This window comes from Arachis hypogaea, chromosome 1, assembly GCF_003086295.3.
Source record: "Arachis hypogaea cultivar Tifrunner chromosome 1, arahy.Tifrunner.gnm2.J5K5, whole genome shotgun sequence".
Classification (NCBI taxonomy): Eukaryota; Viridiplantae; Streptophyta; class Magnoliopsida; order Fabales; family Fabaceae; genus Arachis; species Arachis hypogaea.
This window is the reverse complement of record NC_092036.1, coordinates 94,457,601-94,514,809: the sequence shown is the minus strand read 5'-3', so window position 1 is coordinate 94,514,809 and position 57,209 is coordinate 94,457,601. Positions and strand designations below refer to the sequence as shown.

Here is a 57,209-nt window from a genome sequence, read left to right as displayed (position 1 = left end):
TTGAGAGAATCAACCCCAAACACCGAGTGACTAGAGTGCAAACACTTCCGGTGAGGGTTCGATGCTCAACTCCTTGATTCCCAGCTTTCATGAGCGTTCTTTTTGCAAGTCTATTTGAACTTCATTTCCATACTTGAATTGGTAGGATTCATGAATCGTCATATGACCTTAGCCCTACCCGTTTATACATGCACTTAGAGGATTGATTTATTTTTAACCAAGTAGGTAAAACCATTTTGCATTTAGTTGCATCCATTTAGATAATTGCATATAGTTTAGGTTGCATAAAGTTTATTTACATTGAATAAATGTTGATACCCTTTGTTTCTTTCTTGGCTTAAGCATGAGGACATGCTTGGTTTAAGTGTGGGGAGGTTGATAAACCCCATTTGTAGGGTTTATCTTGTAGTGATTTTAGGGGATTTTATAACCTTTTACCCACATTTATGCAATGAAATAGCATGGTTTTGTATATTCTCCTTTAATTGTGCTTAAGAGTGAAAACATGCTTTTTAGGACCTAAAATAGCTAAATTTAATTCACCTTGATTTTATTAGATGCCTTGATATGTTTGTTAAGTGATTTCAGATTTAGGAGGCAAAGATTGGATCAAGGGAATGAAGAAAAAGCATGTAAAGTTGGAGAACTCATGAAGAAATGATGGAACCAAAAAGCTGTCAAGCCTGACCTCTTCGCACTTAATTGACCATAACTTGAGCTACAGAGGTCCAAATGATGCGGTTCCAGTTGGGTTGGAAAGCTAACATCCGGGGCTTCGAAACGATATAAGATTTGCCATAGTTGCATCGCGCATAGGGGCGCGCACATGCACGGTACGCGGACGCGCCGATGGTGGCACATGTCCCACTTAATGCAACACGTGGCCAGCGATTTTAGAAGCCTTGTGGGCCCAATCCAACTCATTTCTGATGCTATTTAAGCCAAGGATTGAAGAGGAATCAACATACTTGTCATCATTAGTCATAGTTTAGTTTTAAAAGTAGTTAGAAGTAGTTTTTAGAGAGAGAAGCTCTCTCTTCTCTCTAGAATTAGGATTAGGAATTAGGGTTAGATTAGGATCTCATAGTTCTAGGTTTAATTCAAGTCTCCTTCTACCTCTACCTTCAATTGATGATTGCTACACTTTGGTTCTTTTTTCTATCCCTATCCTCTTGTTGTAATTTCTCTTATTTTGTTTCTAGGTTTTGTAATTGAGATATTTTTGTTCCTTTGTTTTCTTTTAATAATGCAATTTGAGATAATTCATGTGATTGTGATGTTGTTGATTGTTGTTTTGTTAATTCTTTGTAATTGTTAGTTGTTGATTCCTTTTATTCTTACAAATAAAAATGCTTTCTTTCATTACCCTCCAAGTGTTTGATGAAATGCTTGAGAGGATGTTAGAGTAGAATTCTATGTTCTTGGCTTGAGAAGGTGACTTAGGATTTCTTGAGTCACTAGTGTCCAATTGATTGATAGTTGATAGCCATTGACTCTAGCCTTCATTAACCCAATTAGTGGAAAGCTAGGATTTATGGACTAGGATTGATATAACTCACTTGACTTTCCTTTGTTAATTGATTTAAGGATGACTAAGTGGGATTAATCCTTGCAACTACCATGCTTGTGGCTAGTGATAATGATGAAGACCCTTGACAACCAAACATTGCCAAGACCATTTTGTTAATAAAGTTTTCTTACCATTTACTATTCATATTTCTCATCCAAAACCCCAAAATAAATAAATCCATAACCAATAACAAGAACACTACCCTGCAAGTCCTTTGAGAGACGACCCGAGGTTTAAATACTTCGGTTTATAGATTTTAGGGGTTTGTACTTGTGACAAACAAATTTTTGTATGAAAGGATTATTGATTGGTTTAGAGACTATACTTTACAACGAGATTTCATTAGTGAAATTCTAAACCGTCAAAAATCTAATCATCAAAATGGCGCCGTCAACGAGATGTTTCACATAAATTTGTTTGTACAACTTAATTGTTAGCTTAGTCACATGTATGTTGTGTTTAGTAGTAGATGAATAATATCAAATTGCATTTTTGTGCATTGTATGATGGTTGATTGAATAAAGAATTGTGAGCAGTATGGGGAGCATCTGAGCATACTTTTCTTGAAAAAAAAAACAAAAAAAAAACAAAAAAGGGGGTGGACGCGCGCGCACGATGTACGCGCACGCGTCCCTGAGCGGATGCATCACCACCCACATTCCAGAGAGTTGGGCCTCTCTTGGGCAAACATTATGCCCTGAGCCCAACCTGACCCACGCTGACGCGCACTACGTGCGTGCGCGCAGATTATGAGAACAAGGACATGTACGCGGACGCGCACAAGCCGCGCCCGCGTCGATCTGCTGCTGCAATTTTTTGAGCCAAGCCCCAGAGAGTTGAGCCGGCTCTGGGCCAGCTTTAAGCCCCTGGCCCAACTCGATCTGCGCGGACGCGCACTTGCCGCGTGCGCGCCCATATGCCCAGGAAGGAACAGACGCGAGCGCACGCATCGCGCTAGCGCGCCTTATCACAGATTACCAACGTACGCGGACGCGCGCTGTACGCGCGCGCGCCCTTACAAGCTGCCGCCACTCTAGGCTTCTGACCCGAGAGTTGGGCGTGTGTCAAGCCCACCCTAAGCCTCAGGCCCAACCACATGTACGCGTGCGCGCGCTGTACGCGCACGCGCCGTTGCATACTCTGCCAATCCACGCTTGAGCACACTGCACGCTCACGCGTGGGTCCCAAGTCTTCTCAATGTACGCGGACGCGCAGGGTGCGCGCTCGCGTCGATTCAAAAATAGGATAACCCTAATGCGCGAAGCGCACTGCGCAGTCGCGCACCTTCTCTCTTCTCCCTCACCATCTTCTTCTCCCTTCCACCTTCAACCTCCGCCGCAGCTCCGCCATCGCCGCCACCGCACAACCAACCGCCTTGACCATCAATCCTCTCTCTCTCTTCTCCACTCACTCCCTCCTCCTCCCTTCGGTTAAGCACCCAACCACCGAAACCACCATCTCCGCCGCCACCCCATCATCACCGCCGGTGACTCTCTCTCCCTCCATCTCACACTCGCCTATCACTCTCCCTCTATCACCACTGCCAGCTTCTTTTACTCAGTCTCTCATCCTTCCGCAACACCACCAAACGGCCAAACCACCGCAGCCGGCTGTCATCACCGCCACCATCCACGGCGGCGTAAATCCCTACTCCTGCTGCCCCTGCCCCTATCCTAGTTCCCCTTCCCATTCCTCCCAGCTCCCAGGTTCCTGCTCAATTTCTATTTTTCTGTTTTTCTTTTTAATTGTTCATTTCTGTTCGTTACTGTAATTGTCTGTTAGTTAGTTTGAATTCATATGTTACATGTTAGGATTAGATAGAAATATCTGCTGTTAGGTAGCTAGGGCTGGATAGAGGATTCTAGGCCTGATAAGTGCTCCGTTTGTGTTTATTTTCTGCTTGTTCATTTGTTTGATAAGTGCCACATTTGAGTTGCTCTGTGTGCATTCTGTGTTGCCTGTATGCTATCTTTTTGCTACTGTGATTAATTGATATTGTAATCATGATTGTTGTACCATTTTGCAACCCGGGAACGTCGAAATTTAAGCCGAAATGCTGCCCAATTTTTGAGAAATTCAATTTCATTTTGCTCTCTATCACGAATTTGGGCTACCTTCCGTTATTTTCGACTTCCGGGATTTGCATGATATGTTATGCCATGATTTGTATTCTTGAAATATTCATCTCTCATCATGCTCCTAATTTTTAACCCCATTTTTTTCTTCTCTAACTCACTGCCCCCTTTCCTTCCCAACCTGCATTTTAACTCTTTTAACCATTCTTTGAGTATTGATGATGACCATGCTTATTCTTTATGAATTGTGGTCATTAGTGCACATTGAATTCTTGGGATATAACTGTGTTCTCTGTTCTTATTTGTTGGCCATATCTCAAGTTCCATTCACACCATGTTTGCTTGTCATCCATTCTTCATCTTGAATATGCTTTCTTTGCTTTGTGATATATGCTTTATTACTTATATTTCTTATATTTCTCTTTCAGGATGTCGGATAAAGGAAAGGCTATAGCCACTGCCTCCAAGAAAAGAAAACATTCTACACCCTCTATCCCCTCCATCTACAAGCATTATGCTAAGAATCCTTTAAATGACGAAGAAAAGGAAAACCCGTTGCTACTTTCTACTGACCCAACAAAGTTCCCCAATCTCTAATGTGAGCTTCGATTTTCCAAATATCGCACAACAAAGCTAAATACTGAGAAGAAATTGCTCCTACCCAATGATGTGAGACGGTCCATTACTGGTCGGATCCTTGAGTTGGGTATAGACTTTGTTGACAGAGATTTGGGGGATATTAACATCTCTTGGGTGAAGGAATTTTATTGCAACTTCTTCCGTCCTACTTTGGATTCGGTTCAGGTGAGGGGTAGGGAGATCATGATTACTGAGACTGCCATTGGGGAGGCATTACAGTGTCGACACATTCCTCATGACATGTGTGCCCATCAGCAGGCAGAGATGGCTATCCATACCATGACCTTTGACTATGAGGCGCTTAGGCGCGTGATCGGTTTACCGGATGCTACATGGGTTATGGATGCCAACAATACCAAGCTTAAGGGAATGCTGTTTGCTCACTTGACTAGAGAGGCCAAGACTTGGCAGATGATCTTTGCCCACTATGTCTTGCCTACCACTCACTTCTCTGAGATCCCTATGGAGATGCTTCTGCTGATTGGGTGTGTTATGGAGGGGAAGGATGTCTCTTTTCCTCGACTTATCCGACAGTGCATGTGGCGGGCGCATATTCGTGGCCTACTTCCATTTCCTACCTTGGTCACGAGTATGGCGGCCCTAGCTGAGGTCCCATGGCTAGATGATGATGTGGTACCACCACCCCCTGATACAGATGACAGGGAGGTCACTATTCCTTGGGGTGGTTGGGTGCACGAGAGGCCCCCTGCTAGACGCCGTTCTAGGGCTAGAGCAGTGGTGGGGACAGCTTCACCATCAGCCCCTACAGCAGCCCCATCCTCTTCCACAGCAGCAGCTCCATCTTCATCTACAGTTCCTCCTGCAGCACCTGAGCCGACTTATCTACTGGTCCAGCGTCTATTTCGGTTCTTAGAGCGCGAGACGCGCCATGTCAGACGCCGACTGGATCGGATGGACCAGGCGCTCATTTCTCTGGGTGCTGAGTTACCTCCGCTTTCCGACTCTCTGGCCTCCGATGAGCAGGATCATCAGGAGGAGGATGTGGAGGTGCCGACTCAGCAGGATGCACCTCCAGTTGCTTCTAACACTACAGAGCCACCACAAACTCATGAGGAGCCAGTCCCACAGCGACAGACAGAGCCAGAGCCTACCGTTGTACCTTCCACTGATCCTCCAGTTTAGCATCGAGGACGATGCTTGATCTTAAGTGTGGGGAGGTCACCGGTAGCACTTTCCTAGTTATCCTATTTTGCATATCTTTTGTATATATATTTTGATGCATTTTTAGTTTACTTTGGATACTTTTACTGCTTATTTTGGATTTTAGATATTTTGATGCTTTTGGATATTTTTAGATGTTTTGGATGATAGATTCCATACTTTTAGTTGGATTTGTCTTTATACATTTGTGCTTTCTTTTTAGTTTGTGGTTGTGATTAGAAATCATACTTTGAGTTGCAAAAAAAAAAAAAACTTAGTCACCCTTTTTGCATAAGAATTTGGTTTTAAGCGGAAAAGGAAAGGGTAAACTAAGGGAATTTTTGAATTTTTCAATCACAACAATGCTTAGTCAAATATTGAGATTTTTCAAGAAATTTAAATATAGGGCATTAACCCAATTGATTGAAAGAAAATTTTTGGTGAAACTTGCTTGAATTCATACTTTATGAAGCATGTATTGAATTAAGAACACAAGCTTGTGAGACTTGAGCCTATTGATGTGGTTACATTTTATAACCACTTATTTTCCATTCTTGTGTGAAATTGTTCTCTATCTATGATTGTGATCTTTGATTTGCGTGATTCTATATGTCCATTTATTTCTTGTATTCATGCATTTGTATGATTGAGGCCATTATTTCATTAGCCTACTTACCCAATTAGCCTACCTTTTACTCCCCATTGTTAGCCAATTTTGAGCCTATGATTAACCAACTTATTCTCATTTTAGCACATTACAAGCCCAAGGCGGAAAACCAATGAAAGTCCTTGTTTGGATCTTTGATTAGTCTAGGCTAGTAAGAGTGTTTATTATTCGAAGTTGGTGAGGCTTGGGAACATTGGATGGGATAAAAAGGGTAGTGCACTTTCATAATTAGGAGATGGGAACATATTCATGTATTGATTAAATGTATAGACCTTATGCATTGATGCTATTGTGTATAGTTTGAAAGAAAAAAAAAAGAGAAATGAAAAGAAAAAAAAAGAAATAAAAGAGAAAAAACAAAAGAAAAGAAAAGAAAGAAAGAAAAAGGAAGAAAAATAATAAAAAGGGAACAAAATGCCCCAAAGTGAAGTCAATAAAAAAAGGAATCAATGCATAGGTGTTATGAATCAAATAAGAATGCATGAGTATGTAAGAAAAAGTGAAGAATGGGTAGTTAGAGTAGTTTGAATTTGTATAGGTCATTATGTAGGTTAGGTGGAAAAGTCTATACTAATCCAAGATCCAAACTCTAGTCCACTTAACCATAAATGAACCTACCTTGACCCTAACCCCATTACAACCAAAATGAAAGACCTCATGATGAATGTATGCATGCATTGAATAAGTGTAGATTGTTAGAAGAAAATCAAATTTTGGAAAGCATGATTAGAAGAGAATTGAGTGAATTAACCCTTAAACACTTGAGTGAAAAGAGCGGATACACATCCGGTGAGGGTTCAAAAGTTCAATTACATGTATTCACCATATTATCTATATTCTTGCAAGTTTGAACTCCTTTTGATAATTCAATACAATTGTGGTTTGGACTTAACTCCTATTGTCCTAACTATTGTGCTTACACATGTCTCTTGGGAATTTATTTGTTTGAACTAAGCATTTGCATTTACTTTAGGTAGTTGCATTTAGATAGGACTCATATAGTTAGTTGCATTCAACAAATGTCACACCCCTTAGTTCCTTCTTATTTTAACATGAGGACATGCTAAGGTCTAAGTGTGGGGAGGTTGATAAACCCCATTTTTAGGGTTTATCTTGTATTGAATTTAGAGTATTTTGATAACCTTTTGTCACATTTAGCCTATGAATTAGCATGGTTTTGTTATCTCTCCCATATTTGTGCTTAAGTGTAAAAACATGCTTTTTAAGCCTTATTTTGATGAATTCTAATTCATTCTTGATTCCATAAGATGCCTTGATGTGTTTGCTAGTAATTCCATGATTGAAATAGGCTAGGCATGGATCAAAGGAAGCAAGGAAGGAAGCATGCAAGTGGAGAGAAGCATAAAAATTCAAAGAAGCAAAGTCAGCCATGCACGTGCACGCGCACAAGGCGCTCGCACGCACATTGCAGAATCGGCCAGGGACGCGCACGCGTACCGTGCACGCACGCGTCGATGACCGCACATGACTTCATTAATGCAACATGTGCCTGGCGATTTGAGAGGGTTTCTGAACCCATTTTTGGCGCCAATTGCTAGGAGAAAGGAATAAAAGGATGAAGGATTGAGGGGAAGGCATCAATTAATCAATTATTGAATCTAGGAATCATATAGCATAATTAGGATTAGTTTAGAGTTAGTTTCTAGAGAGAGAAGCTCTCACTTCTCTCTAGAATTAGGATTAGGTTTAGGTTAATCTCTCTTCTTAGATCTAGGTTTAATTCATGCTTTGATTCACTTTTCTTTTACCAATTCTTAATCTTCTCATCCTCCTCTTTCTAGTTATGTGCTTTAATAATTGTAATTCTTCATTTTGTTTTGGATAGATTGTTGTTCTTTTATTTCCTCTTCCAATAATACAATTTGAGGTAATTCATGATAATTGTGATTTCCTTGATTGTTGTTGTTAATTCTTTGCCATAATTGTTGTTAGATTCTATTCTTGTTCTCAATTTACTATGCTTTTCTTTTATGCCTTCCAAGTGTTTGATGAAATGCTTGGTTGGATTTTAGTGTAGGTTTTGTTCCTCTTGGCCTAGGTAGAGTAATTAGTGACTCTTGAGTTATCTAATTCCTTTGTTGATTGATAATTAGAGGTTGCCAATTGATTTGAATGCCTCTAAAGCTAGTCATTTCTTTAGGAGTTGATTAGGACTTGAGGAATCAAATTGATTCATCCACTTGACTTTCCTCCATGGTTAGAGGTTAACTAAGTGGGAGCAATGAACAATTCTCATCACAATTGAGGAGGATAACTAGGATAGGACTTCTAATTTTCATACCTTGCCAAGAGCCTTTTATAGTTGTTAGTTTATTTTCATTGCCGTTTACTTTTCATGCTTCTTATCCAAAATCCCAAAATAACTCACAACCAATAACAAGACACTTTATTGTAATTCCTAGGGAGAACGACCCGAGGTCCAATACTTCGGTTTATAAATTTTAGGGGTTTGTACTTGTGACAAACAACTTTTTGTATGAAAGGATTATTGCTTGGTTTAGAAACTATACTTTACAATGAGATTTCAATAGTGAAATTCTAAACCGTCAAACATCCATTCATCAACGACGGACGCTGAGCTCGAGGAAGCAGCTGCGATCGGTGACAGCAAACGGGGGTTGAAGACTTGGAGAACGAGGGAAGCTAGATAGACGGACGGACGGACGGACGGCGGCAGTATGCCACTCCTTGCGGCGGTGATGGTGTAGGCTTACAGTGCTAGGGTTTTTTGGCTGAGTTTATGTGAATGAAAGAAAGGGAGGGAGAAAGGGAGAAAGAAACGGAGCTGCAGAACCAAGAGCGAAAGTAAGCAAATTTGGCAAAAACGACGCCGTTTCTTTTAAACAGATCGGTTCCCTGTTCGGTTCAACCGGCTGGAAACCGACTGGTTCGACGGTTCTCCTCCGATTTTTAGAGAAACGGTTTTAGGGGGCAAATTGGACCGTGATTGCTGCCGATTCACAGTTAGACTAATCGAACAGGCCGGTCTGATTCGGTTTTCAGATCAGCTTCGATTTTTCTTTTCTTTTTTTCCCTCAGTGTCAAAACGACGCTGTTTGGTGGATTTAAAAAAACCGGTCCTTGCAAAAACCCAACTGGTTCAGTCGGTTCAACAGTTAACTATCGGTTTGACCGATTTTTCACCATTTTTTTTTCAGGACAATTTTGGAGATGGACCGGAGCAGCTAGATGATCGGTTCCCAATTAACCCGGTTGAACCGGCCGGTCCAGTCTGATTTTCAGAACATTGCGAGGCATCGAGAATAAAACTAGTTTTCCCGTCTAAAGAGGGGTTGTTCCAGCCGGGGATGCTTAATTGTTTTGAAAAAGGGGATAAACAACATTGTTTAATGCTAAAACTCCAAACCCTAATTTTACTCCTCACTCGTCCCTCTCACACTCAACATCCCTCTTAGCCTCTAAAACACTCTCGTCTTCACTCGCACCACCCACAGGCCAATACCCACGCGAAGCAGCCAGCAACTCGGCTCAATCATTCCGTCGCCGGGTCTCGTCGTGGTTCGTGTGTCGCCACCTTCTTGGCCTCGTTATTGTCGGCTCAGTCAAGCAGAAACAGAAGCAGCCAGCAACTCGCCCCTGGTTCAGATGTCATCGTCTTCTTGCTTTTTGGCCTCGCCGTCGCTGCCTTCTCGCCGGTCTCGTAGCCGAGTCGCCGTGGTTAGTCGCCTTTCCCTATTCCCTCTTTTTCAATTTTCCCTTGTCCCTGTCAACTCTAGTTCACAGCTTGTTGCCTTCTTCTTTAACTAATTAATTAATTTGCCATTTTGCCATAATTTCTACATTATTATCAAATTGTAGAAATTTCCAGAAAAAATAGAACAATACTTAAATTACAAAAAAAAATAGAAAAGAATGTCCACATAACATAGCCAACATCACCCAACAAATAAGCACAATGTTAATCAATAAAAAAGGCAAGCAGCTTGAGAGAGACACATTGATCAAAATTCTATAGTTTAGCTAAATGGTGTATATATTGTCCATAAAGAATTCATTGTCAACCCTAGTCCATTGAATAAAAAAATTTATCTCAAAAAAAAAAGAAATAACAACCAAAGAGATACAACACTTAACTACTTGGTAGAAGCTAACACAATTAAAGCTAATGCTTAATCATCCCAAACAAAAGAAAAATAACTAATCAATCTTTTGATAAAATAATAATCACACCATCAATAGTACCATTCAACATACGCTAATGTTGAAGTAAAATAGAACAATTGAATTGAAACTCTAAAAGAGGAAGGATCACACAACCATTTATTAAAAGTCCATGAAAAAAAAGTTAAGTTCCTTCTCCTTTCACTGAGGAAAACAAGTAAACAGTTTGTGTGCATATTCTATATCTGCGCCAAAATACACAAGATAATAGTTAATGCTATATCTAAAATTCACAAACACATTAATAACAATCAAGTATCAATTCTAAACATAATTAATAATGCAAAAATAAATAATAAATTAGTTACTATTACAAAATACTTTCTCAACTTAAATAAACAAGAGAGTAAAAGATAACACAATCCAAAAATCAAGTCTAATGGGTGATCACAAAGTTAGTGTCTGTTTCTTCATGAGATAACACAATCCATAAACCAAGTCCAACTTAAAAACTAATATTTTTCTCCATAGTTGTACGCTCCTAGAACACCCAAGCATGGGTAGAGAAAAAATAAAGAGCATCAAAACAAAGTCTTACCAAAGACATCAGGAAACAAATCTCAAAGTCACTACATAAAACAAACTCACTAACTCACTGGATTTCCAACAAAGCAATGCTTATTTCAAAATTATCAAATTTCAAGTCATACCAGAACTAGAGGTATCCTCATTTACCTCTCCTGGTTTAAATTCCAAATTCTATATTTTCACAGAAATTCAAGTGTTGAACTCCAAGAGGCATGTTGCCTAACTTTTTTCTACAAGACTAACTAATATATTTTCACAGAAATTTTTGACATACAAACTAACTAAGACGACAATGATTATTTATTTCATTCTACAGGACTCCATCTATTTTTCTAATTATGATATTAACAGACTAACAGTACTGTATAATTGTATTAGAAACATGATTTAAATTCAGTGATGATTTACAGCAAAATGGCAAATTAATTAATTAGTTAAAGAAGAAGGCAAGAAGCTATGAACTAGGGTTGACAGGGACAAGGGAAAATTGAAAAAGAGGGAACAGGGAAAGGCAACTAACGACGGCGACTCGGCTACGAGACCGGCGAAAAGGTGGCGACGGCGAGGCCAAAAAGCAAGAAGACGATGACGTCTGAACCAGGGGCGAGTTACTGGCTGCTTCTACTTCTGCTTGACTGAGCCGGTGATAACGAGGCCAAGAAGGTGGCGACACACGAACCATGACGAGACCCGGCGACGGAATAACTGAGCCGAGTTGCTGGCTGCTTCGTGTGAGTATTGGCCTGTGGGTGGTGCGAGTGAAGACGAGAGTGTTTCAGAGACTGAGAGAGATGTTGGGTGTGAGAGGGACGAGTGAGGAGTAAAATTAGGGTTTTGAGTTTTGGCATTAAACGACGTCGTTTATCCCCTTTTTTAAAACAAGGGTAAAGTATATTTTTTGTCCCTGAAGTTTATTAAAAGTTTCAAAAGTATCCTTAAGTTTTAATTTGTTTCAATTTTATCCTTAATGTTTTCGATTTGCATCAATTTTATCCTTATCTTCAAATTTTTTGGTCAAACTATGGTCAACATTATTTTTTTCCAATAACACCCTCCAAACCCTCTTCTCTTTCATCATTATCCCCAAACTCACTCAGGAATAGCCCCATCCCTCACTTCCTCTCCGACGGTCTCCTCCGTCGTGTAGTCTACCTCCAGAACAACTCCCTCCCTCTCTAGCCACCTTTCTACGCCGCTCCTCAACCTCACCAACCTCTAGGGACTCAACCTCGCCAACCTCCAGCTACTCAACCTCGCTCACAACCTCCTCTCCAGCGACATTTTCTGGCGACATTTCAATGAACTTCTCCAAATCTCAACACCATCTCATCAACTTGTCCTATAGTGACTTTTTCAGTGGGATTTCGATCACCATCGGAGCTCTAAAGAAGCTCGAACATCTCTGACTTGACTCCAACAATTTCCATGGGACCTTACCTTCAACACTTAAAAACTGAAAGATATAAACCCCCTATGAGAAGAAAAGGTTGTTGATTTCCAATATGATTCCAACAAAGATCGATAAAGGTAAAATCTTTTTGTTGAAATCTTTGAGAGCATGTTTGAAGATACGGTACCCACAAAGAGGAGAAAATAATTGAGAATCAGAAAGGACATGTACCTCTTGTTTGTTATGGAGTTTTGATCTGTTGTTGCATGGAGCTGTTGTTGTGTTTTGTTGTTGTTGATGTTGTTGTTGCCCATTTTTTATTTTGCTTCTTCTTCTTCTTAAATGTTGATGGATTTGATTTCAAGTGCTTCATTATTCTTGTTGGTTGGAGCCATGGTTAGGGATCGGTGGTGGAATGATGGGTCTTGTAATGGAGTCTTCTTCATGGAAGAGAGTATGAGGATTTGATATACATCACTTGCGGTGGCCGGAATTGGGGCGCAAATGGCGGCGGAAGTGTTGGGTAGCTGTTGTTCTTGATGATGATGAAAGATAATAGGGTTTGGGGGTGTTATTGGAAAAAAATTTTGTTGACCATAGTTTGACCAAAAAATTTGAAGATAAGGATAAAATTGATACAAATCGAAAACATTAAGGATAAAATTGAAACCAATTAAAACTTAGGGGTATTTTTGAAACTTTTAATAAACTCCAGGGACAAAAAATATACTTTACCCTTAAAACATTAAGCATCCCCGGCTGGAACAACCCCTCTTTAGGCGGGAAAACTAGTTTTGTTCTCGATGCCTCGCACATGAATTTAAATTATAATTTTAAATAAATATTATTTAGTATGAATATAAATTAATTTATTTTAAAATAATTGATAATATATTTTTTTATATGTAAATAATAATATTTGATTTGTAATTTATTAATAATTAATTTATTAAATTTTTTTGTAAAATGAATAGTATGTGAAAATAGTAATTTTTTTATTAGTTACAAAATTATTTATATTTTTTATTATGTAATTAATTTAGTTAATAATTTTTATTATTGTTCTTTTATAAAAAAAATATCAGTTTATTATTGGTATTATTATGTTTATTATCCTAGATAATAACTTAAGTTATTTATTTCGTATGCAAAAATAATATTAAGAAAAATGCTAGAAGATCATCAGAATTTATTATTTTGTGTCATCACTTTTAGCCATCAACCTAATTCTTTTAATTTAGTAATCTAATAATATATTTTATCCCACACTTAGGTTACACTTTTAAATATTGATGTCCAATTGATGGTTAAAAATAATAAATTCTAATGGCCCTCTAGTATTTCTCTAATATAAATAACATCTTATTTCTTAAATTTCTTAATATACCCATACAAAAAGAAAAAAATTATGCAATACATCATATGTTATAAAATTAGATAATTTGTACATAAATTAACTATATGATTATTACAAAATACTAAAAAATTATTTATCATGCATAATAGTCATATATATATATATATATATATATATATATATATATATATATATATATATATATATATATATATATATAATGTCATGTATGTATTAATATGATCTATTTTAATTATGTGAATGTAACTTATTATTATTTTTTATTACATTAATAAATAATAATTAAACCTAAAAAACAAGAAAGAGATAATTACAAAAGTTTTCTAATTTGAATTAAAAAAATTTCTCGTAACTGTATCCAACTTTTATATATACTAAATGATTATAATATTGAATAATATTGTATTTATTTAGCAATGACTTAAAATATTAATTCAAGATATAACTAGGTCCAATAATCATAATCATATTTACTTCAAGATTCGTACTTCGAAGAACTCATAGTACTAATATCTTATATTTTTACTTTCTTATATTTAGACTATCATAAACATTAATTTTTTCGATGACAATTCATTAAAAACAATGAACATATAAACATAATTAAGCCATTCTAAAAATATGTAACAATTTTTATTGTATATATATGTATATTAAAATAAAAAATAATTATTCATAAATAAATAAAAATTACTATCAAAAGTTGAATATGCAGATAAAAATAATAAATTATAACTTTTAAAAACTATTTCTAAAATTTTGCACAAATAGTAAAGTCATATATTTATATGGTGATGTCACTAACCACTAATATGAATTATACAATACAAGTAAATGCAAGAAAGTAGAAATAAAATCTCTAAACTCAATTAATATAAAAATTAGCATGAGAGTCTTGATTTTTTCCTTTCAAATGTTGTATTAAATAGAGGACAGAATGAAATTATATTTTTCACGATTACAAAGGTGCATGTTACCGACGACGGCCATTATGACAGCGTGTCATACGGTCGAATTACCAACAACCTAACGTCAGCAATTAGGGTATTTCGTCGTTACAATTAAAATTTTAACGATATTTTTCGGACATTAATTTTATCAACGGCTATATCATAGATAATTGTTGGTAAAGTTTCGCACCACTTTAACGCCAATTAGTGCTTATTATTAACGTCTTCATCATCAATAAATTATCTAATTTATTTTATATAATTAATTTTTTAATTTATTTTAAAAAAATTAGTATAACGTTATTGGTCGTTCGAAAATTTGTCAGTTGAAAATTTTTAATTTTGATGCTTGATCCTAGTCATTGATAGTGACGTTTAATGAAATTAAACACACTAAACAATGTAAATAATAAATGGTAGAGTATAACCTGAAAAGGAATCACTTAAATTCAAGAAAAACATGTGACGAAATATAATAAATTTATACTAACGGTTTAATAGACACTACTGTAATTGTTCAGTCGTTTTCTATTGAGTTTAAAAAATTATTTTTATATTTTTATTTTTAAAAATTATAAATCTAATATCAATAATTAAAAAATAAATTATGAAAAAATAAAATGTCTTAAGTTATTTAATATGTAAATGTATAAAATAAATAAATTTAAATTTAAATTAAAAAAAGTAAGATTAAAAAAGAATTACATTGTGTAATAAAATTAAGATAAAAATTTTACTATAAAAAAAAACGCTGAGTACCGTCGGATTTATCGTCATCCTTGGGTTTATGGTACAAATATTGCCGAAAACTGCTTACTGTCGGATTTATTTTGTCCGACACTAATTAGCTACGAATTTTTCATCGGTTTTTTCAATGGATTTGGCGAGATTATGTTAATGGTTACCGTCAGATTTATCCAGAGTAATGTTAATTTTATAAACCCTAAATTTTTTTGGCACAATTAAGCCATAATTAGGAGACTCTTGTTAACAAAATTGTTAGTAGAAATTTAACATTGCCAGAAATTAAGAAATTATTTTTATTAAAAAATAAATGCTCTGAATGAAATAAAATGTCACAAATGTATAATACAATGAAGTAGGCGCTGTTGTCGCCAGTTCCCCCGAAGGGGCGCCTTTCTTGTGATCGTGAAGACGGCTCGGTTCGTCATGGAGGGGACTTCGTTCGCTCCCGGGAGGAAGCTACCGAGGCTTCCCCTCTCCGCTCGGCCCCGTGGCCTGGTTCTGTGGAACCCAGTATGACGTCCATTTGGGCGAGTCCCCACAGACGGCGCCAATGTACGGTAGGTCGGGTACCGGACGGTTTGGGTTAGTATTTCGATTGATGAGAGGGGGCTCTCGCCTGGTTCCGGGTTACTGGGTTGGAGTAGACGACATCCCGAGCACTTCGTGTGGAGAAGAGGGGTGTCACCTGCAAAGACACTCCGACGCTCTAGTCAGCCAGGTGTGTAGGCGAAAGGCGTGAGAATGGTATGTGACGTACTTTGGGGGGAGAGGTAGGACCCTCCCCACATATACCGTGTCAAAAGTGGGTCCCACAAGGACAGAACCCACCTTCCTCGAAACTTCCTTATACGGCTGTAGTAGAGAGCTGTCCAAGACGCGTGTTCGGGTCGAAATTTGGACGTCTTGCACCCGACCGTTCGGGTCGGGTGGTTCGTGGGTCGGGTCGGCCCATATTCCATTTGGGCCAGGCCGTAACAAATTCTATCACTAATGTAATTATGCAGAATCATATTCATTATATACGAATTCAATTCATCTTCACATCTTTGTTTACATATGCATGTTACTCATTCTCTCATACTCACTTTAAAAGTTCAAGTTAGTTGTTGTATTCCATCATTGAGCATCGTGATTCTTGGATACACGGCATCCACCTCTCAGCTGATACTTCACTAACAACAAAGTATATAAATAAATCCAAAAATACTATTCGTACACTAAAATCAGCTATTAAAATCAGCTACCAATGTATTTATGTATAAATACATATGTAGCTTTAATTTATTTCAATGTGTATTATTCCAACATGTATTTTATATTAGTAATTGACTTTGATAACTAATTTTAGTATACACGTAACATAGTGGAAATAAATTATTAGAAATAGTACTGGTTACTATACTTATTTGGTTTTAGATTTATTAGTTACTTAACTAATTGTTTTTATATAATTTAACTCAAGCCTAATTCGGTACATTCTGTTCTTTAAAAAGACTATTTTTATTTTATTTGGTTTTCTACACACACATATATATATAATTAAATGAAGTGTTCAAGACTCACCATCTTAATCATTGCATCTTTATTATTATGGTTATAAAAACCGAACCGGACCGGTCAATTCAACCGGATTAATCGGAAACCGGTCACCTAGCCGATCCGGGTAAAGCCAGAAACTGTTTGACAAATAACCGGTAAAAAACCAGTCGAACCGACAGTTAACCGGTGAACCGGTAGAACCGTCCAGTTTTTTAGCGGGTTTTTGGTTAGAATACTCCATCAAAACGATGCCGTTTTATACTTTATTTAGAAAAAAAAAAACTAAATGGCTACCCGTCCCCCAAGACCCCCAACCCACTCCCACTCTCACCCCTCTCGGCGTCTCCTCTCTCAACAGTCAAACTGAAGAAAGCTTGAGATTGAAAGAAGCGGAAAAACTCTAGCCACCCACAGTCACCCAACCCGTAGCCATCGCAGTCTCCAGAGCCCCGCATCGTTTGTCATCGCTAAACCCTTCTCTCCCTTCTCTCTCTCGCGCTCTTTTGTCTCTCTGTCGCTGCTTCGCTGCTCCTCGCCGTGACTTGCAACTAGCCACTTTACCAGTTGAGTTTACCCTAAATCCCTAATCTCCCTAATCTTCCAAAATCTTCGAAGAACACTCCACTGCCACTGCCACTCCCAACCATAAGCTCGAGGCTGGAGCTTCTGCATATGACGGATAACCGACGCCGTGAAGAACACTCCCAATAAAAATAAGAAGTAAAACGATAAAAAGAAAAGAATTATCTACCCCCAATAAAAAATTCTACAGAAAGGAGAGAGTACCTGAAAAAGAAAGAGATAGAGAAAGAACAGGAAGAAAAATGTATCTCTGAACAACGCAATAGGAAAAATAAGAAGGGGTAATAGTGGAAAAAAAGGAAAACAAAATTTATAAAATTGTCCGTGTCCACTCTTTCAAATCCCGTGTCCATCATTGTCCTTCGTAAAAGAGTGGACACAAAAATATAAAAAACTGTCTCGAAGACAATATGTCCACTGTCTATTTCTCTGCTTCCAAACACTTTTTAAACAAGTGTTGTCCATGTCTCCATGTCCTGCCCCAAAAAACAAACGCTACCTTAAGGATTTAACTATATTAAGGATATATTTTAATTGTATAATAATAAAATTTATTTAAGTTTTTTATGTATTTAATGCATTGAAAATTCATAAAAACAATTATATTTTAATAACTTTTAGTTAAAATCTTTTATAATATTTTTAAAATATATTCTTAGGACACATTAAAAAATTTATAAGTTAATAGTGATTTTTATATTTATTTATAACTAATTAAAGTTTCAATCTCTTTACACTTTTTGTGTAATTTTATTTTTTTTACGTGATTTACAACATTAAATACTATAGACTAATTTTTTAATTTTTAACATGTCAAATATTATTTTAATTAATAACGTCACATAATTTTTAACGGATTAAGTTTGTCATATAAACTCTAAAGTCTAAACTCTTCTATCAAGTAACTTACTGTTTTCTATTAGAAACATAATTCGTTGATGTTTGATGGTTTTTGTCAAATTAAACTTAATTAATCTTTTATTTTTAGAGATTCTTTTGTCTTTGGCATCTTTCAGTGTTGTTTTTGTTCGCCTCAGTAGTGTACTCAATTGGAAAATTAACGGAATAGAAATTAAGTGTATAATTATGATTGTTTAATGAACAACAATGAGAATAGGTGTACTCTTATTACTTGTGTAATGATGCATTACATTTTACATTAAATACAATTTTCAAGTGAGGTTTACATAAGCATATAGATGTAGACATAATTATGGTATGTTACAATGGATCGGCGTTCCTCGCACTACAAAAAGTTATACGAGAGTTCAAGTTTTTATCTGCAGCTGAGATTTGAAAAATAGAACACCTTGAAGTAATTCTAACTTCTAAGGAGTCAGGAGTTAACAAAGCATAGAGATTACAGAAATTCAAGATGTTTGAATCATTATTTTCTTCAATAACAGCTTTTAAAAATACAATTAAATACCAAATTGTCAAGAATAAAAAGCAGATGTTACAAAACATTGAATGCCAACCAGGGTAGGAACCCATGGAAGATTAAAATGCATTCTCTAAGACTCTCAGACTATTCTAATCCCATATCAAAAACTTCATGAAGATTGAATTGCAATGTCTACCCTATTGCTCTTTTTGAGCTTTGGATCTTACAGGCCTCCTGGGTTTGATTACTTTACCAAGAAGAATCATTAAAATGGGAAGAATAGTTCCAATATAATACACACGTCCGAATGCGGCAAGAGTTTCGTGCAGGTTTAGCACCTATTCAAAATTCAGAGAAACAATAGAACACTATTAAAACACCAAATTTGAATGAGTTAAAACTGTGAAGTATAAGCGACTAAACTGAAGGGTTGGCGAGGGAGGGAGAAACTAACCAAGAAACCGACGCTAGAGTAATTTATAACGACAAGTGTATAAGCAAAATTCAAAAACACGAATGCGTTTGCCATTGATGGGGCTGTCGCTTGCTGCCATCTGTAAATGGATGTTTCAAAAGAAACACAGCATGACATGTTAAAAAACAAGAGAAAAGCATACTAGCTTATTCTAATGTATTACCTCTTGAACCAGCAATCATTAACGCCGACTGAACAAAGAAGATGATGTATCCAGGATACACCCCCTGCAATAATAAAGCCAGAATGTTATAAAGCGCAGATTCAACAATACAACTTACCAGCACAACAAAGCAGTTCTGTCAAGAAATTAAAAAAATTCCTTCAAATTTTAAGGGTAACACTTTTTTGTAATACAAGGACTTAACTTGCAATGCAAGTAACTGGGAAAAAAATCAATCAAGATGCAGTGTAAGTTTTACTCACATGCCAAATAGCACTGATGGTCTGTGTAGCAAGTAACTGAAAGAATCCGGGTTTCTTACCACTCTGAACAAGCCGCTCATAAACATCTAGCGCGAAATACAAACGATAGCATAATAAGATTTTCACAATTTCATATTCTGAATCTAGCTTGACTTACAGGCTAAGAGAAGAAAAAAAATTAATGATGTTCAGAATTTGCGAGTTGTAACTATGCGATCTAAGCCTAAGACCTACCTAAATCAAGTTTCATGCCAAACTTTTGAAAGATTGGCTTTGTTCTACTTCAAGAAAAAGAATGCAAAACTCAATAATAAGAAACTCACAACGACGAAGCCATGTGCTGACTTGAATATTCCACACAGTTGGAATCACAACAGAACTCTTTGCAAACTCAACACCTAAAATATCCACATTCTTCGCTCGATCCCATCTTGGCTTTGGTGGAGACGAATTCACCAACCAAGACCAGAGATGATAATAGAAGCTTCTAAAATTAACCAAATGAAATAATACTTCCAACATGCCGTGAAGCCGGACATATATTGGTAACCAAACTTTTTCCAGAATGCCCATTCTTGGTATATAGGCTCTGTAAACCTGGATAGAGGAAAATAAGGGACTAGGTACAAATACAAGGCCATGCAGAAATCAGCTTGGATAAGGGCCCGAATGGTTGCTCCATATGGTAATGGTGATGGCCTTTTCGCTTCTTTGCTCCAAATCTGCACAATAATGGAAAAAAGATTAGGACTAAAATCATCACTATCTGTTACTAATTTCTATTACTAGTAATCAAGGCCATCGGTTTTATTTCTTGTACTATTCTTCCTTCCACTACTATCCTCATAAGTAATTTGTTTAATTAACTCTATAGAGTTCAAATTCAAATTTTAACTTAAGAAAGTTAACTAATTTCCGCAATTTCATTTCTTTTCCCCAAGTTTAGGTAGTTAATTGATACTTATGTATATGTAAGTGTAAATAATTTAAAGATAATGTCCTAAATTGTAACTAAATTTGTTAGTTCTGGTTAATCAATAACTTGAATTCCAACATAATTACCCCCTTTCCTTCAGTCCAATCAAGATTGTCCTTCATTTCAAAGACAGAACCAGCAAAGTGAGTCATACAGCAGAGGCAGTAACCAATGTACTCAACCAGAAAAGGTAACTTCGTCAACCTGTATTTCCGTTGGGCTTCGCGTAAACCTTCTTCCTCTTTCAACAATCTATCATTGTAATTAAACTAACAAGAGATGATCTTCAGGGTCAACACCATTAAGGCCCCTAATTAGTAGTAACACACAATAGTCAATAAACTAATCAACCAACCAACATAAATACCATAACCATATGTATATATAGGTAAGCAAAACAACGGAGTTACCACCTTCAATATCAGAAACATGGTACACCTGCAAAGCTACCATATAGTACATCAGCTACTGTATTGGTCATTGTTGAGAACTAATTGGTAGTTGTTACTTAAGTAGTATAATATAAATTAATCCTAAGAAAATTAATTTTATTTAATTAAACTATTTGATTTCCTTGTAAATGAAACAAGCAAATAAGTTCGCAGTAAGCATTATAAAAAAAATAGAAAGTTGGTTATGATTACTCAAATGCAAGGCAAATACAAGAAAAAAATGTTAATCATCTAACATTTTTCTATTTGTAATAATGTAGTCTATCATACTTTACTGGATATATTTGTAAAATATTTTTACTGTACAAACAAATTAAATACATTCAGTTATACATGGCCTTCAATCACAGTAAGAAAATCGTAAACTAACAAAATTAAAAAAAGAAAAGAAAAGAAGAAATGAACGATGAACGAGTCCTCACCAGTGTCATCGCCACTCATGTAATACACATGGCTACACAAACAAACAAACAAACAAACAGTCAAATCTTTTTTTTTCCTTTTTGCCTCTTACTTTAAAAGCCAAAAATTGGAATGAAATGCATGAACGCAACCTTTGTCGTACACTCCTTCTGTTCTGAAATATATGTCACGTGAAAATTTTGGTACTTTAATAACTATGGAAGTACGTATAATAATAGAATGGATGCAGAAACATTTTTGGATACATATGTAGCGTACCAGCCAATGAGATAACCGAATCCGAGGAAGAAGGTGAGGATGCCACATCGGGGGCGAAGGAGGAGCAGGAAGGAGTAACCAACCATGATCAGGACCAAGAAGTGCATGTTGGAAGACAAACCGAAGAAAATGTAAGAGAGGGAGACGCCGATGCCGGTGGAGTATAGATGCTTAGGGAGGAGGCCGGGGACGATGCGCCACAGGAAGCTGAGAGGAACGGTGGCCGCGAAGCAGAGGAGAAAACGGAGCACGGGGACTGTGACACCGATGGAAGCGGCCATGGGTTCAAGCTCCACCTCCATGGCCATGGCTTCTGATCTCTAGCAATAATTACAATAGGTTGGGTTGGATTGGTGATGTGCGATGAAATGAGAAGATGATGACGATAACGATAATGAAGAAGGAGGAGGTCGACCTTAGATTTTGAAACACGATTTTTGAATGTGTGGATTGGTTCTGTGAAAGAGTTTTGCTAACAAGTAGTGAATACATGTGGAAGTGTTTTATGGAAAAAAATAATCTTTTACTCTTATGAAAGTTTAATTTTGGGTGTTTGCTTTGCTACCATTACTACTAATTTATACGTCCAGAAATTTTATAAGAGGGGGAAAATTAAATATAAAATAAATTAAAATATAACATAATAAAAAATCAACAAAATATAAATTATAGTATATAGGTCAAAATTAATAATTATATTATATAAGAATTAACATTCAACTATACATATTTTAAGATTTTGGTATTTTTAAATTTGGTCTGTGATATTTTATATAACTAAAATTATCAATTTATCATCTGAAAGTAAATTTTGAAACACTCTCTTTTTTAACCTATACAATCATGTAATATATTAAAAATTCGTCTTTCATCTTGTTTTAAAATATTATTTTAATAATTTTTATTGTTTAAAAAATTTATTCAATTATTCCTGTTGTCATAGAAAAAGTCAAAATAATTTTTTTATAATTATTACTTTTTACATTAATCCAAACTTATATTTTTCAATAACTTTTTAATTATTTATATATTTATACGCTTTTATTTTTTTATAATACACAATATAATTTATACATATTAAGTTACTAACTTGTAAATTTTTTTTAGTATGTAACATATAAAAATATATTTAATCTATATATATAATAATAATAAATTAATAGTGCTAACTTTTTAAAAAAAAAAATTGGGGGGACCATGGCCACCTTAGGCCCCCCTTGGATCCGCCACTGCGTTTCGGTACATGATATAAAAAGTGAATAAATAAAAATGTCATGTAGATTATATTTATCCATATTAGTATTTATTTCTTGTTTATTTTTTAAAAATATTATATTACTATATATAAAAAAATATCTTCATTAATAGTTATAAAAAGATAAATATATCCTTTTAATTATTTTTGTTAAATGGCTAAATAATCCTTTTATTATCCTTCATTGATATTGATTATTGATAAAAATCTTTGAAAATAAGTGATTGATTGGAAAGTGGTATAATTAAGTGTTGAATGATTAGGATATGGTGAATGAGTATTAAGCCCGAGCAGTAATGGTTTAAGATGGTTTGAAATCTGAATTTAAAAGAGGAATTGGTAGAAATGCATAATTATGAAATTTTGGTAAAAATCAATTCTTAACTAATTTTGATGGGCCATAACTTGGTCTTTAGATCTTTAAATTTTGTGAAACTTATCTTAAATGAAAATTGGATTTGTGTAGTTTATGACGTTCGAAAAACAGACGGAAAATTATTTTTAACGAAAAATTTATGCACGTTTGAAGTTTATGGTTAAAAAATAAATTCTGCAGAAGTTGCAGAAAATTGAGGGGCGTACGCATGAGGGGTGTTACAGAATTGAAAGAGTTTCGTGTGCATACCATGCGTACGCATAAAAGCCAAGTTATACGTAGCATGACCCATGTGTACACATAACTTGCATTACAGAATTGAATATTTTTCGTGTGCGTTCTACGCGTACGCGCAAAAGGGGAACTCGTGCGTACGCACGACTGTCATGTTTCTTAAGAAAATGATATTTTAGCTGTTTTTGCCTATCCAGTTCACTTTTTCACCTTTTTAACTCCTGTTTAAGGTTCGTTAACTAGTATTTAGGCTTGCAAATGAGTTTGAGCACAATTAAGGGATGGAATTGATAAGTTTGAATAAGATTGTGGGTTGGAATGTCAAGGATACTGATAAGATTGGTGGTGGTCTGATCATATTTGTGCTAGCAAAGGCCAAGGTTATTCATGCTTGCATACTTGTGCTGGCAAGGGCCCGGGTTATTCTCGCTTGCGTACTATACTGATGATTACTCTTGGCAAAGACGTGGCAAGAAGGACGGTGGTGAATCCCGCTTGCACATTGAGCTGAATTATGCCAAAACAAGTATGGTGATTAATCCTACTTATTTTGTCTTTTGCTGTGGTTGTAAAGGGGGGGGGACATGTATCCTGGATAGCGCTACCTCCAGCAAGAGGTGTAAGGGCACTACCCTCTTAGACCGGCTTTTGATAAATTCGAGATTATTATATTCCTCACAGAGATGCACGACAGAGAGACAATATCCGGGTTAGCCACTGGATGTGTCAGGTTCAGACATTTTAACCGACATGTGAGATTATTATATCTAACCTAATTTGATTTGAAAATAAAATAAAATAATAAATTATAAACCTAATTGATTTTGTTTGTAAATAAAATTAACTAAAACAAAATAAAATTCAACAAATTAAAAGCCAAATCCAACTAAAGATGCATCCTTTAAGTGAAGTTGATCCGCGTTACTGGCATTAAATGCCAGATTCGGCGTTTAGCGCCCCAGATGGCAGTAACTTCCATTTCAATTCTGTCTTTCTGGCACTAAACACCGGGTTTAGCATTTAGCGCCCCTGGTGGCAGTGAGTTCCTCTTCGTATATAACTTTCTGGCGCTAAACATTAGGCTTGGCGTTTAGCGTCCCACAAGACATAGGCTTGGCACGAATCTCGAGGCACATGGCGCTAAACGCCTAGGTCCGCGTTTAGTGCCAGCTTGGCAGAATGGTTGCACATGTCCCAAAACCCTTGGGCGCTAAACGCCAGATACGGCATTTAGCGCTAGCTTAGCAGATTCTAAATTCTTCTCTTTTCTTGTAAACGAATTCTGCTAAACCGATTTAACTTCACCTGAAATAATCAAAACAATAGAACGACTCAAAATAGTACCTAAACAGGTTTCAAACACTTGAATCTCAATAAAACTCACTAATTTCATATCTAAAATAACAAGAAAATAAGGAAAAGATGCTCACCCATCATCCCCTGCTTAGGCCAAGAAGCTTTCAATTCGAAACAAAACATATGCATCATTTTAGTAATTAAAATAGAAAACTAATGAAAACTAAGAATCAACTAAAAATCAAAGGAAACAATGGTTGGGTTGCTTCCCAACAAGTGCTCTTTTAATGTTGATGGTAATCAGTGGCTAAGAGAAAGGGGGTTGAATCTTAGCCCCTTTTTGCTGTGTGTAACTTTCTGCCTTTTAAACTAGCTTTAGGAGATATTTTTGCTTTTTATCTCATAACAAGTCAAGATATGTACCATTTTGTGGCCTTGGAAAGCATTCTATCATTCTTTGTTCTTGATATTCCCAGCCACAATCAAGATAGTAACATGAATCATTTTGTGGTGATGAAAAATATCTCATGCAATTTGATAGACCAAAGGGTGATGTAAACTCCATTCTTTCTTCAAAATGCTCTGTATCAAACACAATCACCAAGATTAAAAAAATTAGAATCCTCCTTTGTCACAATTGAGGGAACTCCTTAGCGAGGAAATATAGAAAGCACCTACGACAAGCTATCCAATGAGGAGAAAAATATATGATGTCTGCTTCTTGTTTGCTCTACAAATGAATGAGGAAGATCATAATATTATGAGTCCTTTATAGGTTAATTTTTTATTATTTTTTGACGTTTTTGAATTTATTTACAAAAAGATAATAATATAGATCACACGCAGTATGATCAAACTGCAATTGGGTGTTGAAGCTTTTTAAGATTTTATTCTTTTTCAAGTTTGATTGGTTTTGTTAACATAGGCTTAAATTATGCAGAGGTCAAGACTACCTTTAACCTACTTGAGCTCTACACTCTCTATCTACACAAACCCCAACCACTTTTGAAGGCGAAAGAAGGGCCTTAGCATTTAACTAAATACATAATTGAAATTAAACTTTCAAAAAAAAAGAGAGAAATTACAAAGCGATTTCAAATATAAGGATTAATGTGAGATGAATAATCACGAATTCCTGCTCCTTGCCATCCCATCCACTCTTCCCACAGGTCCCAATCTGGATCATTCATTCCCCTCATTGCTTCGTCGATGCCTGCATCATCATCGCATGCTTCGTACATTTCCATTTCCATTTCATTGGATTCTCCTCTCAAATTGGACATTACAACCTGCATTCCACATAAGTCACATGAAAACCCCAATTAGATCCGAAATTCTGCTACAACCTATGTGGCCCACGAAAGTTATGGCAATTAGCAATTCGAATCTCAGCATTTTTATTCAAATCAATCATACCAAAGAGGTCATATTTTGACTTAGCATCACCGTCATAAGCATTATCAATATTAAATTCATGCATTACAAAAGCAATAAGCTCAGCAAGAAAACTCACATCATAAGCCTGGTTGATTTGGTGAAACTGCACCCCACATTTACTCCCTCTGCATACATCTGGATGGTACTGAAACACAACAAAAGACCAAATATATTAATTAATTAAGAATTATCAAATGTTTCAATCGATTGTGTTACATTTATAATTGTCAAAATCGAACCGATAATTGAACTGGTCAGGTTACTGGTTCATTGGTTCATTAGTTCAACCGATGAGTTACTGATTGAACCGATCTTACGTAAATAAAAAATATAAAATAGTTAAAAATCTAAAATTAAAATTTAAAATAAATATATCTTCACTAATATCAGGTTATATTAAATAAGTATATAAAATTCTAGTATTTTTCTATAATAAAATTTTTTTAGTTTTATTTTTATATTAAAGTAAATGTTTTTTATTTTAATAATTAACTAATTAGTTTATATTTATTATATTGTTATATACTATATGTATTTATTGAGAAATAATATTAACAAATATCATATAATCATAAAAAAATAATTATATTTTAATTAATAAAAATATTTGATATTTTTTATTTATACATATTTAATTACATCTATATTAATAATTATGAATAATAAAAAATATAATTAATTTAAATATAAGTGATAAAATTGATATAATGTCTAAAAAAATTATTGTACGTTTTTACTTTTTACTATATAATTAATAATTAGCATTTGAAATAACAAGGAACAATATAATTTAGTGGCAAGGAGAGCATGTAGGCATAAAGAAGACCCAGATTCAAATCACAACTTCATCAATTTTAGAATTTTCTCTCGAACGGTTGTACCGGTTTTTACCAATTTTGGGTGGATTTCACCGGTTTTGACCGGTTTTATCGGCTTTGACCGATTCTTATCCTTAAGTGGTTCGAAGATTGGACCGGACTGGTTGAAAGTTTAATTCGCTAATTTTTCAGTCGAGCCGGCCGGTTCGGTCCGGTTCTATGGTTACACTTCCAATCGATTGAATTTTGAAAAAACACATATTGTCATATAACGGATCAAAGGATAAAAAACTCATTGATTCGCATTGTCAAAATATTTTTGGAGGTCACAATTAATGGAATATATATTTTGTTGTTATTTTTATTTCTAAGTGTTAATAAACATGATAGATGAATAATAAAATAATAATTGATAAAATAGAGGATAGATTTTATAATTAAATAATATATATATAAAGGATTAATTTGTAATTAAAATTAAATAAGGACTATTTAGTAATTATTAAAAAACTTAAAAAATATATTTTATTACTAAGACCATTTAATAGTCCAAAAGTTATGGGATCCTCGAATTCTTTACTAACCTTCATAACTAGTTTTTTGGGTTAGTTTATTAGTTAGTCACTTGATAAATAATTTTGGTTGCTTGTTATGTGGCATTATCACATTAGAACCTTTTTTCAATGTTCATTTGGGCACAAATTACCAAAAAAAAAAAACAAAATCTTGTCCCACTAGATGGGGTCAGAGAGACAGTTTATATGTAGATCTCGTTTGACCACCTCATAAATAGTTTTTCTAGGTCTTCCTCTGTCTTTCACCCCTTGTCTATCTTCCATTTTATCCACCCTCCTGACTGAGTGCTTTGTCGGTCTTCTTCTCACATGTCTAAACCACCTGAGACGCGATTCTACCATCTTTTCTATAATAGGTCTACTCCAACTCTCTCTCTCTTATATCTGCATTCCTTATTCTATCCAATCGCGTATGACCACTCATCCATCTCAACATCTTCATCTCTACCACACTTAACTTATGTTCGTGCTCTCTTTTGGCCGCCCAACACTCTGTACCATAAAGCATAGCCGGTCTGATAGCAGTGCGATAGAATTTATCTTTAAGTTTTAAATGCACTGTTTTGTCACATATAAAACTAGACGTACTCTATCATTTTGACCAACCCGCTTAGATCCTATAATTTACATCTTATTCAATCTCTCCATTATCCTGTATGATGCACCCAAGATACTTAAAACTTTTAACTTTTCGTAGGATGATTTCTCCAATCTTCAGCTTTACATTAGGGTTTTTCCTTTGCCAGCCGAACTTACATTCCATATATTCCGTATTTCTATGGCTTATGCACAGGCTATACACTTCTAGAGCTTTTCTCTATAAATCCAACTTCTTATTTAGGTCTTCTCTTGACTCTTCCATAAGGATGATATCATCGGCAAAAAGCATGCACCATATCATAGACTCTTGGATATGTTTTGTGAGTACTTCCAAAACTAATATAAAAAGGTATAAACTTAAGGATGATCCCTGGTGTAATCTTATACCAATAGGAAATTTCTCCATTATACCACCTTGAGTCTTCACACTAGTTGTAACTCCACCATACATGTCTTCAATTGCACAAACATATGCAATCTTTACTCTCTTCCTTTCCAAAACCTTCCATAAGACCTCCCTTGGCACCCTATCATACGCTTTTTTCTAAATCAATAAACACCATACGTAGATCTCTTTTATTACTACGATACCTCTCCATCATCCTTCCTAATAGGTATATAGCTTCAATAGTAGATCCGTCTAGCATAAAATCAAATTAGTTCTCTGTTACTTGTGTCTCTTGCTCAGCATCCATTCTATCACCATTTTCCAAACTTCATGGTATGGTTCATGAGCTTGATCCTTCTATAGTTTTCGAAATTCTGTATATTTTTCTTATTCTTGTAGATAGGTACAAAGGTGCTCTTTTTCCACTCATCTGACATTTTCTTTGACCTTAAAATCTCATTAAAAAACTTGATTGACCAACTGATGCCTTTCTCTCCAAGGCCCTTCCAAACTTTGATTGAAATATTATCGGGTCCTACTGCCCTGCCATTTTTCATCTGCTTTAGAGCCTTTTTTTTTTTACTTCGAAGTCTCGAATCCTTGGATAGTAGTTGAAGTTTTGATCTTATTTCCTCATGCATAACCGACCAAGACTCGAAAGAGTCTTCTGTCCTTCATTAAATAATTCGTAGAAGTAGGTCTTCCACCTTTCATTGATCTTCTCATCTTGAGCCAAAACCTCTCCATCTTTATCCTTTATGCAGTTAACCTGATCCAAGTATCTTGTTCTTCTTTCACGGCTTTTTGCAATTCTATATATATATTTTTTTCCTTCCTTCGTTCTAAAGACTGGTAGAGACCATCATATGCTCTTATTCTTGCTTCGCTTACAACCACTTTTGTCTCCTTCTTAGTCGCCTTATATTTTTTCTAATTAACTGCATTGTGGCACAAAAATCACTCTTTAAAGCACTTTCTTTTAGCCTTTATCTTTTTTTCTACACTCGTATTCCACCACCAGGACTTCTTCTCTCTTAGTCCTATCCCTCTAGATTCACCAAAACTTTTTTTGCTGTTCTTCTAATAACTTCTGCCATCTTCCTTTACATCTCCTCCGTGCTTTCATTCCCTTTCCACTTTGCCTCTTCTCCTACCCGTCTTAGGAAGCTTCTTTGTTCCTCACCTTTTATTCGCCACCACCCCATCATTGGGCTTTTTGTATGATGTATTTTCCTCAACTTTTTCTGAACACAAAAATCCATGACGAGCATCCTACGTTGTGTTGTTAAACTCTCTCCAAGAATAATTTTACAATTAATGCAAAATTTTCGGTCGACTCTCCTCAACAAGAAGAAGTCCATTTGAGAGCTTGTCATGCCACTCCTATAGGTTATAAGATGTCCGTCTCTCTTTTTAAAACATATATTTGCGATGAGAAGGTCAAAGGTTGAGGAAAAGTCTTAAATAATTTTACCCTCAATATTGACTATCCCGAAACCATGGATTCCGTGAATACTTCCATTTCTAGTCACTTCTCTTCTAACATGGCCATTTAAATCTCCTCCTAAGAAAATCTTATTTTCTGAAGGTATGTCTTGGACTAAACTCTCTAGATCCTCCCAAAACCTTATCTTGTGTTGCTCGTCCAAACCACTTGCGCTGCATAGGTGCTAATCACATGAAAAGTATCTCTTTCCACCATAAGTTTGATAGAGATGATTCGATCACCCACCCTCTTGACATCCACTACGTTCTTCTTTCACTGCTTATCCACGAAAATACCTACCCCATTCCTATTATTCACCTTTCCTGTATACCAAAATTTGAATCCGAAGGTATCCAACTGCTAGCCTTCGTGCCGACCCATTTTGTTTTTTTGTAGGCACATGATGTTAATTTTTCTCCTTCTCATGGTATCTACCACCCCCATGAATTTTTCCGTTAGGGCATATCCCAAATCTCAACATTCTGTCGTTCTGACCTTTACCTTTACCTTTTTCTTTTTAAACTAGCTTATTTACCCTCGTCCGTTCACGAAAACGTGGGAATCCGTACTCATTTAACACTACACCCGGACACTGATACAACAGCTCTTGCTCATTTGACACTGTACGCGAGCCATACAGCGCGTTGCTTCCAGGCAACAACCTAGCTTTAGTGCAATAACATTTTTAATCCATGTCATAAAGATTTGACTAATAAGTTTTTATGTTGACCGTCAAAAGTCTGACAACCCTCCTCTTTTATTCGGGTTTGGAATTAATTATGTACTGTAGATGTAGCATAAATAGAGTTTCATTTGGGCACAAATTAATTTGTTAAAATAGATTTATCTTATAATTTTTTTTAGCATATTTGAGGAAAAAGATTAATAATCAAAGTAAAATCACCATTTTTATTGTTTGAAAAGTTGCAATTTTCATTTAACACATTCTTTTTTAGCATAATTTTCTTTACTTCTTAAAATAAATAATATTGGAAAAAACTATAATCTTGTTTAAGGAAACTCATGCAACGAATTCAAACACATGTTGAGTTTTTCCATTCAATAAATAAATGTCACATGTCGTAACACGTTTATACATTTTTGTAGAGTTAATACTTAAAGTGGTTCATGAACTTATATTGGCAATCGAGTTTTAAAGTCATCCCTAAACTTATATTGGCCCCAATGTTGTCTCTGAATTTAACAAAAGTGACTCACAGTCGTCCCTTAAATATTTTTCGAAAAATATTCTTTAATGGCATGATGGCGGGCGGAGAGATGCCACGGTGGATAGGTAACAACTATATGACGTGACTGTTATCGCTATTTAACTCAATTTAGTCCCTAAAGTGGTTTATAACCTTAATGCCCAATTTGAGTTCTAATTTGAGTTCCAGATAGTTGTGTTCCACCATTAGAAGTTACCTTCTTTCTTCTTCTCTGCTCTCCGTCTTCTTCTCCACCGCATCTCCTCCAACCAAAGCAGCATAATCAAATAGGATGAACTCAAATGACATCCATGCAAATCCAATTTAGCCTCCGATGAATCACACAAGAATCCAGTAATTCCTTACCTATCATAGGCTCCCCTCCTTCCAATCTAACATTGAACTTCTCAATCGACAGTGGAAACTCATTTAGTTGCGCCATCATTCTCGTGATTTTTGGGCAAGAGTTTGATACAGAATTGTAGGTTCTGATTGAGAATGAGATGCTTGAGCTTCTCGTCTTCTTAAGCCAGAAAATCATTTTCATGTGCTCACCATGAGTGCCAAAAATTGAAAGAACCATATTGGTGCAAACAATATCAACACTACAAGAAAAAATAATATTTGTAACAAAAAAAAATTGTTACAAAAAATCAAAATTTTGTAACAAAAAAAGAGCCATTGCAGTATGTCCCATTACAAAAAATTTTTGTAACAAAAAACAGAACTGTTACAATTCAAAGTGATATTTTGTAACAAACTTTTCTGATACAAAAAACCAGAAGTCGATACAAAAGTGGTAACAAATTTTGATCTTTAAGGTATTTTTGGTGACAATCTATTTTTTTCTATCATAAAATTTTATTACAAAATGTAACTTGATTTTGTAACATTTTTTTCTTTAGTTACAAAAGTAAAATAATTATTTTGTAACAATTTTTTTTAATACAAATTGCATGCATAATTTACTAAATTATTTTTTTTAATTAACTAATATTTAACTATTTTACTAAGCAAGTCTACATTTATATAATATGTAAACATACATAATTCAAACATGCCTCATTTAGCTAAAATTGTTTTAAAACAAAATAACATTAGTGAGTACATTGAACCAAAAGTTAAAAGTTTTAACATAGATTAGTGTCTCTATGAATCAAAATATTCTTGAGCCCTCAACGTAGCATGTGGTCACCATTTCAGCACTCCTGTAAATAAGAAAAACCAAAACAAAAAGTTAGGTGCATAGTCAAAAGTTTCTTAAGTTCAAAAAATTTCTAAATTTTCAAAACAAGCAAGTTTGTATGCACTTCTCAATAATTCAAAATGCCAAAACAAGTGATACACATGTATGTACAGAGCACATAATCAAGTAAATATCAATCACAAGTAAGTGGCATAAATTAAAGCAATTTGGTGTTGACTAAGTTAGAAACATAAAGAAATATGTAAGCCAAAAAAAATTCAAACATCAAATTCCAATGAAGCATAAAAGTCACAAGGTTGAGACAAGACTTGAAAAATTCATGCCCTATGTGACTTAAGGTAAGTTAGGCATGAATAAAATAAATCAAATTAGGCACATAGGTAAAAAGAAATCTTCAACCTTGTGAGAGCATGCAAAAGAGGCTCTTCTTTTAAAAGAATTTCGAGTTCGTGATCAATTTGAAAATTCACTTGAACTATTCAATGCATAGGAGTAATTTAGTATGAAAAAAAATGGCAAAGAATGTTAAAGAAGCGAAGGACCTAAACCGAAGAGACAGCAAAGACACCTCCATCAATGACTCCATAGACAGCGCGGAGCTTAGTGGTGGTCACGGCAGCTTCCGGCGAGCCCAGCAACGACAATAGCAGCGGTGGTGGCCTCCATCATTCTTCTTCGCGTGTCTCTCTGTCTCGTTCTACTTCTCGACAGCGACAATGCGAGGCAGCGGCGAAGGTGCAAAGAACACCCCTCCTCCTCTTCTTCGCGGCTGGGACGAGGTCTCCGGTGGCAGCGGCGGCATTGGAGGCTTCAGTGGCAAACGAAATGGCCTTCTCCTCCTCTCTTCGTCGCGTCTCCTTCCTCTGTCTCTCTTTCTCTCGTGCACCGTTGCCTTCTCTATGGTGGAACTCAACAGAGACGGCGGCGACCTCAACCACGGCGGCTTGGCCGCGACGAAGGCGGCCCCCTTCCTCCCTCGTTTCCCTCGCGCTCTTTGCCCTCTCTTCCTTCCTCTTCTCCGTTCTTCTGATTTCTCCCTTTTCCCTCTTTGTCTTTGAGTGTGCGTGTGTTAATGGATTTAGGGCACAAATTAAGGATTTTGTGTATTAGGGTTAGAATTAGAAATTTTCATAATAATTTTATAAAATATTTAAAATAAAATAATAATTTAAAATTTAAATATGATATTGTAAAGATTATTTTTAAAAAGTATAAAATTTTATTTATCAATAAATCAATGTACTCAAATAATTATTTTTAATTTAAATTATAAAATAAACATACTAATCACATTTTACAAAATACAATTTAAATTAAAAAATGTCTTAAATTAAATTATACATTGCTTTCATTACTGAATTTTAATTTCAAATTATATGAAATAACTAATAATAAGATCTTTAATAATAATTATATAAAAATATTATTTAATTATAAATTCTCAAATTATTTTTAAATAAATACTCTAATTTTAAGAATTAGAGATAATTAAATTAATTATTCTTAAAATATAATTTTATTATTAATTTATAAATTATTTTTAGATAAACACTAATTAAGATAAAATTGGAGATAATTAAATTAATTTTTTTATTCATAAAACTTAAAGTATGTAATTAAAAATTTTCTAAAAATTTATTTTGAATAAATATAATAAATTATAAATGACTTATTATTTAATTTTTGAAATAATTTTAAACTCAAAGTATCGTTAATTTGACTTTAATATTTTTAGTAAAATAAATTTTTAAATATAAAATCTTAAATAAATATAATAAATTATAAATTATTCATTATGTTAATTTTTAAAAATTTGAATTCTTATATTTAATATGTTGAAATAAAATTTTTTATTAGTTACAAAAAATCTTTGAATTTTGTGACAAATAAATAACTTATTACAAAAATATTGTATTTTGTGACAAATTAATTTTTTGTTACAAAATATTTTGAATTTTTGTAACAATATAATCTTTTGTTACAAAATATTATAATATTTTACAACAAAACAACAATTCGATACAAAAGCCAACATAATTTGTAACAAAAAAATCACGTCGTTACAAAATATTGAAATGTTTTGTAACAAATTTTTTTGTTGTTACAAAATATTCTTATTTTGTAACAATAACTAAATATTGTTAAAAAAACATAATTTGTAACAATTTTAAATTTGATACAAATTTTTTGTTACAAATGCTCTATTTTCTTGTAGTGCAATCTCAAAGCCACCTCTCTTCATTTGATTCACAACTCTCTGCAAATCATGGAACAACTCCAACCTCCCATAACCATACATAATGGACTTCAACTCAAAAACTGAAGGGTCAATCCCTGGACTTCAACTCAAAAGCTGAAGGGTCAATCCCTCCACCATTGCCTCTCAAATTCTCGGCTTCACGAGGCCTATCCATTGCACACAAATCACTAACCATATATCAAAAATCCTGCATTTTATGTAAACAGAGGGAGAACTACGAAGAAGCTGGTTCAGGTAACAGTAAGCAATATCAAAATGGCAAAACCTTTCTGTGAGCCTCACTTGGAGTGTGACTCAAGCAACTTACAGTAGAAAAGAGCAAGCTCTCTATTTCAAGATTGGAGCTTGGAAGTGGCCTCAAAGACCAGAACTTCAGCTTCCTCAGAACGATCCAATTGATCAAGAAGCGCTATAAGGTCAGAAACAATGACAAGGTTCCAAGTGAACTAGAGAGCTTAGGCGATACATGAATAAAGCTATAAAATTTAGGGAAATTAAAAGATGGGAAAAGAAGAAAAGGATTTAGGGTTTACGGCACTTACAGGGAGAGCGAGAGAAGAGAGGTGAGAAAAGGAGGAGGAAGGAGATAGAAAAAGAGAGAGAGTAGATGGAGCAACCGATTTGGGAGAAACATTAACAATTCGGCGTTTCTATGCTATTTGGGCAACAAATAAAAAACAACATCGTTTTGGAAGTCCGGTGTGGCTTCCGTCAATCCAAGTTATCTTTCCGTTACCGAAAAATGCTTCAGGGACTATCGTGAGTCACTTTTGTTAAATTCAGGGACAATATTGGGCCAATATAAGTTTAGGGACAACCTTGAGGTTCGATTACAAGTTTAGGGACCACTTTAAATATTAACTCTTTTTGTTTTAATTTTCTTTTTTCATTGGATTGAAACTTAAAAGCTAAAAGATGATATTACATAATATATATGTTTTTTAATCTACCTAATGCCAAAAGATGATATCACATAACATGTTTTTTATCTATCTACCTACCTTTCAAATCATATATAATGAATATGAATTAAAATATATGAATTCTTGCATTTTTTTCAGCAGGTCATTCCAAATAGGTTGATCAAACAATCTTTCAACCCTTTTAAACAACAACACTCTTCTTATTGAACTATAATACAAGGAGAATCAAAGAAAAGAAAAGAAAAAACATTAGAAGCGAAAGGTAACTTGAAGCACAACTAACAAGAGGCAGAGGAGGCTACAAAATTCCATCCATCATTTAGTTGTAAGGGGTTGATAGAGCTTTCTCTAATAAATGGATGGTGGAAACATTAGTCTTAAAGGACAAAGCCATAACTCTGTCATCAATGGTAGCAGAGGTGTTAAATAAGTTATTGGGAACTAATATAAGGCCAGGACTAGCACTACCCAAAGAAGAAATAGAGAAAGCAGGGTTTTCGGTATCTTCATTTAGTTGAAAGTGGATAAGTCCTTTTGGGAACACAAACATGTCCCCAGTTTGAAGTCTACTAGTGTAAAATTTGTTATTTGTGTCTACAAATCCAACTAAAAGATTCCCTTGAACAACAAGGAGCAGCTCCGACGCGCGAGGGTGCACGTGCGGGGGGCTAACGTCCCCCGGACGGAATCCAAGGAGAATGGTGGACACACTCAGCCCATCCAAGGCTGGGAATTCATCCTTGCTTGCCCTCAAATACTGAAAATATGAGGGCGAACCGGTTTGTCTAACCCATTCGCGCATGCCGGTGAAGGTGAAGAAGCTCCCGTTAATAGGGACACCGGCCGGGGCTATGAAGTCACCAAGGATATCTGGATCACCACATATTGATGTTTGCACCATGGCAAATACACAAACCATCAATGAAACAATTTTGAAACTAGTGAACAACATTGTTATATATAATATAACTGGATGATGAAGTGCATGGTGTGATCAACACTTATTTATAGTGGTTTTGTAATTTTGTTTGCATCCATAGGTTTTCTGTATGATAACAACTATGAAGATTACGAAGTAAAATTCCTTTCACAATAATGCGGCTGTTTTTGTTGTGGCATGTGTAGGATGGTTGTTTTTTTATTATAAAAAAAGTCTGTTACATTGTTGAATTTGGATTATGCATGCAAAGTTTAACTCAAAATCGATACAATTAGGAAATGTTTTACAAAACTTAATGCTTGTTCTTACATGTAATTTTAGAATGTAACAAGAATCGGTCTGCAGGACCTTACCACACTATAAGAGGGAAAATCATTTGCTCTGTTCTTTGTTGTTCTCATTATATTATTCCAAACTTTAACTAAAATTATTTTTATGAAATGATTGAAATATAATTAATGGACAAAAAAATATTTTTAAATCTTATATTTTTGAAAAATCTTTTAAAAAAATATTACTCAAAAAGATTTTTTTTTCCTTACAACCTCATCCAAATAGCATCCAAGTGCTAGAAATAAATGTCCTAAATACATTTGGAGTAAACACCTAATCCGATCCTTGTCCATTTTCACGAAGGACAAAGCGATTCCTGTCAATAAAAAAGGGATACTTCGACCCTCAACCTTTTTATTTTGGGACAATACGATCTCTCTGTTAAAAAAATTATTTAAATAATAATAAAAATTGGTTTTGTGGGGTTTTATTTGTATTTTGTGGGGTTTTAAACCTCCACAAACTATTAATAAGTTTGTTTTTGAAAAATTCCTTCACCAATGGTGGTTAAATGAAGAAAAACTATCAATGAAAATGATGCCACAAAAAAATAATAATTGTAGTACAAATACTTTTTAAAAGAAAAAAATAACATCGAATAAGAAATGAAAAAAGAGAACTTTAATGTTGATAATATTGGTATTAGTGATGATGATGGTAGAGGAGATAATGATGATGATAAATCAATAAAAATAATAGAAGTAGGAGCGATAATAATGAGAATGAAGAAGGTAATGGTAGTAGTGGTAGTAATTAGCTATATTATTGAAAATAATTTTGTGAAGGTTTAAAACCCCCACAAAATACAAATAAAACCCCTACAAAATCAATTTTTATTATTATTTAAATAATTTTTTTAACAGAGGGATCGTATTGTCCCAAAATAAAAAGGTTGAGGGTCGAAGTGTCCTTTTTTTTTTACAAGGATCGCTTTATCCTTCGTGAAAATGGACAAAGACCGGATTGAGTGTTTACTCATACATTTGAGTAATTACATTTAGATTTTACCACATCTACTGTAATTCTATTTTCATGTCAAAATAAAAAAAAAGAGAAATGATGTTTGTATTATTTTTTGTATACATTTTTTTTATATTTTTATGTGGTATAAAAGATAAATTTGTTATCAATCAATGTTAATACCAAAAGTAAAAAATGTGAAAAAAAAAGTATACAAAAAAGATATGTATAAAAGATAAGGAATTATACTAAGTAACTAATAATTTTCTTGAACAACATGAATAATAAATCATAAATTTAGTTATTATTAGATATTAATTACCCATACCATTAATTAAATTTAAAATTAATTTACTTTTTTAATTTTATTGTTCACATTATTTAATATTATTGTCTACCTATATTTTTTTTTAAAAGGTCATACCATGCAATCCTCGTCACGAAACTAATTAATGCTTGTTTTCATCATTATCATTTATTGTTTTTCCTATTTTCTTTTATATTTCTCTATTTTATTATTTGTTTTAGTCGATTGTTAGTTAGAAAAAAGAGTGTGTTAATTTTCTAATAAAACTGTTGTGAATAGATAGTGAAATGAGATTGTAAATTGATTATTTACTAAAAAAACATATTATAAAGATTTAACCTAATTCAATTCCAGTATAAAATTTAAAATTAATGCTCACCATGAAAGACAAGATTTTTCTTTATTATTATATAATTCGAATGGAGGCTATTTAGATAAAGACGCTTAAAACGTCTTTTTTTAAAGATGTTTTTCTGTTGTGTTTTAATTAGTTTCTGTATAATTTATTCGGTGTTCCTCATCACATATTATTAAATTTCTCAAAGATTTTCTTTCCAAAAACAATAAAAAATATTTAATTTAGACTAAAACAAAAAGGTAATAGATTAACTATTAGATTTTTTTTAAAAGATTATTTACATAAAAAATATATCACATTCATCAATATATATGTATAAAACAAGCTTTTAAAATTTTTATAAATAAAAAAATAATTAATTTTTATTCGTATAATATATAAAATAATTACTATATTATTATTATATTATAGATTAAACTTTACTAATTTAAATTTTGTTTTTATTTTTAATATAAGCATTAGAAATAAATAAATTTTTTATAACAAGATGTAATGTAATAAAATATATATAATATTAATTAATTTTTAAAAAATTCTAAAAAGATTATTTTTTTTAATAAAGTGTTATTAAAAAATTAACATTATAAAAACTAATTTCAACCAATATGATATAATAGGTTATTAAATATATTTAATACAAAATATATTGAATATACATTTTTATTGAGTTTAAATTTTAAATAATTTTTAATTGAATTTCAAATATTTTTATTTTAAAGAGTTAGAATATTTTAACATTATTTTTTTGTATCTTTTTAATTGAGTCTTTGATTTTTTAAATTATAAACTTTATTTATAATTAAGAGTAATGTTTTAACACCACCAATTAGTCACACATATAAAAATACAAGAACAATTATATTGTCATAATTATAATCTAACTTTATAAGCAATACAATACAATGAAACTATATATAAGTAATATAACTAAATTTTATCTGCATCTATAGTCACATTTCATAAATAATATAATTAAAATATATTTATGTTTATAATTAAAATATGAATAAAAATACAAAAAATTATCAGGATGATTGTCATTCATAATTTTTTTATTATTTTTGTTGTGAAAAATTTAATTATTTTAATAATTAATTATTTTTTAAAAAAATAATTGAATAAAACAAAAAAGTCTTATTAAGAGTAATTTATTTATATGTGATTAAAAAATAATTGAATAATTATATATGGTAAAAAATTAATATTATTAAAAAATAAAATTAAAAATCATGGTTTTTTTCCAAAATTTATCTACGAGTAATTCTATAAATATTTTATGATGAATAAAAATATTAAACTCATACTAAAATTTATTCTAATAAAATTTATTTTTATTCTACTAAACGTTAAATAAACTATTGAAAAGAATTTTGTTTCCTTCATTAGAGAAGAATGATAAACTTTCATACTTTTATTATGTTATGGCAATAATTTGGCCTGTTATTTTTTAATAATAATAATAATAATAATAATAATAATAATAATAATAATAATAATAATAATAATAATAATAATAATAATAATAATAATAATAAACAAGTATATCACAATAAAAAAGGAAGCACGTCACCAAATAATTTATCATTCGAATTATATATGAATCAAATTGATAACATGAGGGCTAACACTACAAAAATCGATAACAAGGTTAGGGACTTACAAACCTTTCTTAAGATCATAGAAAAAAAACGTTTATATTTGTGTGATATATAAAACAATTATCATATTATTATTATTATTATTACATTATATATATATATATATATATATATATATATATATATATGAGCAAAAAAAGTCCAACTGTTTTAAAGTAAAATTTTCTTTTAATATTTGATTAAATGTTCTTATATTTAGTACTTTTTTTTTGCACTTCCTCTTAGTTAAAAATATAATCATTATAATTTTTTAGTTATTATTGCTAGGGGTGTTTACAGATGGAATATGTGAAATTTCGATCCAATCCGCACTAAACTCATTAGATCAAATTCAATATTCGCACTTTTTATGTTTGGATCAGATATCAAATATATCCATAAAATAAAAAATATTAAAAATTTTTATTTTTATAAAAAAAGTCAATAATTTTTTTGTTTACTTTTTTAAACATATTTACTTCTATCTGATTAGAGTGTGGATCCGATTCGATCCAATTCGATCATCTTATAGATCAGATCATATCCTCAAATTACAGATCATACGGATAAATACTGTGGATTTATATGGATATGATCTAATCTATGAACACCCCTAACTACTACTATAGGTTCATTGTTGCAAAAGAATGCTTCTTTTATTATAAACTATTATTAGATCTTAATTACCATCAAAACAACTTAATTGTCAACAAAGAGATAATACTTATTGGTCTTTGAAATTATGTTCGTATTTCAATCCATAGTTGTAAAAACCAACTAAAACCTCCGGTTCAGTTTACTCCTTAGACCGCTTAAAGAATAAAACCGGTGTGAACCGGTAAAAACCGGTCTAACTGAACTGGTCAACTTGAAAAAATTTTTAAAATGTCTCCTCAAGGTCTCGAACCAAGAACCTTGGAACAAAAACAACCTCTACTTGCCACTTAGCCATTACACTTATAAGTATTATATTTGACAAATACTAATTATATAGTATACATAAATATCTAATTTAATTTAATTTTTATTTTTTCTATTTTTAAAATTAATTATATTTTAATTATATACCATTATTAATATAAATATAAATTTCACTAAAAATTTATTAATTTACTTGATCTATTTTATTGCTAGTATTGTGATTAAGGTTATTTGTTTTGATGTTAGTGTTAAAATCTACTGATATTATAGTTAGATGATAGAATATGTGAATTAATTATTTTTTTTATTGTGTCAAAATAAGATACTATTGTAGTATTAAAATTTTATGTTTTTTTATATTAGTTATTTTTAGAAGTTGAGACTTGATTCTTCATAAAATGTTAGTGAAGATATGTATTTCAAATTTTAATTTTAAGTTTTTAACTATTTTATATTTTATATTTACGTGAGACCGATTTTATCGGTTCAACCAGTGATTTAACGGTTGAACCAATAAACCAATGAACCAGTAACTTGACCGGTTCGATCACTGGTTCGGTTCTAACAACTATGTTTCAATATACTTTCAAAAATTTTGATTTACTCAATTTAGTCTCCTAACTTAATAGTTATGACTCACATTGGTTCCTAATCTTATTTTTGTCACTGTCTCACAAAATCGTTAACGACATGCTGAGATGGAGTAACGACTGCTACATTATACATTCTAACGACTATTTGATGTGACAATTGAAAATTTTTTTACCTTTTTTTTTCAACTAAACACTTAAAACCCTAATATGAGTCACGGATACCTAAGTTAAAAAATCAAACTAAGTAAATTAAAACTTTAAAAATCATATTAAATCTCGAATATAACTTTAAAACAGAACTTTAACTTATGTAGTGATTAATTTAAATGAGAATAAAATAAATCAAAATTTAACATAATTTTTTATCAATGTTTTCAAATTCGAAATTTCTATACCAAAATTAACTAGGATTTTTCTTTAAATTAAAAATTTAATGAAATAGTGACTTTAATTATCTTAACCAATGTCCTAGTTAATTAATTTTATGCCTTAAAAAAACTGTATATGAGAAGAAAATAATTAATTTGTCTACTTTAATAAATAGTTATTTTACTAAAATGAAAGAAACTATTTTTTTAAAATTTTTTAAGAACTAATTAATATTATATATATTTTGTTACACTACATTTAGTTATAAAAATTTTATTTATTTTTAATTTTTATATTAAAAATAAAAAAATTTAAATTAGTGAATCTTAATCTATAATATAATAATAATAATAATAATATAGTAATTATTTTATATATTGTACGAATATAAATTAATTATTTTTTTATTTATAAAAATTTTAAGAGGTTTGAGATATATATATATATATATATATATATATATATATATATATATTTTGATGAATGTGATATATTTTTTTATGTAAATAATCTTTTAAAAAAATCTAATGGTTAATCTATTACCTTTTTTGTTTTAGTCCAAATTAAATGTTTTTTTATTGTTTTTGGAAAGAAATTCTTTTGAAGAATTTAATAATATATGATGAGGAACATCGAAAAAATTATACAGAAACCAATTAAAACAGTGGCCTCTAATTCGAATATCCAAAGTATAATAAACCATAACATTAGGAGAAAGAAAAGGAAAAATAATAGAAGATAACTTGAAGCACACGTAACACAAAAGCATGAAAGATTATAAAGGATGTCATAAAGTTTCTCTCAATTGTATGGCGTTGACAAAGCTTTCTTCAAGAGTTGAATAGTGGAAACGTTTGTCTTAAAGGACAAAGCCAAAACTCTGTCATCAATGGTAGCTGAGGTGTTAAACAAATTGTTAGGAACTAATATAAGGCCAGGACTGGCACTACCCAATGAAGATACAGAAATAGCATGGTTCTTAGGATCTTCATTGAGTTGGAAGTGGATAAGTCCTTTTGGGAATACAAACATATCCCCAGTTTGAAGCTTCTGAGTGAAGAGCTTATTGTTTGTGTCCACAAATCCAACTACAAGGCTTCCCTCAACTACGAAGAGTAGCTCTGAGGCACGCGGGTGGATGTGCGGTGGACTAACGTCTCTCGGACGGAATCCAAGGATAATAGTTGCCACACTCAGTCCATCGAGAGCCGCAAATTCTTCCTTGCTCGCCCTCATATACGTGAAATATGAGGGCGGAGCAGATTGTTGCACGAATGCGCGCATACCAATGTAGGTGAAATATTTCCCATCAATAGGGATTCCATCTGGAGCTATGAAATCACTCGGGATATCTGGATCACCTGCCGTTGTAGTTTGTACAATAACAGATGCAGATATCACGAGTGAGAGAATTTTAACAGTAGTAGAAGAAGACATTGTTATATGATTATAGCTTCAATAATGAAACTTAATTGTTGCTAGAGGCTAATTAAGAAGAGGTGATTGCATGAAGTGTGGTTTTATGTGTGATAACAACTAGGGAGATTTCAAAGCAAAATTGTATTGATTATGCGGCTGTTTTTGTTGTGACTGCTTCACCAAAACTGAATGGTTGATTGAACAGCTCATAAGTGGAATAGGATATTCAAAATCGATAGGATTTGTGAATGTTTCATATAACTTACTACTTGTTTTTATATGTCCTTTTAGAATATGCCATCAAGCATTGGTCTGCTGGGAAAATAATCTGATCTGTTCTGTTTAGTTATTGTCTTCCGAAATTTGATTAAATTAGATCGATTTCAGTTATGAAATGGATAAGAGACTCTAAATTTTTTATGATAAAAAATTGAACATGAAGGATAGAACATTATTCTTGTAACATTACAGGTATTATATTCGAAAATATTATACATCTTGGGACAGAAGTAATACTCAAATCAATTGTTAAAGAATGTTTTATTGAACACTTTAATGGGAACCTCATTTGGGATATGAAGTTAGTGAGGATATCTGGATCACCAGTCATTGTTGTTTGCACAATAGCAAATGCAATTATCATCAATAATGAGAGAACTTTAGAGTTAGTTGAATCAGACATTGTTATAATTATAATCAAGATCATATGAAATGATTGGTGTTAGGGACACATTTATCTGTGTGATTGCAGGCCATTTGTATGATAACAACTATGAAAGTGCTTTTCAATTTTATTATCCTTTTAATTTCTCAGGAAAAGTAAAGTACTTAATATTATTGGAAAAATTTCAAATGTACCGAGAACACCAGTGTTCTAATTGTTTTAATCGTTGATTTTAATTAATATATATTATATATATTTTTTATAATTTATATCAACGGTTAAAACAACTGGAACACTGGTGTTTTTAGTACACTTGAAACTCTTCCAATATTATTACATTCAAGCTTCATAGTATTTTGGGCTGTTTTTGCAACTTCTGCTTGTCATGAAATGTCCTTTTGGCAATACAGGATCCTAAGCCCATGTGAGAAAAGAATTTGCAGTTTTGCACTGTTTTTCTTTTGTTACTATATTCTAAGATTTAATAAAGAGATATTCTATTATACACATATTAAAATTATATAGAAAGAATATAAATTTTTTTATAGTTATTTTTTATTATTTTATTATTGTTCAAAATGCAGGTCCTAACTTTTTTAATTTCTCTTTCAACCTATAAAAGAAACGATCTCTAAAATTACATTTTTATCATATAATTTACCTTTAATAAATTGAAAAGCTTTTAAATACACCAATATATTGATATTTCAATAAATTTTAACCGTGGATCTTAATTATATATATTTTTTATAATTAAGATTAATGGTTAAAAATCAATGAAATACCAGTGTACTGATTTCCTTAAAAGTTTTTCTAATAAATTTATTTGTTATGAAGTTCATTGGATGAAGCATGAAATATCTCTTGAGCGGCTAATATTTTTGGAACAGCTGTACCTTACTAATGCTGTCAACGGACATTTTTAGAAATACTATGCTTCATGATTCTGTAATTTTCTGAAAAGTCATTAGCTTAGTACCATAGTTGTAAAAACCGAACCGGACCGGTCGGTTCGACCGAAAAATTGGTAAACCGGATCATGTACCGGTCCAGTTTAGTATATTGACCGCTTAAGGAAATGAACCGGTTAAAATGGTACGAACCGATCAAACCGGTCAAAACCGACACGGACCAGAATCGAACCGGTCCAGTCAACGGCCAACTTGACGTCACGCTGACGTCAGCATGCGGGATGTTAAATTTGGAAAAATACATTTGCAGGGAGTAGGAGTCAAACATGGGTCTTCTGAAGTGAAGACCAAGTTGATAACCACTGCGCTACCTATTTCTTTAGTATTGCTAATGCTTTTTATAATATATATTTCAGTTTTTTATAACTAATACATATTTATATATATACATGGAAATACTTAACTCAATATTTTTTAAATTAATTATTTTTTAATTGAAGTACAAATTAATTAATTTTAAAATAAAAAATAATAATGAATATAAAAATAAAATAAAAATTATTTATTCTAAGAAAAAAATTAATTTATATAATTATTCAATTATACAAAAATATTTAGACTTTGAAATTATTCTTTGGATATAATTCATAGATTGTTATTCTTATTGTGTCTAATTAAGATACTATATAGTAGTATGAACTAATTATATGTCTATTTTTATATTAATTATTTATAGAATTCGACTTAATTGTTCTTAAAATGTTAGTAAAAATATGTATTTTTCAAAATTTAATTTTAGGTTTTTGACTATTTTTATTTTTTATTTACATAGTACCGAGTCAACCGGTTCAACCAGTGACCCACCGGTTAAATCAGTAACCCAGTGATCCAGTGACTTGACCGATTCAATTACCGGTTCGGTTCTGACAACTATACTGCTGTGTATGTATAATTGCTTTTGCCTTTTATAGAATGAAACTTAGTCCACAGAAATTATTTTCACAATAAATTTCAATTCAAGATTAATTATGTGTTGTTTGCACGTGAGAGATTTCATCCACTCAAGTGCATCATTACACTTCCCCAAGTAGCATAGTGCGATATATATATATGGTTGAAGTAGACATGCATGGATATAATGATGACAAAAATAGAAAGTAATTAATGCCTGGTGGATATTGGATAAGAATTGGTGTAATCTTTTAATATTGGAAGATATGGTGTTTTACAAAATTTTGGAGACTAGAATTCGTAGAATACGAATTGTCAGATTAATTTTTTTTAATTTATAAAGACAATAATATACAGATTACGTATTGTCAATGTAATACACGATTTGAGTATTGTATTTATACATAATAGCGTTCCCAAAACACTATAAAACTCTATTTTTTATAATATTAACATAAAATTTTATTCACTTTTTCATATTAAAATAAAAAATCCGGAGTATAGAGATCTGATATTGATTGAAATACCACATGACTAAAATATATTAAAATTAATAAGTAAATAGCGTGGGTCTAATAAGGCTCTTTAAGGCTGCTTCAACTTATAAAAATTATAAACATTAGACACCAAAATATTTTATCATTCTCAAATTAAATAATGTATTTGGACAATCTCTTTATTTAGATGCATTATGTTTTCAATAAATTTAAGAAGTTAAAAAAGATATTTATTTTTAAGAAAAAATGAGTATTATTTATACTCTTAACTTCTGAAACTTAATATATATACTCAAATAGGGTTGCAATAAAATAAACTGTAAATATAAACATTTTTTAAGAGTCTAATTACATACAATAAAGACAAGAATAAAGACTTTTTAATTAACCTGAATGTTAGGAACACAAAATTGATTTGATATTCATAAAAAGAAATAATATAAAAAACATTGTAACATTAGAATTATTGACAATAGCAAAAGTTTATACTTTAATTATTACAATTAGGTGGATCAAACATTTCAGATCCTACTTATTAATGAAGCACAACATGAGGGCAAGAAGAAAAAAACAATAACTTAGAGAACAAGTAACCAATAAAGCACACAAGTAACAGATAAAATTGTATCCATGATCATCAAGATTTAGGGGGGAAATGCTTTCTTCAAAGTTTGAATGGTGGCAACATCAGTCTTGAATGACAAAGCCAAGACATTGTCATCAATGGTGGTATTAAACAGTGTGTTAGGGAGTGACACAAGGCCAGCACTTGCACTACCAAAGGCAGATATAGCAAAAGCATAGTTCTTTGAATCAGAATTGAATTGAAAGTGCACAAGTCCCTTTGGGAATATGAACAAATCTCCAGTTTGGAGACTCTGAGTGAAAAGCTTGTTGTTTGTGTCCACGAATCCCACCTGAAGGGATCCCTGGACAACGAAGAGGAGCTCGGAGGCGCGAGGGTGGACGTGAGGAGGGTTCACACTTCCTGTTGGGAATTCAAGGACAGCATATGACACACTCTGTCCATCTAAAGCTGGAAACTCTGCCCTGCTTGCCTTCAATACATGGAAGGTTGGGGGAGGAGTTTCTTGTGTAAGAAGGACTCTCATGCCTGTGAAGGTGAAGAAGCTTCCATTAATATTGGTCCCTTCTGGGGCTATGAAATCAGTGAGAATATCTGGATCACCACCCATTGTTGTTTGCATAATTATAAACGCATGTATCATCAATGAGTACTGGAAGGATACATTGTTATAATAATTAGTATCAATTATTGTTGATTAGATGATGAAATGCTTGGTGTTAAGGACACATATTTATAGTAGGTCATTTTTTTGTATGATAACAAGTATATATGGAGATTACAATGTAACTTTTTGTTGTTAAGGTACCAAGAATGCAAAAAGATTAAACTCCTTATCCGACACATATGTATGGTCAAATGGGTAACGTTGGTATATGCCTTTAATACCTTCATTTTGTGATCTTTTTTATTGGTCAGGAAAAGTAAATTCTTGAAAAATTGTATACAAAGTACTTCGTCTTTTGGGATGATTTTGCAGGTTACTGCTTGCTTTGACATGTTATGTGTGTCCTTTTTCCTATGATTTTGTGGGAAAAGAATTTTGCCATAATGATGTGGGGTCGGGAAAAAATTTGCACGGCAATTTTCGTCAAACAATGTAGACTTAACAAATAATTTTTAGTAATAATTTTCTTTTATATTTCATTGACTTATAATCCTAGCATTTTTTATTTTTTTTTTTCTGTATGGCATATGACTCTCCATCGGATGATGTGTCCACTTTTCTCTTGATAATATTTGTGAATATTACATTGTGTCGCTTGAGTTTTCGTTTTTTTAATTTTAACAGGAAGTATCCGTTAAATTTGTATTGACATCTTCGTTTAGAAAGTAAATATAATTTCTCTAGAAAAGTTTAACTCTTTAACTGCATTGTAAGTTTACGTTTGTGTTTGAGAATTAGATAAGATAAGACATTAAAAATAAGATACAAATGGTATAAATATAAAATTTTATATTCTTGTATTCAGTTCAGTCATAAATTAAAATAAATTATAAAAATAAAATTTATTCTCACTCTTTTTATTAAAAAAATTAAAATATATATATAATAATAAAAAATATAATTATAAAAATTTAATAAAAATAATAAAAAAATAAAAAATAAATTGTGACTCTTATTACTATTTCTATGTCAGGATGTTCAGTATTTTTATCTATGTATATCTTATCTGTCAAACACAATTTTGTGTCTCAGTATCTCTGTCTTAGTGTCCAGTCCCTATAAACAAATACAGTTTAACTGTTGAGAAAAATTTTGCTAGTTAAAAAATATGAACTTTATATTATTAATTGAATAAAATCTTACAAATAAGTTTCTCCAAAAGATAAACATAAAATTAGAATAAAAATAAATTTAAAAAAATTAAAACTAAAAATGGAAGAATTGCTTAAATGTTAAAAAATAAAAGAACAAATGAAGAACAATGACCAAAGAAGTGAAAGACAAACTAAAATTAAAATAAACAATAAAAAAAATGACTCACAATATTCACATACACTTGCTTTGTAGTCTCATTATGATTAAAAATGTTGCAAAATTTTAGTGTGATTTTATATTTTGGAATGGAAGTCCCATCAATTCTTCTCTTCTTCTATTTATAGATAAAATTTGAGGCTCTTCTTGATGGTTATGCAAGTTTCCCACATTCTTATTCTTTATCCAAAATTTTACACCCTTTCTGTTTCAACTTGAGAGTTAAGTAATTTACTCCACATTCATGACGGTTATCAGATTACATATTTAAACACGTTTAGTTATGATCCTTTTGCTCATACTCTCGACTGGTTTTATATATCTTCACATCTTTCTCAAGAATTCATTAAGTGTTCCTTCCCAGTATTTCTCAAGAATTCTGATTCTTCCATCATTCCGTCACGCTCACTTCGACACACTCGCATGCTGTCGCTCTGCTGCTGCCGTACCACCATCGCTCCATGACACACTATGCGCCGTTATTGTTGTTGCCCTAATTGAAAGTACTCAATAAAAATCAGTTACTCTCTCTCTTTCTCTCTTTGCAATTTCATTCTTCATTAATGATGTTCATTTCTTAGTTGATTTGTTATAATTGTATCAGCGTTGTTAAGATTTGTTGTGTGTGTTCGTTGTGACCTTGTTTAAATGTTTATATATATCGGTGTTACAAATATAAGTGTTAAGAAATTTGCTGTGACCTTTTTCAATTGATTCATCTTCAGAGTGAAATCGTTGAGAATGCTTCTAAGGTAATTCAAAATTATTTTCTGCTGATTTTTGTTTATTGATTGATTTGACTCTTAATCCATACAAAAAAAATAAAAGTGATTCTGGGTTTGTGTATTCTTATCACTGTTATTAATTTATTTCGTATATCTAATTTGATTTATTTATTTCAAGTTCATAAATCTGGATGTGATTATGATTTTGCATAATAACCTTTTCTTCTAACCTCATTCAAACCAAAACTCGTGAACCAAGTATCTCCAAGAACAAAAAGATTTAATTCAGTGGTGGAAGGAGTGGGATAGGTATTATTGTGGATAATAAATAGAAGAAAGACACAATAGATGTTAAAAAAGATGGTGATCGAATTTTTTCTATCAATTTTGTAGCGAAAGGAGATACTTTTTATGTGATTAGTGTATATGCACCGCAAGTGAGTTTGCACGAGCAACACAAGATAAGGTTTTGGGAGGATCTAGAGAGTTTGGTCAAAGACATATTTTGATTGGGTATGGAAGTATTCACATATGTCATGGTTTTGGGGTGGTCAATATCGAGAATAAAACTATTTTGGATTTTTCTTCAACCTTTGACCTTTTCATCGCAAATACATGTTTTAAAACGAGAGACGGATATCTTATAACCTATAGGAGGAGTGACATAATAAGCTCTCAAATCGACTTTGTCTTGTTGAGGAAAGTCGATCATAAATTTTGATTAATTGTAAAATTATTCCGAAAGACAGTTTAACAACACAAGTACACAACATAGAATGCTCATCATAGATTTTTGCGTTGAGCAAAAGTTGAGGAAAACACATTATACAAAGAACCCAAGGACGAGGTGGTGACGGATGAAATGTGAGGAATAAAGAAGCTTCCTAAGACGGGTAAAAAAAAAGATAAAGTAGAAAGGAAATGGAAGTGCGGAAGAGATGTGGAGGGAGATGACAGAAGTTATTAGAAGAATAGCAAAAGAAAGTTTTGGTAAATCTAAAAGGATAGGACCAAGAGACAAAGAATCCTGGTGGTGGAATGCGAGTGTACAAGAAAAAATAAAAGCAAAAAATGAGTGTTTTAAAGAGTGGTTTTTGTACCATAATGTAGATAATTGAAAAAAATATAAGGCGAGAGACAAAAGTTGCTGTAAGTGAAGAAAGAACAAGAGCATATGAGGGGTTGTTACCAGTCTTTAGGCACGAAGAAAGGATAAAAGAGTATATATAGAATCGCAAAGAGTCGTGAAAGAAGAACGAAAGACTTGGATCAAGTTAAATGTATAAAGGAAAAAGATGGAGAGATTTTGCCTCAGGATAAGAAGATCAATGAAAGGTGAAAGAGTTACTTCTACGAGTTATTTAATGAATGACAGAAGACTCTTCCGAACCTAGGTCGGTTATGCAAGACGGAAGAAGATCAAAACTTCGGCTTCTATCGAAATATATTAGAGATTTCGAGGTAAAAAAGGCTCTAAAGCAGATGAAAAATGGTAGGGCAGTAAGATCCGATAATATTGAAGTTTGGAAGGGTCTTAAAGAGAAAGGCATCAGTTGGTTAACCACACTTTTTAATAAAATTTTACGATCAAAGAAGATGTCAGATAAATTGAGAAAGAGTTTCTTGATACCTATCTATAAGAATAAAAGGGATATACAGAGTTGTGAAAACTATCGAGAGATTAAGTGATAAACCCCATTTGTAAGGTTTATCTTGTGCTTGATTTAGGGGATTTTATAACCTTTTACCCACATTTATTCAATGAAATAGCATGGTTTTGTATATTCTCCTTTAATTGTGCTTAAGAGTGAAAACATGCTTTTTAGGACTTAAAATAGCTAAATCTAATTCTCCTTGATTCCATTAGATGCCTTGATATGTTTGTTAAGTGATTTAAGGTTTAGGAGGCAAATATTGGATCAAGGGAATGAAGAAAGAAGCATGAAAAGTTGGAGCACTCATGAAGAAATGAAAGAACCGGAAAGCTATCAAGCCGACCTCTTCGCACTTAAACGACCATAACTTGAGCTACAGAGGTCCAAATGATGCGGTTCCAGTTGGGTTAGAAAGCTAACATCCGAGGCTTCGAAACAATATAAGATTTGCCATAGTTGCTACACGTATAGTTGCGCGCACGCGCATAGTACGCGCATGCGCCGTTGCTGCCACCTGGTTCACTTAAAGCAAAATATGGCCAGCGAATTCTAAAGCCTTGTGGGCCCAATCCAACTCATTTCTGATGCTATTTAAGCCAAGGATTGAAGAGGAATCAACATACTTTCGACCATTAGTCATAGTTTAGTTTTAGTTTAGCTTTTAGTTAGTTTCTAGAGAGAGAAGCTCTCACTTCTCTCTAGGATTAGGATTAGGATTAGGTTTAGTTCTTAGATCTAGATTTTAATTCATCTTCTTCTACTTCTATCTTTTCAATTCCTTGTTGTTACATTCATCTTCTTCTATTCTCTTGTTGTCATTTCCTTTATGTTGTTCTTATACTTTGTTGTAGATCTACTTTTGTTCCTTCCATTTTCTTTCAATTCAATTCAAGGTAATTCATAATAATTGTGTTCATTTGCTTTGTTGTTGTTTAATTCCTTGCAATTGAGTAGTGTAGATTTACTTTTTTTGCAATTTTACTATGATTTTTGTTTATGCCTTCCAAGTGTTTGATGAAATGCTTGGTTGGATTTTAGAGTAGAATTTTATACTCTTGGCTTGGAAAGGTAACTTAGGAACTCTTGAGTTACTAATGTCCAAGTAATTGATGATTGGGAGCCATTTACTCTAGTTCTCACTAATTGAATTAGTGGAGAGTTAGGACTTATGGACTAGGATTGATATAGCTCATTTGCCTTTCCTTTACTACTAGTTAGAGGATGATTTAATGAGATTAATCCTTGCCAATTCTCATATTGTGGTTAGTGATTAGGATAGAGATCCTTGACCACCAACCCTTGCCAAGACCTTTTTAGGCCTTAGTTTACTTTCTTGCCATTTATCTTTCATGCTTCATATCAAAACCCCAAAATAACTCACAACCAATAACAAGACACTCTATTGTAATTCCTAGGGAGAACGACCCGAGGTTTGAATACTTCGGTTTATAAATTTAGGGGTTTGTTTTAGTGACAAACAACTTTTTGTATGAAAGGATTATTGCTTGGTTTAGAAACTATACTTCGACGAGATTTTATTTGAGAAATTCTAAACCGTCAAAAATTCGGTCATCAAAATGGTGCCGTTGCCGGGGAATTGCAATGGTGTTATGTTATTGGCTATTGTATATATGTGAATATTGTGAATAGCTTGATTTTTGGATTGCTTGCTAGTTTTTGCTAGTCTTAGTATTTTGTTTTTCATTATTTCTTATTAGTTTTTGTTTCTTATTTTCTCTTGCTACCATGAATTCTCACTTTGTCTATGAGTGTGATTACAACTATGTTGTAGGTGATGAGAACTTCAATGAGAATGTGTATCAAGGATGGGACAACCAAAGATGGGAGGAGCCATATGCTTATGATCAAACTTCATGGCAACAACCTCCACCAATGCACTATGAAGAAGAGCCATTCTATGATGCATATCAATCCAATGGCTATGGTGAATCACCTTGTGACTTTCAAGAACCACCACCATATGCCTATGAATCATATCCTCAACATAGCCCTCAACCACACTCACAAGCCCATTTTCACCAACCACCTTCATATGACCCAAATCCATATCCATCCTACCAACAACCATATGAGCCATATGAACCACATATAGAGCCACCACAACTTCAACATCAACATTTTCAAGAGCCACCTCCTCCACATTATTACCAAGATCAACCATCCCCAACATATGAAAATTTTCAACCACAAGATAAATTCTACTTTCCACCACAACCTCCTATGGAAGAATACTCATATCCATTGATCCAAGAGCCACATGATCCTAATCATATTATCCAAGAGGAACAAGAGTCAAGGGATCGTCTCAAGGAAGCATTGAATCAATTTCAAGCAACCATGGAGTGTGTTGTGCAACAAGTGGAAAGAGTAGAAAATATTGAACCACCATAACTCCACCAAGAAGAATCATCTTCCTACTATGAACCCTTCCCCCAAAATAATGAATCCTTCCATCCACCCCAACCTCCAATGAATGACATCCTTGGTGTTCTTGTTCAAGGGCAAGAAGAGATGAAAAGAGATGTCCAAAATTTCATGGCCGCCCTGGATGCGGTAACAAATCAATTAGCCTCCCAATGCTTGAACACTCAAGGAACTCCCATGGCTACATGTGGAGAATCGAATGAAGAACATAGCATGAAGGAGAGATTGGAAACTCCGGTGGGAAATGAGAGAAGTTGCTTTATATTGGAACAATTGGAGGAAGCTTTAATTGTTGAAGACAAGGAAGAAGTGGTAGAAGACTTAGGAGATGCGGAGCTTCCATGGGAACATAGAGTTGAAGAAAACCCCTCCAAGATTATTGAAATTGATGCTAGGGAGGAAAGTGCACACCTTCCAAGGCATACTCCATATGAAGACTTGGATGGGATAGAGCAAGGATTGAGTTCCCTTGGTGATGAAGATCAAGCATCAAGTCTTAGTCGTGAAGAATCCTTTGAACATGAAGAACCTTCTCCGGTTGGATTTGAAAGCGTTGAGGAGGTAAATTTTTCTCACCCTCCCTATTATGATTTGAGTAAAGGAAAAGGTTTAGATAAAATTGTTGAACAAAGGATTGAGATTAAGAGATCTTGTGAAGAGGTGGAAGTCCGTAGAAATAGAAGAACGGGGGTTGGTTATGCTTTGTCAAGATCTTTGGAAGCATCTTTGCCTAGGTTGCCATCTACACCTTCATTTGAGTGGGTGAAATTCATTTCTATTAGCTTTATTATCCCACTTGAATATGGTTTGCTTGAAACGGATGGCCAACTTAGGGAAGTTTGTGGGATGACGCGTAAGCGAAAAAGGTTTTGTGGTGGGCGTTGCAAATCAAGACTCATTATGGTTGATGCATCAAACTGAGATATAAAGGTTGGAGTAGTGCTCAAATAGATGGTTCTAGGAGGATTGTTGGCCACTTCATAGAGAATTCACCTTACTCACCACCCGGATGGACTAATAATGATGATCAACTTCAAGACGGGTGTGAAAACAAGGTGTGGGATCCCGGATCACAAGAAGAGGATCAACTTTGGGAACCCCAAGCTTGTGAAGAACTCCATCAACACTTGGCTCAATCCATAAAGAATCTTGGAGCACAATGGAGAACCAAGCATTGGTGGGAGTTCCAAGATGAATACAAGCATAAGCCACCTTGAGAGGAGCTCCCCAAATGTCCAACTTAAGGACAATAAACAAAAGTGCTAGGTGGGAGGCACCCCACCATGGTAAAATCTTTTCATTTTCTCTTTTGTAAATATTGGTAAGAATTAGTTTAATTTCATGTTTTTATTGGTTTGTTAAGTTTAGTTAGAAGTATAATATGATAAATAAGGTTTTAGGGTGTTTTGGTAGCTGTTTGGAGGTTTGGAATGCTTGGATTGGTGCAAAACATAGCAAAAATTTTTGAAAAACAGAACACCATCCACGCGTGCGCGCACATGACGCGTACGCGCACCTGAGCATTTTCAACCATCCACGCGGACGCGCACTGTACGCGTACGCGTGGATGCAAAAAAATTCTACCCCAGCCAAAAACTCGAGAGTTAGGCCTGCAGTGCGCGAACATTAGGCCTAAGGCACAAGTCTATGCATGCGTGCGCGCACCTGGCGCGTATGCGCACACGATCTTAAGTTCGCAATGCACGCGCACGCACGCTGTGCGCGCGCGCGTCGATTGCACGATCCACATTCCTGGTACTTTTACCAGAGAGTTGTGACACTTTTGGGCCAACACTAAGCCTATCGCCTAACTCGACGCACGTGTACGCGTCCTTCGACCAATATACCCATCGACGCGTAAACATGCATGACGCGCACGCGTCGGTAAAAAAAAAAACAAAAAAAAGAGTTTTTTTTCTCCCCTTCCATTTTCTTTTGCTTATCACACTCGCATACTTCTACTCTTCCCATTTTCATTTAGTTTTTGTAGCATGTTTTCGTTTTTTTTTAAGTCATTTTAATAATGGTGTTGCATCTTCCTACTCAATTGTTGAGGATTCCTTGCATTATTTTGGTGCTTCTTGACTTGTTTGATATTGTTGGGTGATGAAACTTTTAAATCAATGCTTCATCTTGTATGACTCTTGTGTCCTTGTGCATTGATATGACCTTATATTGTCTTTCATGACCCACTTCTTCTCATTTGAACTTGATGCTCAATACACTCTTCATGCTTTAACTTTACTCTTGCATCGAGCTTAATGATATGCCTTAGCTTACATTGTTTTCTCCTCTACATGTTGTAGCTACCATGTAGTAGAGAACCATACTCCTACTTGGCATTAACCCTCGCCTATGTTCTATTTGCTTTGATATCTTTGTCATATCCTTTTCTTTTCTATCCTTTTAGGTTGGCCACCAAGAAGGGAGAAATGAATAGCTTTAAATGGGGCAACAAACAAGTCATCCGCACAATCTTTTGATGGAGCTCATCAATTGTAGTAACTCGTACCCCATTGCTCATCTTTGAGTGCACCGAGGACGGTGCAAACTTTTAAGTGTGGGGAGGTCGTCCGACCGATCGGCGATTTTGGGTGACAAATTTCTAATCTCAACACTTTTGCATTTCATTTTAGGTTTTTAGGATTTTTGTTGCATTTTCTTATTTTTTGCATATATATACACAATAAGCTTAGTCAAAATAATGAAAATTTTCAAGATTTCTATCTATAGGGCACCTCAATTGATTTGAGTGAAAACTCTTCATAGAACTTGCTTGAAATATATATATTGTGGATCATATTTTTGAGCTAAGAACACAAGCAAGTGAGATTTGAGCCTAATGGTGTGGTTACATCCTATAACCACTTATTTTCCTTCTTGTGTGCATTATTCTCTTTCTATGAATGTAATCTTTGATTTGTTTGATTCTTTATGTCCATTATTTTGTGTATTCATGCATTTATATGATTGAGGCCATCATTTCATTAGCTCACTTATCCAAATAGCCAACCTTTTATATTCCTTTGTTAGCCAATTTGAGCCTACGCTTAACCCACTTGTTCTTATTTTAG

At 33.4% G+C, this 57,209-nt stretch overlaps 3 protein-coding genes and 1 pseudogene across 3 annotated transcripts; all 4 read right to left on the bottom strand.

Moving 5' to 3' along the window:
* Nucleotides 1-19,010: 19,010 nt before the first annotated feature.
* LOC112748772 (lysophospholipid acyltransferase 1-like) lies at nucleotides 19,011-22,125 on the bottom strand (annotated as a pseudogene).
* A 13,895-nt stretch (nucleotides 22,126-36,020) lies between these two features.
* Nucleotides 36,021-36,838, bottom strand: LOC112748622 (putative germin-like protein 9-2). Its single transcript, XM_025796879.3, has one exon. It carries the CDS (start codon nucleotides 36,836-36,838, stop codon nucleotides 36,206-36,208), a length of 633 nt encoding a protein of 210 aa, XP_025652664.1. The 3' UTR covers nucleotides 36,021-36,205.
* Nucleotides 36,839-43,105: 6,267 nt separating this feature from the next.
* On the bottom strand, nucleotides 43,106-43,741 carry LOC112748543 (germin-like protein 9-3). Its single transcript, XM_025796803.2, has one exon. It carries the CDS (start codon nucleotides 43,739-43,741, stop codon nucleotides 43,106-43,108), a length of 636 nt encoding a protein of 211 aa, XP_025652588.1.
* Nucleotides 43,742-47,307: 3,566 nt separating this feature from the next.
* Nucleotides 47,308-48,226, bottom strand: LOC112748466 (germin-like protein 9-3). Its single transcript, XM_025796725.2, has 2 exons — nucleotides 48,221-48,226; nucleotides 47,308-47,984 (listed from the first exon to the last, which is right to left on the bottom strand). Exons 1-2 carry the CDS (start codon nucleotides 48,224-48,226, stop codon nucleotides 47,391-47,393), a joined length of 600 nt encoding a protein of 199 aa, XP_025652510.1. The 3' UTR covers nucleotides 47,308-47,390.
* Nucleotides 48,227-57,209: the final 8,983 nt, after the last annotated feature.

Excerpts from the sequence above, each read along its gene's own strand:
- LOC112748543 (XM_025796803.2), bottom strand. The coding sequence starts at position 43,741 with ATGTCTTCTTCTACTACTGTTAAAATTCTCTCACTCGTGATATCTGCA.
- LOC112748622 (XM_025796879.3), bottom strand. The coding sequence starts at position 36,838 with ATGTTGTTCACTAGTTTCAAAATTGTTTCATTGATGGTTTGTGTATTT.